Source organism: Anguilla anguilla, chromosome 17 (assembly GCF_013347855.1).
Source record: "Anguilla anguilla isolate fAngAng1 chromosome 17, fAngAng1.pri, whole genome shotgun sequence".
Classification (NCBI taxonomy): Eukaryota; Metazoa; Chordata; class Actinopteri; order Anguilliformes; family Anguillidae; genus Anguilla; species Anguilla anguilla.
Window position 1 is genome coordinate 636,281 of NC_049217.1, and position 60,948 is coordinate 697,228.

Here is a 60,948-nt window from a genome sequence, read left to right on the forward strand (position 1 = left end):
AGGCTTGAGCCAAGGACATATTCCACCATTACAGAACCAGCTGATGACAAAGTGCTGCTATGACTGTCTGTCAGCACTGTCCGCTGGTCTCGCTGCTGTCAGAAGGAGAGCTGGATAGCTTGGGGACAGCGATGGGGTCACCCTTCATGAGGTAGAGCTGGATAGCTTGGGGACAGAGATGGGGTCAGCCTTCATGAGGACGTTTGCCCGCAGCCATGTCCCCTTCTGTCCCACACTGCCCCTTCGCACAGGAAGTGCCACAACCCTCAGATGAGGGCATCCATTGGTCGGAAATGACATCATCCACTCATCATCCAACAAAAACAGCTGGCTTCAAAATAAAAGCCCTCGTTACACAAGGACACTGCATACATTATCAGGCTTCATATATGCTGGCTCTCCCCTTGGAGATGCACACCTTCCAACATCATTCAAGTCGTTCAGCAACACAGGAAATGGACTCTGTACCACCAAGTGTGCAGGCATACCAGGCCAAACAAGTGCTACTCTCTCCATTCTCCACAGAGTCAGGAAATACTGATTCTCACACCTGACCTCCCCCAAGGCAGAGGACTTGGGTATGTCATAAACACACACATGCATGCATACACACACACACGTGCTCATACAGCATACACACACACACACACACGTGTGCTCATACATGCACACGCACACACACACACACACACACACGTGCTCATACATGCATACACACACACACACACACGCGTGTGCTCATACATGCACACGCACACACACACACACACGTGTGCTCATACATGCGTACGCACACACACACACACACACGTGTGCTCATACATGCACACACACACACGTGCTCATACATGCACACGCACGCACACACACACACACGTGTGCTCATACATGCACACGCACGCACACACGTGTGCTCATACATGCACACGCACACACACACACGTGTGCTCATACATGCACACGCACACACACACACACACGTGTGCTCATACATGCATACGCACACACACACGTGTGCTCATACATGCGTATGCACACACACACACACACACAGGTGTGCTCATACATGCACACGCACACACACACGTGTGCTCATACATGCGTACGCACACACACACACACGTGTGCTCATACATGCACACACACAAGTGCTCATACATGCACACACACAAGTGCTCATACATGCACACACACAAGTGCTCATACATGCACACGCACACACACACACACACACGTGCTCATACATGCATACGCACACACAAACACAGACACACACACACGTGCTCATACATGCACATGCACACACACACACACGTGCTCATACATGCATGCACACACACACACACACACACACACGCTCATACATGAATGCGCACACACACACAGATGAGTTTAAAAGTGCTCACATTAGTGTTGCTCTGTGCTGGAGTGTCTCAGGGTTTCATTTTGCTTTGTGAATAAGTTAACAGCAGTTCACAGCGTGATTGTCTGTGGTGGGCAGGACTCAGCAGATGAGCTCCTGCTGGAGCAGGGGCTCCTCGTAGGTGAAGGCTCCGCCCCTCCCCGCCTTGATCTCACCCTGCCCGGGGCACAGTGTGTAGGAGGCAACAATAACCAGCTCCGGGGAGGGGGCGGGGCTCTCCAGCTCAGGATACGACTCTGATTGGCTGGTCTCAGGGTCATCCAGGGAGGGCAGCAGTCTGGTGTGGGTGTGGGAGTGACCGTTCAGCCAGGGGTGCTTTAGACAGTCCTCTGCCGTGGCCCTCTGTCTGCAGACACACAAAGCAGGGATCTGCATTAACATGACTCCCTCTACACACTGAGTAGGGATCTGCATTAACATGGTCTCCTCTACACACAGAGCAGGTGCAATCTACTCACTCAGATAAGCAATGGTGAAAAGCATCAATTCATTAACTAATGATGGAAAATGAATGGTGAACTCCCACGTTGTGCACTATGTTCTCTGAAAATATTAATACATTAAAAGCACATTTTGGGAATATTTTCTTGGCTGTCATGCATACCAGTAGGTAGTTTGCCTTTTTGCTTTGTCATTAAGCAGTGTGACACAGACGCATATATATATTTACGCATGTGTACATAAATACAAGCTAAGTGGAGCATGTTTTACTACTCTGTCTGAAACCTAGCTGCCCTGGTGCATGTCCCCCTGTAAGGCCTGTCTCTGAGGCCTAGCTGCCCTGGTGCCTTTCCCCCTGTAAGGCCTGTCTCTGAGGCCTAGCTGCCCTGGTGCGTTTCCCCCTGTAAGGCCTGTCTCTGAGGCCTAGCTGCCCTGGTGCGTTTCCCCCTGTAAGGCCTGTCTCTGAGGCCTAGCTGCCCTGGTGCTTTTCCCCCTGTAAGGCCTGTCTCTGAGGCCTAGCTGCCCTGGTGCTTTTCCCCCTGTAAGGCCTGTCTCTGAGGCCTAGCTGCCCTGGTGCTTTTCCCCCTGTAAGGCCTGTCTCTGAGGCCTAGCTGCCCTGGTGCTTTTCCCCCTGTAAGGCCTGTCTCTGAGGCCTAGCTGCCCTGGTGCATTTCCCCCTGTAAGGCCTGTCTCTGAGGCCCAGCTGCCCTGGTGCGTTTCCCCCTGTAAGGCCTGTCTCTGAGGCCTAGCTGCCCTGGTGCCTTTCCCCCTGTAAGGCCTGTCTCTGAGGCCTAGCTGCCCTGATGCCTTTCCCCCTGTAAGGCCTGTCTCTGAGGCCTAGCTGCCCTGGTGCCTTTCCCCCTGTAAGGCCTGTCTCTGAGGCCTAGCTGCCCTGGTGCCTTTCCCCCTGTAAGGCCTGTCTCTTTATCAGCTGTTTGAATTTTGGCTGAATTAGCAGCAGTGAACTCCACTGCCAGCCCGTCAGGCTCTTATTCTCCTCAGGGGATCCGGTTCAGACTGGAGCAAGCTGCCTCCAGGTCCTGAACTCAGCTCACAGTCGAGAAAATGCCTGGCGTTTCTGATAATCGCAAACCCAGCGGGAATAAGCCAGGAAATGTATCAACATACACACGCCCAGTGATTTTCCTCTATCTAAACCATCTTACCCAGACACCACACACTCCTCACCTGCACAGCCACTCCCACACTCACCTGCACAGCCACTCCCACACTCACCTGCACAGCCACTCTCACACTCACCTGCACAGTCACTCAATTGCACAGCCACTCCCACACTCACCTGCACAGCCACTCTCACACTCACCTGCACAGTCACTCAATTGCACAGCCACTCCCACACTCACCTGCACAGCCACTCCCACACTCACCCTCACAGCCACTCACCTGCACAGCCACTCCCACACTCACCTGCACAGCCACTCCCACATAGGCCATTAGCCAGCAGCCCCCTCTATTCCCTCAATGACTGCAGGCCCTGCCTCCTGACAGTTATTTTCCTGAGTTTTGCTCCAGCTGCTCATAGACCTTCACACCCAATCTCTCCGATGGAGCTGAAACCCTGAAAGCATACTTTGCTTCCCAGCTTTTATTTTACCTCCTGACTTGCTCAAGAAGAATTTTCCACAGCGATTTTTAAACCACATACTCTGAGCCATTAAACAGTGTGCAGTCTATGACCCAAGACCAGAGATTTTACAGTGTTGTTAACTGCTGGTGCTTCTCATCGATGCCAGACCATGGCACCCTGACCTTCGATAATAGAACATGGTGTAAAACACTGTACCAAAGAGACTGTTCCCTCAGCACTTAGTGTGATAAAGCAAATAAAGCCATAACACAGCCATGTATGCTTATCAGCAGCATCCTTACACACACAGCATATACAATATATAATGTTCTGTCATAGTGTATATTACACAGCCAAGTGTGTGTGCCTGTGTGTAAACATGCATTACTATGATAGTTTTGTGGTTGACTCTGCATGCCACAAGTCAGACACACTGTAATGTCAGGGTTGGAAATTGTGGCTCCTTGTGGCAATTAATGACCAATTTTGACATACTTTACTGAGGGTTTAACTTTCTAGAGGGAAAAATGCAAATTGAACAGAAGCCAGATGACTAATACATTCTGCCAGTCCCCAGAAAGGCTGGGATTTGTCCTCTGAACCAGTTCAAAGCACCAAGACCTGGGGTTCCCTTTGACCAGAGCCTGACCTCACCTGGGGTTCTTGACAAGGAGGGACTTGATGAAGTCGACTGCCAGGGAGGACACGCCCAGGAAGATTTCCTGGGAGTAGTCCACGTTGACCTGAGAGATGTTGAGGAAGGTCTCCTGCTTGTTGTCACCCAGGAATGGTGACTCACCGGTCAGCATCACATACGTAAGAACCCCAATGCTCCTAAGGAAAGGCATGAAGAGAGGGGTGAGACTTGGGAACCCTTTGCCCTCCACAGGCTCCTCCTTCATTAGGGGCTTAGTGATGCTATCTCTTAGGCATTCCATGGCTGTCTGCACTTCAGGTGTGTCCAAACTTGGAAAAATGCCTTACCCAGCACTAGGCAAGTTCCTGGCCCATTTACACAACAATTAATTAAGGATTCAGCCACATACAAATAATTTATTAAGTTATATAAATAAAGAAGTTTAACAATAAAAGACAAGATGGTACTACTAAAAATTACACAACCCAAAATATTACATAATTTAATAAATCAGAAAACAGGACCTCATCCTGTTATCTTGTACCTACCACATATCTGTCGCTGTACTGAGTGGCTCATAGTTCAGGATTTCTGGGGCTGAAACAGAATTAGATCTATTAGCTTCAATGGTCAAAATATACAATGAGATACAATAGCATACATTACATTTTACATTATGCATACAATACAAGTTATATTCATATTTCTTGGTGCTCTTCTCCAATAGCACAATACACATGTGAGAGAATACATGTACATTCTCTTAAATCACATTCACAACAGTAACACAGAACTAGAGCACACACGCAGCATTGCTAAAGCGCTAACATCTTTAACCATACACAGCACAGGAGTCACTCACCTACGTACTCTGGGGTGCCCAGGATCTCTCGAACCTCCTTCACGTTGTCCATGCACCTGGACAGGCCAAAGTCGACAATGCGAATGTCCCCCAGGGGACGGGAGCTGGTCAGCAGGATGTTCTGGGGCTGGAGGCACAAAGGCAGCAGCCTGAAGCCCACAGAAATGCCACCGCAGAGCAGAAGAGCAGTGAGCTGCTCGCTGTGTTTAGACTTGATATGGACTGCAGGTCAGCTGAAAAGCAGTGAGCTGCCCGCTGTGGTCAGACCTGATATGGACTGCATGGAATCGTGCAAAAAAATAATAAAAAAACACCCATAAAACAGAAATGGTCTATGCATTTATGGGAACAACATTTCTACTTTCATAGATTTTGGCAGGCTTGTGTCTTATAGGGCAACTATCGGTTTACTTATGTAATCTGTCAACTTTTAACATATATTTATAGATCATTATGCAATGTAATTGGACATAATTCCTTGAAAATATCCTAAATATGTGACAATGATTTATGCAAATATGCAATCTCTTTACAATGGAATGAATGGGAAATGGTTCAGGATTTGGAAATTCCAAGCAAATACTTGAATTATGCAATAATATGTTGTGCAATTAAGTTAATTCTACTGTATTATTATTTTTGCCTATATGTGCAGACTGACCTGAGAAATGACATTTTGAAAAACATTTCATGTTATGTCAGTGACCAGAAGCACGGTGCAAGCATTCTCTGAGTGAATATATAAAATAATTTAAAATACATTAAGGTGGCATTTGTGTGGATTCATTAAAAGGTTTATACTGTATCCTAAGTTCTGAGTGACAAAAATGAAATGCTTTTCACAACATATTTAAATTCCAAATATCACTATTGCTGAAGAATGACCCTGTACAATGAGTTCCAATTTTAAATTTTCTTGTAGCCTATGCTCAATGCACTGTGGTGGTCTCTTGAAGACTTAACAGAACGTCACAGTCTAAATTAGAGCCCGACCGATGCCAGATTTTTGGGTCCGATGCCGATCCCGATTTTGGAGAGTCCTAGCCCACCGATTACCAATGTTCTGACTGATATTTTGTCATAAAGTGCAACATTTTCAAATCAATTTGAAAAACTTATATTTTATTAAAGTTTCTATATTTAAGAACATTTAACTTATAAGCAAACAAATAAAAATACAAATAAACACACAAAGAACTTTTTAGATAAATACATGTAAAAGATTATATTAAATATATATATATATATATATATATATATATAAACATCATCTTTAAGTGTGAAATCAAAATAACTCCACACCTTGCTTTTACTTCTTTCTTTCCCAGCCATCTATAAAAAATTAATTAGAAAAAATCAGTTTTCCAGTTTCAAACATGTATTTTTATAAATATTAATATTGTTGTTGTTATTATTAATTTGTTATTATTATTTCTTAGTATCTATTCTCAGTAAATTAATTATATTTTCTTATTTTATTCCTACTATATGATCTCAAAGAGTAAGACTTTATCTAGCGAGCTTCCCTGTCCATAAGAATTCGGTGGTGAAAAAAACTACAATGCGCTCTGACGCGTGACTAGATGACACACTGGCTCGCAATAACGCATTAACTATTGACACAGCCTCATTATTTCTTATTATATATTCTCAGTAAGTTAAATGAATTATATTTTCTTATTTTATTTCTACTACATGATCTCAAAGAGTAAGACATTATCTAGCGGAGCTAATGAGTGAATCAAGTGTAACGTTAGATGAAACTAAATTAAAATTAGTGAAAAAAACTACAATGCGCTTTCGTGCAGGTTACCCGCGCTAACTGTTGGTTGATTCACTTCTCCAACAACAATCCTTCTCTCATGTTATCACAACAAAGCTAGATAACATGGCTTAAAATGATCCACGTTAGAAGTGTTTTATCAGCGTTTTTACTGTCTGGTTAGCTTGCTACGATGACGCGTGACTAGATGACACACTCGCTTGCAATAACGCGTTGGCTATCGACACAGCATCATATAGTAGCTAATATCATCTCAGATAAAAAAACAAATGTGTGATGCATTCAATCACCATTTTATTTTGGCTGGTTATTTATTTCAGAATACAGCGATGTCCTCTAGAAATGTAGATCCTGCGCTGCTTATGTGCTCACTGCCACTTCATAAAGGCTTGCTAGCCAGCTAGCTTGCTAAAGTGAACCAAATATGTTAGCTAGCTCGCTCGCTTGATAATGAGGATTGATAAACATAGTGGTCGTATAAACGCATTTAATTAAAAACTTTCACTAAATATACATTCCTTTATTGCGGCAATCGAATCTGTGCAGACAAGTCTTACAGTGGAGTATATTGGATGAGGCACGAGTGACAAACGGCTTATTACAGAAGTAGCACGTCAGCTGCTGCAGTTCACACTTGTATTAGAGCTCCCTCTACTGGATAATTCTACTAAATAGCAATTACAATGTTCGAACAGACAAGTACAGATAAATAATCAATGTTTTTTTTGTTTATTATACTTATTTAAAAATCGGGACACATCGGCTGCATAACTGCCGATCCCGATGTTGTCAAAAAAGTCAAATAAAGGCCGATATATCGGCCATACCGATATATCGGTCGGGCTCTAGTCTAAATGTAGCTAAATATAGGGAGACAATGCATCACGTGGCCACAGTTATTTATTCTATTTTATTTATTTTATTGTTTATTTTTACAGGGACAGTGCACAATTAAAAGGTAATTGCACCAGAGTTAGCTAGCAGCTAATTTACATCTGTTGTACCCAGTAAAGTCAGACCTACTGCAGGCGCTGTCACAGTAAGTCACCACCAAAGCCTACACAGCCAATAAGAGTCCCAGAATCTGCTATATAATTCTGCGTACTAATGTCTTGTTTGCTTTCAATCTTGGCTCATCTCTTAAACTTATCACAGATATGACTTGATACCCATACCAGTGCAATCATTGATACCTGCTCATTAACTTGCTCACTAAGTCTGGGAATCAGTGCAACACCTGCATCTTCCAAACAGTCTTAATTTTCTTCCATTACCTAAACACAACAAAAATGCTGTGGAGCATTCTCTCCAGCCATGAGCCGTCAGAATGCAGAAGCTGTTGAAGTTTGAGCTTGACACACCCAGACCCTCCATCTCTTTTAGGGTCTGAAAACACAACTTCCAGATCATGAAAAAATCACATCCCTTCAGCCCCCTGTGAAACTGACCTTCAGATCCAGGTGAACCACGTTGTTGCGGTGGAGCCAAGCCACGCCCGTGAGGATTTGCCTGGCCAATCGGATCACGTCCTTCTCAGTGAAAGCATCGTCGCTCTCTGCTACACACTGGTTAAAGATTTCCCCTCCGGCAGCACTGCATGGGAGAACAGTAGTCTTAAGGCTCAAAAGAACCACACACGCACACATGCACACACGCACACACACACGCACGCACACACACGCACGCACACACGCGCACACACACAGGCATGCATAAACACACACACACACACACAGGCATGCATAAACACCACACACACACACGCACGCACGCACGCACGCACTCTCACACACACACACGCACACACACACGCACACGTGCACAGACAAGAATGATTGTAAATGTGGTTCTCACACAGATGTCAGATAACCAGTAATGAGTCAGCAGTAATGGATCCATTTTTATCAAAGTGTTCCTCAGAGGACCTACGTTTAGGTAGACACTTAATTAACTATAGTTCTGAAAATCCCTTTTATCACCCACAGCACTATCCCCTGATCCCTTTACAACAGTGGTAACCAACCCTGTTCCTGGAGATTTACCATCCTGTAGGTTTTCATTTCAACCATAATTTGGCACACCTGACACTGCTAATTAGCAGCTCAACAAGATACCTAGCTGTTGAATAAGGTGTGCTTTGTTAGGGTTGGAATGAAAACCTACAGGACGGCAGATCTCCAGGAACAGGGTTGGTTACCACTGCTTTACAACATCCAATTAAAATGTACCAGAAACTTAGCACAAACAAAAAACCTATTCTACAGAAACACGCGACTCTTAAAACTTTGCAGTAACATTCTCTAACCCCCCACCTCCAACCCAATGGCCGAGAGTCAGCCCAGGTCTCAGGTCTCTTATAAATTACATAACTGCCCATTGTTCATTGGCGTGGGAAAAAGGCCAATATTTTTTTTCGACAGACAGCATGTGACTCCTGCAGAGGTCCAGCAGTCACACCCATAAATCAGCACAAATTAGCTCCCACTCCCAAAGCTTCATTACTGAGGATGTTAAGTCAGAAAGTCAGTACCAGGCCAGATAAGGACTGATTGTTTGGGATCTGCCAGATAAGAGAAAATTCCAACCACAACAAACAGTTACTGTGCATACCACACAAGTAAGCCATGAATTAAACATCTAAACACAACAGCCTGAAGTTGGCTAATTGCTTAGTATCAAGGAAATGTGTGGAGGCGATTGCTACTCTCTATTTCTCCCATGGTTCAAATCTCAGTTAATTGTGTGTGATTGTGTGTGTGTGTGTGTGTATGCGTACTTGTGTGTGCTTGCACGCATGAGTGTACATTTTGTGTTTGTTTACATGTGGTTTATGCCCCAAAATGGAATCACAACCAAAAATGTCAGCATATGGTTCTCTGAGACCACACTACAGGGCCCTGTGTCACTAGGCAGGGCTGCTGAGTTAGCTGGATAACTGCACTGATACCCCTTTTCCACCAACGCAAACCTAGTTCTGGTTCTGGGCTGGTGCTAGTGCCCGGTCGAAGTTGGTTCAACTTGCGAATCTTCTAAGAACCACGGGCTAGAGAGCCAGGTCATTACGTCACTGTATACGCCTGTATATGTCTCCGCTTTCCCAGCAACATCGTTACCTATTAAAATGTATGTCCTGTAAAAATACAGATAACAAACTGTCTAAATGTGAAAAACCAACTTCATACATATACATTTATTTATATTATTTCAGACTTATTTACTATATCAACTTTAAGACAAGCAACACGCTCGGAATTATCTCATCGCGACCCATTAAATCCAATGGTGCAGATGTTGCTTCATAATTTCAAACTGCTTTCCTAACGGCTATTTTGAGTCCTGTGACTTGAGTTCCAACAGTGAATATGTACGGATTCCTAGATGTGCTGATAGCGACCACCCTTTCTCATATTAACCTCAAGACAGGAAGGACACACATGCTAGCAAATTTATGTCAAGTTCCATTCATTTATATGGGGTGGTCAATACACGTTAGCAACCAAAAGCTAGCGCAGGACCACCTCTTACTTATTTGCCGGCACAGAAAAAAATCGCGAAAGTACTGAAAAAATAACCACTGGAGGATAACAAGGACATTTTTTCCTACATAACTAGGTACAGGTTGTTACCGATATTTCGCCTATTCATATATAGTTGCAAATCAGTTTACGTTTTCCTGTCTGTCGAACGAAGGTGGTCGATAATAGGTGGTCTCACTCTACCTGGCGGTCACAAAGTTTTAGTTGGTCATAATAATCCCGCCCCCAGCCCCTGACGTAAGTGGTTCTTGGTTCTAGACCAGCTAAGAGTTGGTGCCGCTTTGGAACCAGTTTTCCTGGCCGAGAGCCGGTTCTTTTGCTGTCGAAAAGCGAATACCTGGTTCGCGATTAGGCACCAGCTCCGAATCGGCCCTTCAAATGCCTTGATGGAAAAGGGGCACGAGTAAAACCTGGAACCCTCCCAAACCTGGAACATGGACTGAAATAAAACGGGCTGTTCTGGGTTTGGCTCAGCGTAGTTATCCAGCTAACTCAGTAATCCTGCTTTCCGAAACACCTCCAGGTCTGATTCATCAGAAACAACTGCAAGTACTGTAGGTGTGTACAAGCAGCCAGATATTTAACAGAAGGAAAGAAAATGTTGACAGTTCAGAGAATTTGCCATTATAGTTCTAGTGCATTGGAAGGGATGTGGTTTTGGTTGCCTGTTTGTGTGTGTGTGTGTGTGTGTTTGTGGGAGTGTATGCATGTGTGCACTTGTGTGCAAGTCGATGCATTTTTGTGTGTGTGTGTGTGTGTGCGCACGTACATGTGTATGCGTGTTTGCATGTGTGGGTGTATGCGTGTGTGTTTGTGAGTGTCCCTGTGAACATGTGTATGCGTGCTCGCATGCGCATGCGTATGTGTGTGTGTGTGTATTTGTGAACATGTGTATGCATGTTTGCATGTGTGTATGTTTTTGTGTATTTATGAACATGTGCGTGTGTATGTGTGTATGTATTTGTGAACATGTGTATGCGTGTTTGCATGTGTGCGCTTATGTCTGTGTGTATGATTGTGTTTGTGTGTGAGTGAGCCACAGACCTGTATGAGGTGCTGTGAGTAGCAGGCCCTGTGAGTGACAGCACATCACCACCAGGCTGCACAGGATGTCAGTGCTTCTGCTCCGGATGCTTTATTTCTCCCAAGCGATGCGAAGAGAACATCTGTCCCCACTCTGACTGCTCAGCAGCTTAGCTGCAAAAAAGCCCTCACTTACCAAAAATAAACAGGCCTACATTTAAAAATTCCCCAAATACCCACATCCCCTGCTTTAAGGGTTTTATATCTACGAACTGTCAAACCTCCAAACTACGCAGAAAAGACATAAAGAGGCAGGAAAAATTCCCCAAGCGGAATTTGTGATTACCCATTCTTTTCCGCTCATGTCAAATCGTATCATTTAATCCACATTTTCCTGGCAAGAGTGAAACCAAGTGTCAGTGTCTCTGCATGCAAAGAAGGATATGTCCTTCAGCCTGTATCAGCCATACAATCTCACCATTTCAGGTGTGTAAAATGTGCTTGTTGCCCTTTTAAAGGGTGCACATACAATCGTGCATTTTAACTTGACAGTTGAAGGAAATGTGGTAAACGGAAGACTAAGACTTTCAGGAACTTTATTTTAATTCCACTTTCCTTTTAAATAGTGAAATAAAGTTTGTTTGGTGCAAAAATAAACAAGGGGTTGCTGGCTTTTTTCTTTTTTCTTTTTTGTTATTACTCTGAGTTTATGATTATTGAGTTGGAAGGGACACCAGGTCTCTTCCCTTAATGTACTGAGATATGTGAACTGAGCCTTTATAGCCCTCCATCTGAGACTTCAAAAGACTGATATTACTGATATTCTCTCTCTCTCTCTCTCTCTCTCTCTCTCTCTCTCTCAGCAGTGGTTACAACATACGACTATATACAATGAATCAGAGAATGTGAATGTTATATAAAAAATATAAAAATATATACAAAAATATCAGGAAGTGATGTTAGGTGTGTGTGTGTGTCTGACTATCTGCGTGTTGTGTGCATGAGTGAATATTATGTGTCTGCTTGTATGCGTGTATGCTGTGTGTAAATGTGTGCATGAGGTGGTCACACATTGTCCCTCAGAGTATGGCAAGAGAACACAAATTGTGCTGCTAGTATGCAGCAACCTTTTTCTTCTCCTAATAGGTAGGGTAATCTATCTTCATTGGGTATATCATTGAATTGGGGACATTTCTGGATCATTTTTTGGTAGAATTTTTGGCGAATTTGGTCAAATTTTGTGCATTCCATTAGAAAGTTTAAATTTGGTTGCCTTTGCATTGTTGGCACAATCTTTTTTCTTCTGGCAACCATGATTTTCTGTGCCTCCCAGTTTCTATGGCTAAGTGGTGCTCGCTGAGTCTGTACCTCGTCAAGGTGGTTCTCAGTTTTTTGTCAGTAACTGTGGTCAGGTAGTTCGCTACAGCATACTGTCTTTTTAGGGCCAAATAACATTTCATTTTACTTTGCGATTTTGTTTTAGTTTCCCAGTAGGTTTCAGCAGTCTCAGCAGTGCTTACTTTTCCTCATCCTTAAAATACATTTTCCATTGTTTTCAGCAGCTATTGAATGTGGATGTCATGTCTAGAATCCTTTTCTTCACCTTAGTGGATTTTTGGTCGATTTGTGATGAGTTTTGGGTGGATTTGTGATGAGTTTTGGGTGGATTTGTCCTAAGTTCTGGGTGGATTTGTGATGAGTTTTGGGTGGATTAGTGATGAGTTTTGGGTGGATTTGTGATGGGTTTTAGGTGGATTTGTGATGAGTTTTGGGTGGATTTGTCCTAAGTTCTGGGTGGATTTGTGATGAGTTTTGGGTGGATTAGTGATGAGTTTTGGGTGGATTTGTGATGGGTTTTAGGTGGATTTGTCCTGAGTTTTGGTGGATTTGTGATGAGTTTTTGGTGGATTTGTGCTCAGATTGGATGTATGTGCTGTGAGTGTAACCCAGGGTGGAAATGTCCTTACCACTCCAGGACCAGGATGATCTCAGAGGTGGTCTCATAGACTTCGTGCAGGGAAACCACAAAGGGGTTGGCTCTGGCGGACTCCAGCACAGCGATCTCGTTGATGATGTCCATGCGGCAGTCCTCACCCTTCCGCCGCTTGCGCAGAATCTTGGCGGCGTGTTCCTTTCCTGTTGCCCTCTCAACACACTTCTTCACCACTGCAAACTTCCCCCTGGGGATGGACCAGAAAACCACCAAACCTGAGTTATACAAAAGGCTTTTTCTAAATACATACCTTAACCTTTAACCTTAACCTTAACCATAACTGCCCCAAAGACACCCTGCAGAACTGCCCCAAAGACACCCTGCAGAACAGCCCCAAAGACACCCTGCAAAACTGCCCCAAAGACACCCTGCAGAACTGCCCCAAAGACACCCTGCAGAACAGCCCCAAAGACACCCTGCAGAACTGCCCCAAAGACACCATGCAGAACAGCCCCAAAGACACCCTGCAGAACTGCCCCAAAGACACCCCGCAGAACTGCCCCATAGACACCCTGCAAAACTGCCCCATAGACACCCTGCAGAACTGCCCCAAAGACACCCTGCAGAACAGCCCCAAAGACACCCCGCAGAACTGCCCCATAGACACCCTGCAAAACTGCCCCATAGACACCCTGCAGAACTGCCCCATAGACACCCTGCAGGACTGCCCCAAAGACACCCTGCAGAACTGCCCCATAGACACCCTGCAGGACTGCCCCATAGACACCCTGCAGGACTGCCCCAAAGACACTCTGCAGAACTGCCACAAAGACTGTGAGGATTGGGCACAGAGTGGCATACAGACTGAGGGCTCTGTGAGGACACAGAGTGGCATACAGACTGAGGGCTCTGTGAGGGCACAGAGTGGCATACAGACTGAGGGCTCTGTGAGGGCACAGAGTGGCATACAGACTGAGGGCTCTGTGAGGGCACAGAGTGGCATACAGACTGAGGGCTCTGTGAGGGCACAGAGTGGCATACAGACTGAGGGCTCTGTGAGGATCGGGCACAGAGTAGCATACAGACTGAGGGCTCTGTGAGGACTGGGCACAGAGTGGCATACAGACTGAGGGCTCTGTGAGGAGACCAATGGAATCCCCTACACCTACAGCCAGACCCTTCTCAGGGCACTGCCCCTTCTGTCAGCCAGACAGTGGGCTCCAGAAAGCTGGCTGGGGGGACAGGACTGCCTCTGGACCACGACCAGGACCACCCAAAAACACGGCAGTCAGCTAGGGAGGTCTCAGACACCCCTGCCCCTCTCAGCCACGGACAGTACCTCACTGCTACTCGAATTGAACTGCAATCTCAATTACACAGCAGGTGCTGTAATCTCAGTCCTTCATCTACACACAGAGACGGGGTATGCATAGAGCTGAAACACAGCCATAACCAGGCCATGTCTGTGTGAACACATGCAGTATACCCGCATGATAATGTGCTTAGGTAGAAATATATCTGAAGGGTTTAGGATCCAGCAACGGCTTGCTTAAAAGGCAAAAGAAAAATAAAAGAATACTGCATTTTGATAAAATAAATAACTGGTGCTAACACTAACAACCTAAATTAAGTTCACAATCACATCCTGGGCAGTGGAGCACAATGCTGGGGGGCTGGTTGAGGTTCACTCAAGTTTTCAATGAACAGAGCTGGAGAGGCCACAGATGTTAGAAAATACATATAGCCTACATAACGGAGAAATGACTCAGAAATGATCCAGAAATGACTGGGTGTAGATAGCGCTAATCTAGACGAGAGACTATTTTCCTATGGAGACTGCGTTTTCAGTGCTACCAAAGCCTAACTCACGTTGGTGTAGGAGGGCTGGGGGGGAAAGGGTGACTCACATGCAGTAGACAGTTAGCTAGCCTCGTTCACACTCGCTTCAGCTTGTGAAGCAACTTCCCTGGTCCTTCTACTGATTTCCTCTAGCCAACTAGACTGAACAGCTGAACGACAAGAGCAAGCAGCTCAAAATGATAGGGCGTAAGCACGAATTTGATCTCTCAACCCACTCATTTTAGGATGTAGGATATACGTCAACTCAGGCTCCTCCGTCATCTCTTCAAACCGCTAACCAGACTGAGCCAACATGCAGTTCAGTACTCTGGAAACTTGGCTTGCAGAACAGAAAAAATGAATGCAACAGATATGAAAACAATGTAAGAAAGACTGTCTAAGATTATCACCAGACTAAAAGCTCACCTGTTGAAATTGCATCTTGATTCAACAAACTCTGAAGTGAGCATTATTTATAGGTTGAATACCCACACTTCATCCAACACTATATATTATTTACCACTTAAAGCATTACATTCTTAATCTCCCTCTTGCACTTACTATGTCTTAAAAACGTAATAATTGTTCTAGATTGATGTAAAGACTAGGGCCACCAGTTTGTCTCCAGCATGTCACCTGCAGGGATTTAAACTGCTTTTCCAATGGTTATCCTCCAGGCGTTCCGATAGGCTCACCAATGACATAGCCAAGAGACTAATCATATAATTGAGTTTCTAATCGAGACATTTATACAAACAACTAGTTGATTGAGAAAAGAAGGAACGTGAACATGGAAGTAAATGTAAATTCTGTGAAAAGTATTTTGAGCATGTTATACAACTGCTCTCATTTTTTTATTTTTTATTTTCCCACTTCTAACAAAACCTGACATGCCCCTGTACAACATTTACAAATACTGTAGCACGTCTGCAGTAGGTAATCAAACTGAATTTAACATGTGAGTGTCTCTTGTAAACATCACTGTCAATCATCATCTGAGCTCAATTAGTGGCAATTCCTTTATCAACTTAGATTACTGAGGTGGTGCGAATGGGATAAATGTTTAAGAAGTGTCTTGACAAAGGGACTCTCAACTTCTAGCTGCGATAAACTAGCGACCTGTCCAGGGTGTATTCCTGCCTCTCGCCCAAAGGAAAACTGGGATAGGCTCCAGCACTGCCCAGGATAAGCGGGTATAGATAATGCATGGATGGATGGACAACCTCTGAAGTACCATGTGAGAAAACAAGGGGATACAAACTGGGCCCAGTTTCATTAAGCCAGATTACTAAAATAGCTGGATAACTGCACTGAGTAAAACCTGGAACCGTCCTAAATCTGGAATATGGATGGAAGTGAAAAGAGCTGTTCCAGGTTTACTCAGTGCAGTTATCCAGCTATCTCAGTAATCCTGCTCTGTGATACAGGGTTTTACTCAGTGCAGTTATCCAGCTAACTCAGTAAGCCTGCTCTGTGATACAGGGTTTTACTCAGTGCAGTTATCCAGCTAACTCAGTAAGCCTGCTCTGTGATACAGGGTTTTACTCAGTGCAGTTATCCAGCTAACTCAGTAAACCTGCTCTATGATACAGGGTTTTACTCAGCGCAGTTATCCAGTTAACTCAGTAATTCTGCTCTGTGATACAGGGTTTTACTCAGTGCAGTTATCCAGCTAACTCAGTAATCCTGCTCTGTGATACAGGGTTTTACTCAGTGCAGTTATCCAGCTAACTCAGTAAGCCTGCTCTGTGATACAGGGTTTTACTCAGCGCAGTTATCCAGCTAACTCTACCATCATGCTTTGTGGAATACTGCCCCAGTGGCAAGGACACTCAGGCTCCTTAACCCTAAACTACAGAGTTCAGTGTTCTGGAAATCACCAGCGAGATGGCATCAAAATGGTGTATCTATTACAAAGGGTTAAGAGGCCTGGATTAACCTTTCGTGTTCTGACCCAAACCCGGAAGGGGTCACACGACGGCCTTCAATAAAATGTGCCCCGCTGTTCCAGATAAGAACCAGGCCCATGGTGGGCTGGTGGCTGAGCACGGGACAGGGGTCAGAAACCAGGGGGAAAGTGGGGAGGCTGTGTTATTTTTAAGAGTTAGACAAAAATCCTCTTGAGTATAGCATGATCAGAATCTCAAAATTATACACACATTGAACAAGTAGGAAAATTTACCAGGAACCAATTAAAACCATCTTCTTTTCTTAAAGCCATTAGTTTGAGGAACACTGATGTCAGTGCTATCACCAGGCCTTTACAAAACATTATTCTGTCCCAGGTTCACCAGAGCAGCAGAGCAACAGTAATTATTCTTTCACCTGTCAAGGACAGTGATAGAAGAGACTAGTTATGGCTTTGCCTGTGGAGACAGAGGAGGAATTGGAAGCAAGTCTGCATTAAGTGTCTCAATCATGCAGGAAGTGGATTTAGGCCAGTGGATGCTGCCCTAGTATAAGGCCTCACAGCAGAGATAGCCCCCACCCTCCCCTGTCTAACACCAAGGCTCTAATCTCCACAAGTTGCTGTCCTGGCATCTGCGGAGCTTACATTCCTCCAATGAATGAGATTTAGGGGCATGAACCTTGAGGCGCTAGCATTGCAGGGAGGGGTTAAAGATCCCCGGTGACCCCAGCCAGAGAGCCCTGCCCGCCAGCCTGGTACATGCCCAAAAACCCAGCCAGAGAGCCCTGCCCCCCAGCCTGGTACATGCCCAAAAACCCAGCCAGAGAGCCCTGCCTGCAGCCTGGTACATTCCCAAAAACCCAGCCAGAGAGCCCTGCCTGCCAGCCTGGTACATGCCCCAGCCAGATAGCTCTGCCCGCCAGCCTGGTACATGCCCAAAAACGCAGCCAGAGAGCCCTGCCTGCCAGCCTGGTACATGGCCAAAACCTGCCAATCTCAGCCCGCAAACATGGTGGAAGGGTGGCTCCCCTTAAAGACTGAAAAATCCCAAACTTCCTCCAATCAGTAATGTGGGTTCAGGGATACAAGGCAGCATATTGTATCAGCAATAAAGGGCACCCAGAAAAGAAATGATCCTGCAGACATTACAAGCCTAGATGTCTCGCTCTGTCTCACTCCTTTTAGAACATAACATATCGGTGTGTATGTACTGGGCCTGCTCATATAGTGGATGACATCCTGTACTATTTGAATTCATTACTACAAATGCATGATTAAGTAGGTGTGTGTGTGTGGGGGGGGGGGGGGGGGGGTTCATGTCAACAAGTGCCAAACAGCAAAGGTCTATGGATTATAGGTTAATTGGTGAATGGGGCCCCTTGAAAATGTGCATATGTGTGACTAGTGACAAAAATAGCTGACTGAACAAAAACCAACCAAACAAACCGCGTTTCCACCAAAAGTACCCGGAACAGGAACTACTTTTCAAGGAACTAAAAGGTTCCTTCAGCCCATGGTTGTCTGCGTTTCCACCGCGGTCTAAAGTCCCGCGAAGATTAGGCAAATTAGCCCACTGACGTATGAAAAAGCGACGTTGTCGTGAAGTACCACTGAAGTAGCCTACATTATTTTCTAATAACCGGGACAGCCCGGAGGGTTTTATTCCACTTATATACAACGGGTTACCAACAATGACTATATATGGTTACTTTTGTATTTATTGATTTTTATCGATTTAATCACCTGAAATTGAAATATTCAAAACTGTCGTTGGTAGTTGAACTTGGACCGTTGTTATGCAACAAATAGGATATAACAGGCCAATAGTCAGATTGTAACTGTTTTATATATCCTCTCAAACACATTCATTATGTTTATATGCAAACATTCACTTTCATGTCTTGACATCCGAAGCGGCAGAATGCATTCACATTTCCAATATAACTCAACAGCAGAAAACATGCACACGTTGTAAACAATTTGCTGTTTGATTACTTTCTCATCGTCAATTCCATATCGCAAATCGCAAAATGACAAGAATAGAACGAAAACTCGGACTTGCGTGAAAATTTAAATTAGTAGTGGTACAGCCACCGTTTGCTTTCCTTCAAAGTTACTGCTAGCCGAGCAGCGAAGTGTGCCCTCCAGATGCGAACCATGCACCATAAATTAGTCCATAGTCTTCCTGGTCTTTTTGTGGAATTGAAGAATGGCAGAGTAAAATTACGGCAGTCTGAAAAAGCTAAAGGGACGATTACTAGAATTAACCTGTTATTTTACCCTGACAAAAAGTGCGGAAGGTGATTTCCAGTTTGCTTTTACTGTAGGCTATCACCAATGTGAATTACGCAGAACTACCGCATACCTCACATAACTGTATCAAACGTTTTGAGTCAATTACAACGGGCTAACAAAGAAAATCCGGAAGAAAATATTCAACCAAATTAATCCGTTTGAATGTTTTGGTAGCCTACGTAATATGCTGTCCCAGCACGAATGCTTTTTATTAAAAAAATTTATAAAACGAATACTAAAGCAAGAAAAGAACAGAAGAGCACACGTTATAATTCCAAGACGTTGGCAGGCTATAACCAAAACTAGGCTACTGCGCCGCATAACATAAGCCGCGTTTCCACCGCAGGAACTATACCCCGGAACTAGGAACCTTTTGAGGAACTCAGTGCGTTTCCACCGCAGGAACTAGGGTCTAAATTTAGTTCTGGGGGCTTTGTTTTACCCCCCAAAACGTTCCTGCTCGGGGGGTAGTACTTTCCGAAAGTACAGGAACCTTTTGGGTGGAGCTTGCAGCGCTGAACATTTCTGATTGGTCGAGTACTCGTAGCATTTGTGTTGTATTTATTTTCCGCCATTACCCGCCATGTTTGAAAATATGCAGCGGCAAACCAATTTATTTTCATAATAACTTCAAATCAAACTTGTATGTTATGCGGCGCAGTAGCCTACTTTTGGTTATAGCCTGCCAACGTCTTGGAATTATAACGTGTGCTCTTCTGTTCTTTTCTTGCTTTAGTATTCGTTTTATAAAATGCTAAGCATTCGTGCTGGGACAGCATATTACGTAGGCTACCAAAACATTCAAACGGATTAATTCGGTTGCTGAATATTTTCTTCCGGATTTTCTTTGTTAGCCCGTTGTAATTGACTCAAAACGTTTGATACAGTTATGTGAGGTATGCGGTAGTTCTGCATAATTAACATTGGTGATACAGTACAAGCAAACTGGAAATCACCTTCCGCACTTTTTATCCGGGTAAAATAACAGGTTAATTCTAGTAATCTTCCCTTTAGCTTTTTCAGACTGCCGTAATTTTACTCAATTTTACTGCCATTTTTCAATTCCACGAAAAGACCAGGAAGACTATGGACTCATTTATGGTGCATGGTTCGCATCTGGAGGGCACACTTCGCTGCTCGGCTAGCAGTAACTTCGAAGGAAAGCAAACGGTGGCTGTACCACTACTAATTTACATTTTCACGCAAGTCCGAGTTTTCGTTCTATTCTTGTCATTTTGCGATTAGCCTATATGGAATTGACGACGAGAAAGTAATAAAACAGCAAATTGTTTACAACATGTGCATGTTTTCTGCTGTTAATGAATGTGTTTGAGAGGATATATGAAAATCAATAAATACAAAAGTAACCATATATAGTCATTGTTGGTAACCCGTTGTATATAAGTGGAATAAACCCCTCCGGGCTGTCCCGGTTATTAGAAAATAATGTAGGCTACTTCGGTGGTAGTATGGGGTTACAGAAGAAATCATATGACAGATGGACCGACAACGTCAGTGGGCTAATTTGCCTAATCTTCGCGGTACTTTAGACCGCGGTGGAAACGCAGACAACCATTGGCTGAAGGAACCTTTTAGTTCCTGGTAAAGTAGTTCCTGGGACTGAAAGTTCCGGGTAATTTTGGTGGAAACGCGGCTATAGGCTACAAGTTTGATTTGAAGTTATTATGAAAATAAATTGGTTTGCGGCTGCATATTTTCAAACATGGCGGCTGAAAATAAACACAAAACAGTGCTGCGAGTACTCGACCAATCAGAAATGTTCAACGCTGCAAGCTCCACCCAAAAGGTTCCTGTACTTACGGAAAGTACTACCCCCTGAGCAGGAACTTTTTGGGGGGTAAAATAAAGCCCCCGGAACTACCCCGGATTTAGACCCTAGTTCCTGCGGTGGAAACGCACTGAGTTCCTCAAAAGGTTCCTAGTTCCGGGGTAAAGTTCCTGCGGTGGAAACGCGGATTAAGTCTCTGAACAGCCCGCGGGACCCTGACATAGCAGGAAAAGGAACATTCCTTCCTGCACTAAACGGCCTGTGTCCGAGGTGATGCCAGAGTCCCCATCACAGGGACGAGGGAGATCTAGTGAGCGTAATCAGAAACGCAGCCAGAAACCTGAAAATAACTGTTATTTCGTCAGTGGCACACGGCTTTAAAAGTGGCCTGCTGCTATAATATTTTATTTCCATTCACCAAGGGAACTAAACAAATACAAACACCTCTTTCCAGTTCACAGTGCTCTGTGTAGTCTCTCTTATCTTCAGTCACAATTAGCCTAACTGATGCATCAGTTTCCTTCACAGTATGTGGCATTTAAGTCCACAAAACAGAAACCATGCAAGCTTGTTCTGCTTTCCTCTTTTGCTTCTTGAGCTCTTGCTCCTGTTCTTTGTACTCCTGCAGAAAGGAAAGTCTGTAAGGACAGGACTGTATATTGCAGTGAAAAGCCGCGTTTCCACCGCAGGAACTATACCCCGGAACTAGGAACCTTTTGAGGAACTCAGTGCGTTTCCACCGCAGGAACTAGGGTCTAAATTTAGTTCTGGGGGCTTTGTTTTACCCCCCAAAACGTTCCTGCTCGGGGGGTAGTACTTTCCGAAAGTACAGGAACCTTTTGGGTGGAGCTTGCAGCGCTGAACATTTCTGATTGGTCGAGTACTCGTAGCATTTGTGTTGTATTTATTTTCCGCCATTACCCGCCATGTTTGAAAATATGCAGCGGCAAACCAATTTATTTTCATAATAACTTCAAATCAAACTTGTATGTTATGCGGCGCAGTAGCCTACTTTTGGTTATAGCCTGTCAACGTCTTGGAATTATAACGTGTGCTCTTCTGTTCTTTTCTTGCTTTAGTATTCGTTTTATAAAATGCCAAGCATTCGTGCTGGGACAGCATATTACGTAGGCTACCAAAACATTCAAACGGATTAATTCGGTTGCTGAATATTTTCTTCCGGATTTTCTTTGTTAGCCCGTTGTAATTGACTCAAAACGTTTGATACAGTTATGTGAGGTATGCGGTAGTTCTGCATAATTAACATTGGTGATACAGTACAAGAAAACTGGAAATCACCTTCCGCACTTTTTATCCGGGTAAAATAAGAGGTTAATTCTAGTAATCTTCCCTTTATCTTTTTCAGACTGCCGTAATTTTACTCAATTTTACTGCCATTTTTCAATTCCACGAAAAGACCAGGAAGACTATGGACTAATTTATGGTGCATGGTTCGCATCTGGAGGGCACACTTCGCTGCTCGGCTAGCAGTAACTTCGAAGGAAAGCAAACGGTGGCTGTACCACTACTAATTTACATTTTCACGCAAGTCCGAGTTTTCGTTCTATTTTTGTCATTTTGCGATTAGCCTACATGGAATTGACGACGAGAAAGTAATAAAACAGCAAATTGTTTACAACATGTGCATGTTTTCTGCTGTTAATGAATGTGTTTGAGAGGATATATGAAAATCAATAAATACAAAAGTAACCATATATAGTCATTGTTGGTAACCCGTTGTATATAAGTGGAATAAACCCCTCCGGGCTGTCCCGGTTATTAGAAAATAATGTAGGCTACTTCGGTGGTAGTATGGAGTTACAGAAGAAATCATATGACAGATGGACCGACGACAACGTCAGTGGGCTAATTTGCCTAATCTTCGCGGTACTTTAGACCCCGGTGGAAACGCAGACAACCATTGGCTGAAGGAACCTTTTAGTTCCTGGTAAAGTAGTTCCTGGGACTGAAAGTTCCGGGTAATTTTGGTGGAAACGCGGCTAAAGACTGTTTTTCTTCGTGTGGTTGTCTGTAGGCATTCTCATGCCTATGAAATAATCTAAGGGCTGCACAATCAAACAGAACAGGAAAATGCCTTAAATTAACTCTAGTGGGAAATAGCAGGACAACCCGTGAAGAGAAAACTACAGCCTTCCCCTTGGCTGTCTGCAGGGAAGCACCAAACATGCCTGACAACGCGAATCACCCCACTAGACAGAGCAATATCTAACACCAAAAAACGAAAACACAAGCAAGGAAATGTCAGGCAATTTTGGAATTAAAACTAAGAGTTCACTGCCAATCTAAAGATTAACTTTTAGTTAGATGATAAAATAGTTATGACAAGGAATGTTCAAAGGATCACTAGAATGCTTAAGGTCAGACACCTGTTTAGACCGAAAACAGTGATAAAGCACCGCGGCCATAACGCACAGTCGGCATCATGCAATATGCGTGAGGAGTCGGAGATGTTTTCTATGTCAGAATATGAAATATCCGCCAATACGCACTGTGTCAAATGTATTTTAAATAGAGCCTCGAAACGCACCACAAATGTCCAAGATCTCACAAACATTCTTCCAATGAGCAATCCGATCAGTGGAGGCAATCATGTTAATGCCCTTGAACAACCACCGCCGCAACCCGAGAGGGTTTCAAAGTTCTTTTTCCATCGGATTTGGACCGTAGATATGTGAAATTACTCACAGGCAGGGCGGATTTTCAATTAGGAAAGCTGTATTTATATTTTTCTGGCAATTAAAACTCACTAGCTAATATCATATCAACTGAATGTCCAACGTTTTGACTTCATTCACGGAAAATACTTACTGCCCGAGTCAATCACAGAAATATCCAAAAGCTTAGGATCTTACCTGCCCAACTCTTTACCGACAAGGTCGTAATTGCTCTTGAAAGGATCAGTCCTTATTCTGGTTTGGATTTTTGACACCATTCCGTTCTTGTTCATCATCGTACAATATGGCAATCCGGTAACGGGTGAAATTTAACAAATCTCTTACAAAGGTCTGTGGGGTTTTTCTTCTTTTAACATTTAAGTCTGTTTCATCTCAGTCCATACTGTCCGATGCATGCGAGTAAAAAATAGATATAAAAAAACAATGGATTGAAATCGAATTAGAAGAAACAACAAATTTTAACTTGCATTGCTGTCAACGTATAGCTGTCACAACGAGGACACAGATGAGTCGGGAACACTGAAATTCCCAGTTCAAAGCCAATAAACACGATGTCGTCTAGCATTAGTAAATTGCTCATTAAACGAAACGTATGCCTTCAGGTTGTGGTCATTGGTTGTTTAAGTCTTCTGTAGCACTAATCAGCGAGCAGCCGGACATTCCAAACATACAGAAACCTTTCAGGATCAACCCCTTTTCTAATGACGTTGCGATTCGGCGGCCAATGAAATACTAAAGAATTCCTGAAGGGGAAAGTTAGAAGAATTCATATTCTTTCTCGTGAAAGCTATCCGCCGCAGAACAAAGAATTCCTAATTTCTCACATTTTTACAGACATACAAACATGTTTAGTTAAACACATACGGTCAATACGTGTGTATGTGTGTGCGTGTGAGTGCGCGCTCGTGTGTGAAACTTTTTTTATCCTAGCTGGAGTAATTATGGCTTGCCTTTAACAGTCCTTCATAACTGAATTTCCTCACATATGGCGAGATTATGGAGTGTCAGTAGATTTGAAATGCCCCTTCATTAAAAAAAGAAACACACTATAGGCATATAGCTCACTGAGAAACATTCTGATGGGAAGACTGGGGCACACATAACCACAGGAAGGATGTCTGAAGCATACAGCAGCATTTACACACATCATAACAAGGGTTCCGTGATGCAAATTTGAGCAGGGATTCAGGGAGGCATTCCAGCATTTTGTGAATAATTGGTGTTTACTGTGAGCAAAGCCGGCACTTGGACAGGCCAGCACTGGGAAAACTTCCACCTTATCACCAGGAGCCACTAAGGTTGTGCACATGACTGGTGTCTCTGTTGGCTCTGATGGCTGTGGTCATAAAACAGTCAGATGTACATCGTTTTGCACACAACAGACAGTGCCAATAAAAGCAGAGGGTCACAGTCTCATCCACAGAAGAAATTCTGGTGCAGTGTTCATGTTCCCCTGCATCTGCCTTGATCCTGTCCCTCAGTCTAAGCTTCAGATCCACTAATAGCAGAGCTACAGTGCTTCAGTCATAGCCTCCTGGCAGCAGATCACATTCTGAATGAGTCTGCTTCTGTGCTAGGCATTCCACACAGCCCTAACTCTAACAGTCCCAACCAGGAAGCACAGCACCTGCGACCAATGAAGCAGGAGTTCGCTAACATGAACTACGCCACCAACCCAAAAGAAAATGGCAGTTGTGTTGTTTCATCATCTGTAAAATGCAAATACTGCTTTCCATATCAGCACTGGCAGCTGAAGCAGCAAGCTCTTTTAAAATGCAAACCCAGAGTGTTTAAATTCTCAGGCCATGCTATTTTTCAATTCAATGTATTTTGTATAGCGCTTTTGACAGAGAGCAGTCACAAAAAAGCTTTACAGAGAATAACGCTTCTCAGAGATTTTGTGTTGCTGTGAACAGAGCTAAAACCAAGACAGGTGGTTTCAGGGAACCAGTCCAGCAGCCAGGAAGACACTGGAAACAGGTTACCAAACCATGTAGCACTTAGGTTAGCATTGCTACTTTAAGGCTGCATGTGTGCAGGCAGTGACCCTGCCACTGACATGTGGTGAAGAGGAGGTCAAAGGTCAGAAGGCCTCTCCAACACAAAACAACAAATGAACCCACTCAGTCAACAGCTTGGCTCACATACATACGGGAAGCTCACCCCTAACCTGAAACACACACTGAAGCAGCCCAAAGCCTTGGAAGAGGCCACCTTCCTTTTGCCCGACAAACTGCTCAGTGACTAAAAACAGAAACAAATAAAATCAAATTCGTTTTTTTAATTAAATTAAAATATTTTTTCAACATTAAAAAGAGTAAAAATGTAAGAAGTAAGAATCAAATAAATACAAAATAATTCAGAAGATCCAAAAATGCATTTAAAATTAAAATAAAACAATTGGAAATATTTTTACAATAAAATGACAAATAAACACAGAATCCAGAATTGTGTCTGAATGGAGGACAAATATAAGCAATCCATTCGAACCCTGAAAGGGTTAGCTACCCATCAGCTGGGTGCCATGTCTCAGTCGAGGTCTAAAAAGTATTCCTGCCAGTGTGTGGTTGAGCTGCAGCCATTATGTTTCACCAGAGCCCAACGGCCTCATTTATAAAAATGTTCTTAGATTTATACTTGACCTTAGTCTTAAGATCATTTCCGACGGCGTGCTTACGTTCAATTCATAAAAGATACTGAGCATAAAAAACCTTGCTTACGCAGGTTCTAAGAAGCCCATTTAACTTATGCACCTGTGATCTATAAATCTCAAATTAACTTAAAATTGACGGCACCTGAACGTGCCTTACAATCAGCGATTTCCCCTTATATAATGCTAGCACAAATGAGGGTTTAGTCAGGAATAACTATGGACCAAAAGAGAAAAGCAAACTTTTTGGAAGATCATCATGCGCAAAAAAGTCATTCCGGTCTCTGAAAACTTTCTCCATGATTACTTTTTTCTAATTTGACACACTATTTATAGAAAATCGCATCCTGTTTTTAATTCAAAACACCTTGCGTCTGGAAATTAATTCCTCACACCTTTAATTGATAATTCCTATCAAATTGTTCATAAAGCTAATGCAAAGTTCACCACAGGCTTGGACGCAGATGCGTCCCAAACTGCAATACCCCTACATAACCAGCAGGAAAATCACTTGCGTCAAGTCTAGACTTTGCGTAGAGATAAGATCATTTCCACGTCAAAGTAAGGTTTTATAAATAACTACTTATACGTGGTTTTCTGCATAAGTCATACTTAAGATCAAAATTGATCGTAAGTCCGTCCTATAAATGAGGCCCCTGCTGTACAATAAAAGCACTGTTTTGCTAAGGGATGTGTTCCATTAATTTTCTCTCTGTGATACACAGTCCCACCATGGGGGCTTGGAATTTGCTGCTCTTCTATCCTGTCATTTTTTAAACACACTCTTCCCAGGAAACAGACTACCCTCCATCTGCACAGTCAGGGATGTTCTCCTTCTGCCCAGGCCACTGGTGATGGCATTATTACATAACTATCTTCAGGGCCCCCAGGGCTTGGCCTTCTTGGCAGTAGTTTCAATAGGCCAGATATTCCAAGGTTATTGATAAAGATTCTGCTTTAATACAATTCTGAGCTTTTTCTTTCTTTCAAACAGGACAGCATGGCCTGGTTTTTATAATCCAACAGAAGAATGATGCCCACATAGCTCAGTAGTTTCGGCCTGGTTTTGATAGTCTAGCAGAACAGCAATGCTGTTCTGGGGAAGGCCTGGCCTATTGAAGAGAGACGGACTCCACCCGAGCTGGAGAGGTTCTCGTGTCCTATCAAACAACATAGCTGCTAGTCTTAATAAGGCCAGATCCTGACACTCCATCAGGGCACCAGCCAGGCCGCAGGCTTCTAACCTTAATTTGAGGGGCGATATAGCTCAGGAGGTAAGACCGATTGTCTGGCAGTCGGAGGGTTGCCGGTTCAAACCCCGCCCTGGGCGTGTCGAAGTGTCCTTGAGTAAGACACCTAACCCCTAACTGCTCTGGTGAATGAGAGGCATCAATTGTAAAGCGCTTTGGATAAAAGCACTATATAAAAGCAGTCCATTTACCATTGTGAGTCGCTGTCTAGGCTGATGCAAATCACAGGACCAATAGGGTTTGCACATCACTGGCAACAATGTAAATTTGCAGGAAAAATTTAACCCTACAAGAAAAGCTAGTATGCATGCACCAGAGCAGGAGTCAATTCCATTTCAATCCATTCAATTTAGAAAATAAATTCAATTGAAATTCAATCAATTAATTGAAAGTTGATAAATTAACTAAAAAACAATCATCAGAGTTTTCATCTTATCCCTCCAATCTTAGCAGCAATGACTTCATGAACTTCTTCAATCAGAAAATTAAGGCTATTAGAGACCAGATTTCCAAACTGTCTCCATCATGCACTATTTCTGTTCATGTTAATAAACAGCCCCGCACCTGGTTACAACAGGAAGATTTACAGATGGCAGTACTAAGCTGTTTTACGCCCATTAGCATGGTTGAGTTATCTGAATTAGTTATGTCTTCAAAACCGACGACCTGTATACTCGATCCTATTCCTTCAAACTGGATTAAAGAACTATTTCCAGTACTAGGCCAGCATATACTAAAAATCGTTAACACATCCCTAGTCACAGGATACGTACCTGAGTCACTAAAAGTGGCAGTCATTAAGCCATTATTGAAGAAACCAAACCTAGAACCCGATAAATTGGAAAATTATAGACCTATTTCAAACCTTCCATTTCTTTCAAAATTATTGGAGAAAATTTTTGCTAAGCAACTAAGTGCATACCTTAGCTCTAACGGTATCCATGAAGTATTCCAATCTGGGTTTAGACCCCACCACAGCACAGAAACCACACTTATCAAGGTTACAAATGATTTACTAATGTCAGCCGACCGTAACTCTGTCGGTTCTTGTGCTCCTCGACCTGAGTGCAGCTTTTGACACAATTGACCATGGAATTCTTCTGGACAGACTCCAGGCCTGTGTTGGACTTCATGGACAGGCACTCGCATGGTTTGGATCATACCTATGTGACAGGAAACAGTTTGTCAAATAAAAAGAAGATGAGTCCAGCTCCTCAATAATGAAATGCGGTATTCCACAAGGATCAGTACTAGGACCAGTACTCTTCTCGCTATATATGCTACCACTTGGCAATATTATCCGGGCACATGGCGTAGAGTTCCACTGTTATGCGGACGATACCCAGATTTATATTTCAATGAAACCTGGCGAAGCACTGCCGCTTTCACGGTTAGAGGCCTGTATTGTAGATATCACAGTTTGGATGCTTTCAAATTTTCTGCTCCTGAATTCAGACAAGACTGAAATGTTGGTTTTAGGTCCCAAAATATTAAGGGAGAAATTGTCTACTCTCACCTTAAACTGTGATGGTTGTTTGGCTGAACCTAATATGGTCGTTAAAGACCTTGGTGTCACCATTGATCTTGATCTATCTTTTGACACCCATATAAAAAACATATCCAGAATTGCCTTCTTTCAGCTGCGCAACATAGCTAAAATTAGACATTTCCTGTCAGTAAGGGATGCTGAAAAAGTGATCCATGCGTTTGTTACGTCTAGGTTAGACTACTGCAACGCCCTGCTTTCTGACTGCCCTAATGACTCGTTAAAGAGTCTCCAGCTTGTGCAGAATGCAGCTGCTCGTTTCTTGAGCAGAACTAAGAAGTATGAGCACATTACACCAGTACTAGCGTCGCTTCACTGGTTACCCATTAAGCATAGGATAGACTTCAAGGTTTTGCTCCTGACTTTTAAAGCTCTGCATGGACGTGCACCTGTGTACATATCGAACCTGCTCCTACCTTATAAGCCCACAAGGTCACTCCGATCTCAAGACGCAGGCTACTTGGTAGTCCCAAGAATTTCCAAGAACCTAAAAGGTGGTAGGGCTTTCTCCTACAGGGCCCCACTACTGTGGAACCAGCTTCCAAAATTGATATTTAAATCTAGATTAAAGACGCACCTCTATGCTCAGGCTTACAATCAGTTGTAGTCTGGAGACAGGGTGCGAGAAGCCTGTAGTCATAGAGCTTTGTAGGTGGCAATCCTTTCCTTACTGTCACCTGTCAATCAGCTGTGACCCGACTTTACATGGGCTGGCTCTTGATAGGCGGGTATGGTTGTCTACCCCTCATGACTGCATGGGCTCTCCATCCCTGTCCTAGTAGATATGCAGCCATATTCTACTCCTGGCGGGGTCCCCCCAATACATACCACTGGCACTTTACTCACTGTCTGCTATATTGCAAATTCCCTAATTGCCGTTTCCACCCTCTTCCCCACGTTGCCGGCGGGGCTCTTGCCCCAACCCTCGAGAGTGCTTTGAGAGTCGTCTGGTCTCCCCACATCTGCGGTCCAGCCCCTCCTTCGTCATTGCCTCCACCCTGCCCACATCTGCCGCCACCTGCTGTTCCCCATCACTGCTACCCGGCCCCACATGCTGGTCACCAGTCGGCACCCTGAGCCGACCAGAGGAGGATGGGTTTCCCCCTTGAGCCTTCCAAGGTTTCTCCCCATCTGCCACAGGGAGTTTTTCCTTGCCACTGTTGCCTTAGGCTTGCTCCTGTGGGGGTTTTGGCTAGGGTTGTCTGTAAAGTGTATTGTGACAACTGTTGTAAAATACGCTATACAAATAAAATTTGATTTAATTTGATTTGATTTGCACTGCGTAGCTGAGTAGTTTCTCTCCCACAGTACAAAGTTCAGTGGCTCTGCTTTTGAAATGGCAACAACAAAACCAAAGAAAAAGAACTGCCAACATGGTTCATCTGAGGATGGTCATAGCTTTAACTGCTTTTCTCTGCTGACGATGGTCATAGCTCTAACTGCCTTTCTCCTCTAGAGGATATTCATAGCTTTAACTGCTTTTGGTCTGTTGAAGATGGTCATAGCTTTAATTGCTTTTCTCCTCTAGAGGATGGTCATAGCTTTAACTGCTTTTCTCCTCTAGAGGATAGTCATAGCTTTAACTGCTTTTGGTCTGCTGAAGATGGCCATAGCTTTAACTGCTTTTCTTCTCTAGAGGATGGCCATAGCTTTAACTGCTTTTGGTCTGCTGAAGATGGTCATAGCTCTAACTGCCTTTCTCCTCTCGAGGATATTCATAGCTTTAACTGCATTTGGTCTGCTGAAGATGGCCATAGCTTTAACTGCTTTTCTCCTCTAGAGGATGGTCATAGCTTTAACTGCCTTTCTCCTCTAGAGGATGGTCATAGCTTTAACTGCTTTTGGTCTGCTGAAGATGGTCATAGCTTTAACTGCTTTTCTCCTCTAGAGGATAGTCATAGCTTTAACTGCTTTTCTGCTCTAGAGGATGGTCATAGCCCTAACTGCCTTTCTCCTCTAGAGGATGGTCATAGCTTTAACTGCTTTTCTGCTCTAGAGGATATTCATAGCTTTAACTGCTTTTCTCCTCTAGAGGATGGTCATAGCTTTAACTGCTTTTCTTCTCTAGAGGATGGCCATAGCTTTAACTGCTTTTCTCCTCTAGAGGATGGCCATAGCTTTAACTGCTTTTCTCCTCTAGAGGATGGTCATAGCTCTGAATGCCTTTCTCTTCTAGAGGATGGTCATAGCTCTAACTGCCTTTCTCCTCTAGAGGATGGTCATAGCTTTAATTGCTTTTCTCCTCTAGAGGATGGTCATAACTTTGACTGCTTTTCTGCTCTAGAGGATGGTCATAGCTCTAAATTCCTTTCTCTTCTAGAGGATGGTCATAGCTCTAACTGCCTTTCTCCTCTAGAGGATGGTCATAGCTTTAACAGTTTTTCTCCTCTAGAAGATGGCCATAGCTTTAACCGCTTTTCTTTGCTGACGATGGTCATAACTTTAACTGCTTTTCTGCTCTAGAGGATATTCATAGCTTTAACTGCTTTTCTCCTCTAGAGGATGGTCATAGCTTTAACTGCTTTTCTGCTCTAGAGGATGGCCATAGCTTTAACTGCTTTTCTCCTCTAGAGGATGGCCATAGCTTTAACTGCTTTTCTCCTCTAGAGGATGGTCATAGCTCTGAATGCCTTTCTCTTCTAGAGGATGGTCATAGCTCTAACTGCCTTTCTCCTCTAGAGGATGGTCATAGCTTTAATTGCTTTTCTCCTCTAGAGGATGGTCATAACTTTGACTGCTTTTCTGCTCTAGAGGATATTCATAGCTCTAACTGCCTTTCTCCTCTAGAGGATGGTCATAGCTTTAATTGCTTTTCTGCTCTAGAGGATGGTCATAGCTCTAAATGCCTTTCTCTTCTAGAGGATGGTCATAGCTCTAACTGCCTTTCTCCTCTAGAGGATGGTCATAGCTTTAACAGTTTTTTTCCTCTAGAAGATGGCCATAGCTTTAACCGCTTTTCTTTGCTGACGATGGTCATAACTTTAACTGCTTTTCTGCTCTAGAGGATATTCATAGCTCTAACTGCCTTTCTCCTCTAGAGGATGGTCATAGCTTTAATTGCTTTTCTGCTCTAGAGGATGGTCATAGCTCTAAATGCCTTTCTCTTCTAGAGGATGGTCATACCTCTAACTGCCTTTCTCCTCTAGAGGATGGTCATAGCTTTAATTGCTTTTCTCCTCTAGAGGATGGTCATAGCTCTAACTGCCTTTCTCTGCTGAGGATGGTGCTTTTCTCATGTAGAGGATGGTCATAGCTTTAACTGCTTTTGGTCCGCTGAAGATGGTCATAGATTTAACTGTTTTTCTCCTCTACAGGATAGTCAGAGCTTTAACTGCCTTTCTCCTTTAGAGACAACAAGAGGATCAGAAAATTCACCGGTTAGAAAGGCAAGAACAAAGAAACAATAAACTCAAACGGTGTGGGGAAAAGGGAATAAGATGCAACTCAAAGCCGTCAACAAATTCTCTTTGTGTTGCAAAACAAAAGTCTGCAGTTCAGTCATAGGATTTAAAAATCATACAGCAAAATAATTGCCATGTGTCCACCTGGGCTGTTTTTGTTAAGAGCAAATGGTTATTTACACAAGCCAAGGCTTTTTCTAATGAAAGGGTTATACTCAGCTAGGCTATCCCATAAGTCATCACTGTTATGAGGCCTCCTGTGCAACACTGTCCTTCCTCACCTGTTTCTGCTGGAAAACATCCATAATAAAATCCAGAGCAGCCCACAATGTTTTTTGTTTTACTGAATATAATTCTGACAGCATTATTTCTTTCCTTCACCTGTCCAGTCATTATCCTCTGCGCCCCTCTGAATCAGCTTGCAAAATGGATGGGGAGGAGCAGTCTATGATATGCTGCATCGATGACTGGTTTTCATCCCTAGATGCAACACACGAGTGAAGGTTACAATGTAGTCTCTCATGTTTCACATAACATTGTGAATGACAGGGCGTCATAGCTCAGGAGGTAAGACCGATTGTCTGGCAGTCGGAGGGTTGCCGGTTCAAACCCCGCCCTGGGCGTGTCGAAGTGTCCTTGAGTAAGACACCTAACCCCTAACTGCTCTGGTGAATGAGAGGCATCAATTGTAAAGCGCTTTGGATAAAAGCACTATATAAAAGCAGTCCATTTACCATTGTGAGTCGCTGTCTAGGCTGATGCAAATCACAGGACCAATAGGGTTTGCACATCACTGGCAACAATGTAAATTTGCAGGAAAAATTTAACCCTACAAGAAAAGCTAGAATGCATGCACCAGAGCAGGAGTCAATTCCATTTCAATCCATTCAATTTAGAAAATAAATTCAATTGAAATTCAATCAATTAATTGAAAGTTGCACATGCTGTTCAATGAACATTTTTCACTTAACAAATGTAATTTTAATTCATTTCTTGAATTGACTGAACTGCACCCTGGCAGATGCACACATTTAATTCTTTATTTGAGACCAAAATAAAACATTAAAGGGCCCCAGTTTTTAAGGTCAGGGATGTCTTAGAGTTACAAGAATCAAACACACAGACACGGTCACATCTATTTTGAGAACAAAGGGACCACATTTCTCCGTAATCCCACAAAGGTGAGTTGTTGTGCAGTGAGGATTTCCTCCCAGTCATACAGAGCCTCAGGAGACAGACATCGCTCGGGTAAATGGCTCAGTCACATGCTGGTCTGACTTTCATTCACAAAAGCATGCAAATCAGCTGTGGTGGAACGATCTTTCTCAGTGTTCCTTCCATACAGTGTAGGGCCAACAATAAGCCAGCCTGAGCTGCAGGCATGTCCACACAGGTGAGCACACAGGAAGTTATGAAAACAAATACTAGACAAAGCACAGTCAGTTTTGACAAGCATGCTCACCTGAGTATGTCCTCTCAGTCATGGTCCAAATTGGGTGGATCATTCTGTAGGCCTGACATCCAACACACTGTTTAAATTCCATGTGGAAATTCAGTACAGAAACATTACTTAAAGTATTTTTGGTTAGGAGATGCCTTTGAACTGGCATGAAAACACAAAATAGGGCATGTTTTCACTCCCTAGTAAATTATTCTGCTGCTATTTCTATCTACCCAGAGACTTCTCAAGCAAGGGTACCACAGGTGACTGAAATAATAAGAATGCTGGTTGTCATTTAACGAGCCAACCTTGAGGAGGCCATACATGGTTAGTTCAATTACATTTTATTTGTATAGTGATTTTTTAAATAGACACTGCCACAAAGACAGAAGAAACTGAAAGAAAAATTGGGCAAAAACCAGGCCTGTACCGCCAAATAGCAAACAATTGAGGATAAAGGGAAACTCCCTGATGGGAATAAAAACATGGTATCTATTATGGTTGAGAAATAACTCCCCCATGGAAAGAACTTTCTGGAGGAACCCAGCTACAGAGGGGGAGCCCATCCTCTGCTCACCAGCTCGGTATAATAGTTAGTCAGAAATTTAATCAGGGATCTATCAGAGCAAACAATAAAATGGGTTGGGCAGGTTATAGTCTTTGGAGTTAGGATAGCTGTTAAAATGGTAAAATGGGCAGTCCAAGCAGAGAGATGAATAGTAATATGCAGTTCAGAGAGGTGGGGTGATGCATCTAGGCCTTGGCTGCATCATGGTATGGGCTTGAACTAGGAGAAGGACAGGGGTGTAGCTCAGTGAACCAGGACAGGGACAGGGGTGTAGCTCAGTGAACCAGGACAGGGACAGGGGTGTAGCTCAGTGAACCAGGACAGGGACAAGGGTGTAGCTCAGTGAACCAGGACAGGGACAGGGGTGGAACAGTGGGAAGGAGCAGAAGCTCCAGGGAAGAAAATACAGAAGAGAAGGATTAGGCACTGTATAATTATGAGATTAACTGTTGCATGTATAAAGGCCTGAGTGTTAAATGGAAAAGCCCAAGTGTGCACTGCTATGGCAGCTTATCTAAAAGGTGTGAAGAAAGAGGGTGTACACAAACATGAGAGTGATCCTGAACTGGCAAGACGCCAACACCGCACAACATAGCATGGCACAGCACAGCTCAGCACAGCACGACACAGCACAACACAGCACAGCACATCACAACACAACACAGCACAACACGGCACAGCACAGCACATCACAACACAACACTACACAGCACAACACAACACAACACTGCACAGCACAACACAACACAACACAACACCGCACAGCACAACACAGCACAGCACAGCACATCACAGCACAACACATCACAACACAACACAACACAACACAACACAACACTGCACAGCACAGCACAACACATCACAACACAACACAACACAACACAACACAACACTGCACAACACAGCACAGCACAACACATCACAACACAACACAACACAACACAACACAACACAACACAACACTGCACAGCACAACACAACACAACACAACACCGCACAGCACAACACAGCACAGCACATCACAGCACAACACATCACAACACAACACAACACAACACAACACAACACTGCACAGCACAGCACAGCACAACACATCACAACACAACACAACACAACACAACACAACACTGCACAACACAGCACAGCACAACACATCACAACACAACACAACACAACACAACACAACACAACACTGCAAAACACAACACAACACTGCACAGCACAGCACAGCACAACACAACACAGCACAGCACAACACAACACCGCACAGCACAGCACAGCACAGCTCAGCTCAGCACAGCACGACACAGCACAGCTCGGCACGGCACGGCACGGCACGGCACAGCACAACACAACACTGCACAACACAACACAGCACAACACAACACAACACCGCACATCACATCACAGCACAGCACAGCACAACAGCATGCGACCCTGCTCAGGATAAGTGGGTATAGATAATGTATGGACACAGACACATATTGAGTTGCATGAAATTCAGATGTACTTTATATCCTATCTGTCTCTCATTTGGACATTTCACACCTACAAATGCATGGTCACAAACTGTTCTAAAATGGAATGGTTGGTAAATATTTGGTATTGATGCAAATTAAATTTATCATTGGAAACTGAGAATGCTCCAGAACAAACACAATTAAAACACATTTCTGACTTTAACACATTTTTACAGTCGATTCACAACAAACAAATTATTTTAAAGATGGATGAAGGCTCATTCTTCACATCTGTGGCAGAAAGTGGTGTGCTGATTTAGATTTATGTGCATTTCCAGTTGAAAGCAGGATGTAAGAGAGAATAAAAAGAAGAACAGAGATGATTTAAAGACTGAATATAAGACCACATCCTGTCATATCAGACCGCTGTCTATAAACCTCAGGCTTTGGAAGTCATGTACCTACAGCCATAAAAATACTTATTTCTTTGAAATTACACAATGGCACAGTCACATACTTGCTATCTGCAAATGAAACACGCAAAGATATACGAAATAGCCTGAGATATTTAGGGTCTGAAAATCAGTTTTATAGTATAATGCATCCCTAAACTGGGAGTGGCATCTGTGCCTGTGGGCCTGTCTTGGGGGATTTGGTGAGGATGGTCCACATCCAGGGGGCCATTCTAATCGGCAGGGGTGGGTGAGAGAGTGCGGCTCAGAGCGGCAGTTGATGCGCCAGAGTCTGACAGACAGGCAGGCAGGCAGACTGGCAGGCAGACAGACAAACAGGCAGGCAGGTAAACAGACAGACAGACAGGCAGACAGGCAGACTGGCAGGCAGACAGACAGACAGACAAGCAGACAGAAAAACGGGCAGGCAAGCAGACGAACAGGCAGGTAGGTAGACAGACAGGCAGGCAGGCAAGCAGACAGACAGACAGAAAAACAGGCAGGTAAGCAGACAGACAGGCAGGCAGGTAGACAGACAGACAGGCAGACAGACAGACAGGCAGGCAGGCAGGCAAGCAGACAGACAGACAGGCAGACAGAAAAACAGGCAGGACAGCAGACAGACAGGCAGGCAAGCAGAGAGACAGGCAGGTAGGCAGGCAGGCAAGCAGACAGACAGACAGGCGGGCAGGCTGACAGGCAGGCAGACAGACAGACAGACAGACAGACAGACAGACAGGCAGGCAAGCAGACAGGCAGGCAGGCAGGCAGACAGACAGACAGACAGACAGGCAGGCAGGCAGGCAGGCAGGCAGGCAGATAGACAGACAGGCATGCAGACAGACAGACAGACAGACAGACAGGCACACAGGTAGGCAGGCAGACAGGCAGTCAGACAGACAGATAGACAGACAGACAGACAGACACACACACACAGGCAGACTGTCCCCCCACCCCCCACCCCCCATCCAGGTGGAAAATTTCACTGGTTGTTCTGCTGGCCAATCTTCTCCTGCAGCTTTTACAGGCTCTGTGGGGTTTGAGTCCTGCGGCAGAGTGGCACTCTGCAGCTCAAAACAAAACACCTTGTGACCATAACAAAGCACCTGGGATGCAGTACAAAAAAACAGAGAGGAATTACAGCCCCCCCACACCCCCAAATCTGCACTCCCCACTCTGTCATTTAATGGCCTTACTCTTAATGGACAAAGCTATCCCACCTGGCACTACAGCAGATCAATCTCACACCTGCTGCCTGGACGGCTAAACTACAAAAACAACATGAGGTATAAACCTTTAATTCATTGTTTCTTCGCTAGCAAAGCAAAGGTCATATATCAGGCTTACTGTAATGACAACCTGCCCATCTCCATATGTCGTAGGCTGAGGCGATATGATGAACCCTCACAGACCAAAACATATTCTGGCTGATCATCCCTCCCCTTACTTTTGAACTCATAACTTTAGTCCACCTTTACCTATATCATCAAGTTATGGCTCGTTTTTTGTATTTTAATTTTTTTTTAGAATAATCCCCAGATACACAATCAGTAATGTCATCATATTATATTTATATGCACTGCAACGTAAACCCAAAAAAATAAAAAAACGTAAGCGAAATTTAATTGCAGCCAACACAATGTTTCCCTTCTTTAGTAAGGTTTTGTATGCACAGTGATCTCCATAATGTTTTGGACAAAGACATTTTTTCTTGATTTGGTTCTGTACTACACAATTTTACATTTGTAAAAAATGCACATGTGGTTAAAGTTCAGATTCTCAGCTTTTATTAAAGGATATTGTTTATACCGTTTGGTTTCACCACGTAGAAATTACAGCACTTTTTATACACAGACCCCCCCCCACCCCCCCCACCCCCCCAATTCAGGGTACCAAGTTTGGAACAAATGGCTTCACAGGTGTTTCTGGTTAGTGCAGGTATATGACAACCGACAACTTTCAATATCTGGTCTTGATTCAAGGCTTTTTATTGCCGTCGGAGTCTGTTATTGGTTTTTGTGAACATGAGGACCAGAGTTGTGCCAGTGAAAGTCAAGGAAGCCCAACAAAATAATCAGCTGACAAATGTGATTTAGCCCTCAGAAACAAATCTCTCCCAAACAAACAAATGTAATAATACCTTTACATTTTTTTTTCTGAAATTATGAGTGGCTGACTGTTTCAGTCACTCTAGGCCTTGCTGAATTTGACTAAAGGCTGGTGTACACAATTTGAATATTAGAGTTGGTGACTAGTGTTCTTTGCTGGTGCAGTGATTTGTTTCCGCTACAAGTTCATTTGCATAAATGTTTTGGTAAATAAGTCAAGCGTGCTGCACTCTTAGCTCAAGCAACTGAACAAAAACAAAACATGCAATCTGCCTTCGCAATGCAATGTAAGTGAATCTGGGTGTTTTTGAATGTAACTTGGCTCTATAATGCTGTCTGACAAAGTTACTGACCACAGGATTGAGGGAGAACCTTATCTAAATACCTTATCTAAAATGATGCAAATCATTTCAGCATTTCTTGCATTCTTCATGCCTAAAATGAATCAATTAAATGTTATACTTAAAGTGCATGCAGCCCACTGCAGGGATTTACGTGCACTACCTGCTCATCAACAGCACGTCCTGTAAACTTTACATGGAGGATTTAGGTGCACTACCTCCTTATCACCAGCACGTCCAGTGTAAACTTTACATGGAGGATTTACATGCACTACCTCCTCATCACCAGCACGTCCTGTAAACTTTACATGGAGGATGTACGTGCACTACCTCCTCATCACCAGCACATCCTGTAAACTTTACATGGAGGATTTACGTGCACTACCTCCTCATCACCAGCACGTCCAGTGTAAACTTTACATGGAGGATTTATGTGCACTACCTCCTCATCACCAGCACGTCCAGTATAAACTTTACATGGAGGTACAATATCCATGTCAAGTGGGATTTCATAAATAACTGCTTCGTCATGGATGTCTGTGTAAGCCACTATACACCGATCAGCCACATCATTAAAACCACCTGCATTTTTCTGCTTTAACCTGATTAAATATTTTATTTTCTCTGTTTGTAATCAAACAATTCACACGTAGTCAAAGCGCAGACTCAGAGCTTTTATTAAAGGGTATTCTTATCCATTTTGGTTTCACCGTGTAGTAATTACAGCACTTTTTATACGTAGTCCCCCATTTCAGTGTTTTAGACAAATTAACATAATGTTAAATAAAAGAGTCATGTTTTGTATTTGGTTGCATATCCTTTGCATGCCATGACTTCCTGATGTCTGTGACCTATCAACATCATCAGAGTCTCGATATCTTATTATCGGGTTGTCCTACAAGCAACACAAAACCTCTTTGCATTTGAACGGATCTCTATGGGAACTGGGGGGGGGGGGGGGGGGTCTAGATTCAGCTGTAAATTATGCTGTTGAACTCAATGGAAAAAATATTCAGGATGCTTGAGTATCTACTGCATATCTGGCAGCAGCATGGTGGTTTGAGTCTCATTTGATACCTTGGACCCTTGATGACTTAAAGCCATTGAGCCAACAAATGTGTTCCATACTGTATCAGCATAATTTACAGCTGAATCTAGTCCCACCCCCCAATTCCCATAGAGATCAAATGCAAGTTTTTGTATCGCTTGTAGGACAACCTGACAATAAGATATCCAGACTCTGATGATGTTGATAGGTTGATGTTGATTTTATAAATCAGGCCCCAGATGTACTTTCTTGTTCACACTGGCCACGCATCACAGACTGTCATATTTTTAATTGGTGACAAGACTCCGCGTTCAGAGAACATGAATCCCGCCTTTGTTGGATTTTTCAGAAAATATGAGTTTATCTGGGAATGAGACAAGACGGTTGTTGCCGTGGGCTGCAATGTCAGATGTCAGCACTTTTCACAGACAGCTTTTCGCGGCTGGGGGGGCCAGGGGGCTGCAGTCCCACGAGGACAAGGTATTTCCTTGCTTCTGTGCTGCATGACGGCATCGCTGCGGAGCTTCGCCCCAATCGGCATGGTAACGGGCGAGACGGGGGAAGAATGTGGCCTATGGACAAAAGGCCGACGCAAGCTCTGCTTGCCGAGGAACCCGGCTGGCAGAACAGACATGCTGATGCTGACCCCAGATGCCTTTCAGCTCCCAACATGCAAACAGACGCCAGGGCCACTGGACCAGGCACAAGCCTTCCCTCACACCGTCCATGAGACTCATTCCAGCATCTGCCCTTTGCATCATCCCGTGGGTTATGTCTGCTGCTTCTGTTCTCAGAGCTCAACATTACACAGTGTTTTAAGGCACTGCACTGAAGTGGAAGGTTGAAAATGCCATGAACATAAATTTTCATAATTTCATAAATACTGTATGTCCAATAAAATACTATATTGTAAACATTGTGCAGTGCGTCTGAGTTTACTAGGTGTATTTCACAATCCAGATTCATGGATCTAACTGAACAGGAGCTGGAAACACACAAAGAGGGACAGTGATTGTGACCATGCAGCCGTAACAGCATCCGACCCCAGAATGACCCCAGATAGCCATGATTTAACAGAGAAAACAGGGTCTGTGTCACATTTCTGCTGATTCTTGTGAGCACAGACATTACCGGTTAGTGCCTAATGTGACCAAACCCTTGTGTTTTTCCTGAGGGTGCTTGGCTGATTTTCTTAACTGCTGTCTCAGCAAACACACACCTGTCTCAGGGCCAACCTGGCCTCATGATCGTATCTTATTCCACACACCTGTCTCAGGGCCAACCTGGCCTCACAACCGTATTTTATTCCACACACCTGTCTCAGGGCCAACCTGGCCTCATGATCGTATCTAATTCCACACACCTGTCTCAGGCCCAACCTGGCCTCATGATCGTATCTAATTCCACACACCTGTCTCAGGGCCAACCTGGCCTCATGATAGTATCTAATTCCACACACCTGTCTCAGGGCCAACCTGGCCTCATCATGGCCGAAACATCATAGGACACCAAGTCATTGTGCATATACCAGGCCAGCATGGGGGACAACAGAGTGCACTGCCGTATCTGAGAAGGGGACCTCATCCCCATCCTTGGGCCCTACACGCACATCGCCTCCTGGCTTCTTGGACACGCTTTACAGCAGTGGTTCCAAGCCCTGTACCCTGGAGATCTACTGTCCTGTAGGTTTTCATTTCAACCCTAATTTAACACACCTATTTCTATTAATTAGCAGCTCAACGAGATCTCTAGCTGTTGAATGAGGTGTACTTTGTTAGGGTTGGATTGAACACCGACAGGACCGTAGATCTCCAGGAACAGGGTTGGGAACTAATGGTTTACAGGGATCTCGTTCACAAGAACAAGAGGGGGTTGGTGCAGAAACTGCACTATGATGCCCAGTCTACAGTAGTGTTAGCCATTAGCAGCTGACAGAAATCTGTCCCTGATTCTGGTTTTCAACTTGGCTTTGGCACTTGACCATGATCTAGAGGAAACAAATTCACATAGTAGACCACTTCCCTGAGTAGATCCAGTATAAAACATTGTGCTGTGGATGTGAAAATACTTCTAGCAGTGGGCAACATCAATTTACACATTGATCAGGTGGTGTTTTGTGGAAGTGTGATGTATTTGATACACAGCTCTTGTTATTCAATCACGTCCCCGTGAGTTTTTTTTGAGAATTTTGTGAGAATTTTATTTTATTTTTTTAGCATTTTGTGATAAAAACTGTCTGTGAATTATAAGGTTTCAGGTTATATTTTCTCCTTTTTTAAATACTCAAGCAAGTGATCACACTAAGTAATGCCACTACATGACATCTGCTCTACATTTAAATAAATTTGTACCAGCCAGCAGTCATGACTGTGTGACTACTAAAACTGTGCTGTGTCTGATGAATTCTCAAGTACTGACATTCCATCTCCAAATTCCAACTTTCAGTACCTGTCTCAGATCCATACCACTTTCAGTACCTGTCTCAGATCCATACCACACACAAAGAGTTAAATTCTGCTTAGGAATGATGGAAGATGTCTTCTGACCGACAGTAAGAAAGCTCTTCAGAAATGTTCCCACTGAGAACCAGATGAACCAAAAGCATGTTCAGAATGTAATCAGTTAACATTTTGTTCTTTTAACACAGAGCAGAGTAACCAGGGAATGATTATGCAATGTTCAGGGTGTTATCAAATGTGAGGCCGCTCATTGCTGGAAACACAATGGCATTTCAGGTAAACGATGGCTTCTACAGTCTTGTTTATAGATTACTTTATGGAAAAAACTGATATCATATCATATCCAGGACCTCTCCTCAAGTGATGATTGAGGAGATTAGATAAAAAATGAAAATCTCACACTTCTCTCCGTGCAATTAATATTTGAAAAATCCCTGGAACTACAGCCTGATGAAGGCGTACTGTTGAAACCTGTCAGTGACTTTTCAAATAAAAAATAATGAACAGCTTTTTTGGGTGTGCATTTTTACTACTGTTTTTCTATTAATGAGGAGATTTCCACAATCTTCATTTTTTAATTCAAGCTTTCTCAAAATTCTAAGTCAGTAACTCAAACTCCATTGATTTCAAGCACTAATGATTGGTACACCAGCATTAACATGTTCAGATAAGAAAATTCTAATCACATATTTGTGATCTTACGCTTTTTATATATGGGTTTAATATATGCTCCTGTGAATTTCAGAGGAACACATCTTAATATGGGTGGGAACTGCATGTGACAGAAGATCAAGCAGAGTGGTGGCAGGATGTGGCTAAGGCTCCTGCCACACCTACATCTGTGCAGAACACCAAGAGCTCACCTTCTGAACCACACCTGACTGTTTACCTGTCTATAAGCACAGACCTGTAAGCACAGGGCAGATAAGGACATGTGAGAGACAGAGAGAAAGAGAGAGTGACCGACAGCAAGACACAAACAGCAAGAAAACATAAAACCATTCTTGGTTCTTTGGAATGATATGCATATTCCACCCTAAGGCACATAGAGACCTCCTTCTTGTCCTGATCCTTCTTGTGAGCCAGATGGCCAGTTTTACTTGCCTAAAACAACTGAGTAATGAACCTCCGCACCTTTGTTGAAAGACATAACTTGGCCCAAAAATAGAAATGCCTCACCCTCATACACATCACATACCTCCTCCCAAAAAAAAACACAGCACCCAACCAAGCACAGTGCGTGAGAGAGAGAGAGAGAGAGAGAGAAGCCATTTAAATGCAGTGATGTCATGCATATTATGGCACCATAAGTCTCGGAATTCATTAATCATGACCAGGATAAATAGGGGCATTCCCGGTTGATCAAAGCCGGAGGTGACAGGTGACTCACCTGCAGAGCACGCAGCCTGTTGTACTGTGACTGCAGGTTCTCACACTGCTGGTCTGGCTGTAGAGCTCAGACATACCCACTGCACCTGAGTATGGCAAGATTAACTCTGTTAACAAAAGAAAGGATTGCAAAACGCATTTTACTGATGTCCCAGGTTCAATGTTAAAAGAGCCTATTATGCTTGCTAAATTTATTTTTTAACTGTCAGAAAAGCAAAGGCTTTACAATCCCTCTATTTAAGAGAACAAAAAGTGCTATAGACAGCTATGAATTCCATTATCTGACAGAGTGGAATGGTATTGTGAATGCCTGCCAAGGTATGCTAATTCCAGGCATATTATAGCCTTATTTGGAGCTTGGTATTCCAAAGTAAGCTTTGCCCAGGTATACAGTTCTTTGTTATGTTCTACTGAAGTGGTGCTATAACATCATTGGACCCAAACCAAGGAATTCAGTGGTAATGAATCCACATTAATACAATCAATATGCACACATCAACACAATTTATATGAAGACATATCTGTGCAATCCATATGAACACATCAGTACAATCCATATGCACACACATCAATACAATCAATATGCACACACATCAATACAATCCATATAAACACATAGCAATACAATCAATATGCACACGTATCTATGCAATTCATATTAAGACATATCTATGCAATAAATATGCACACATGTCAATGCAATCCATATGAACACATCAATACAATCCAAATGAACACATCAATAAAATCCATATGAACACAGCAATACAATCCATATGCACACATATCTATCCAATTCATATGCACACATAGCAATACAATCAATATGCACACGTATATATGCAATCCATACGAAGACATATCTATGCAATCCATATGAACACAGCAATACAATCCATATGCACACATATCTATGCAATCCATATGCACACATATCTATCCAATTCATCTGCACACATAGCAATACAATCAATATGCACACGTATATATGCAATCCATACAAAGACATATCTATGCAATCCATATGAACACAGCAATACAATCAACATGCAGACATATCTATGCAATCCATATGAAGACATATCAATGAGTGCACTGCACTGTAAGGCATTTCTTAGGCTGTCGTTTTTGAAGCTAATTTTGCGGTTTGCTTCAGTGATTTGTGATGATAGGGAATTGCATGGGACGGCAGCTCTTTATTTTAACGTGCACTGCATTTGTTTTTGGTTCCGAGACCTTTGTTAGCATGGCTATCAGGGTAAGAGTGTCAAAATGACACAATTAATTTGCAACTTTCACAAAACCTTAATTATTCTTACTTTTGTTCTTAAAAATGTTCTTATGAAAAACCAAGATGGGATTCATGACACAGACATTTGTTTTTCGCATATCCCAGGTGTATGAGATGATGAATGTTGACTGTTTGTAAATTTTATCTGCAATCCTGTTCATGTGATTAGCATAAGGAAACAGCCATGGACAAATATATCGATAAGAAAAAAATGAAGAATGCCAAAATGTTTGTGGAAACGTTCTTACACGCAGTTTACAATCAAATATGATCGTACGCATGTTTCCTGAATGAGGCCCATTGAGTCTATCATAGTGCTGGTAAGCTTTGTCCCCACATGCTGTTCTCATTGCCAGCGAGAGCTCTTTGCATGTCAGCCCAACCTCCTCAAAAACTCCTCATTGATCAAATGTGTTTCTCTGAGGTTTCTGGCTGTCTCAGGCCCTCTGAGCTGTAGGCCTGGGTCTGCTGCCCAGGGAGGGCTTCTGCCTCACCACTGTGCAGGTCACCTCATAGCTTTGTCCTCTGACTTTTTCTCATTGGCGGATGCCTTTATCAATGACAATACTATTTCTACTGAACTGACACTCTAAAATGTTTGTGTAGTTAGTTATGGTAAGCAGGCTTTCACATGCTGTTTTAATATCACGCTGTTTTAACGCTGTAGCCAAATGAGCCTTTCTGACTCGGTTTAAATCCTGAATTTCTCCTTTTAGCTCATCTTGCCTTTTGTTGATCACATCCACCATAAGCTTGGCAAAGATTGACGTAAGATTGTTGTACAACTGAATTCTTTGTAAAAAATATATATATTTTCGGTTTCCCAAGAGGTCCTGCAGCTGTCCCAGCTGTTTCTCCCTCTGGTTGACATGATGACAAAGTGAGGTTATCTGTTCATGCTTCCACCTGACACAGAGTGGACTCCAAAGCAGGAGTCTGCAAGTCCCAACCCCCAGACAGTGGTACCGGCCACACAGGGATAACCATGTCAGAATGCAGACAGACATAGGTGTGCTTCTTCTCGGTATCAGCCATTTCTCCTGCAGTCAACATCTACAGACTGTGTTTTGCCAAATAGAATTAATTAACCACCATTCAGGAAACCATGGGCTCTCATGAACAGGCAGAGAGCTGGGAAGAAGGAGATGGCTCAGCAGGCATGTACAACTAACACAGATCTACTGAATGCCAGGCCTGCACGGTCAGAGTATCCGATCCTTAAAACAAATTCTTGCAAAATGTCCGACAATTCAAACATACAGATTTATTGTAGTTCATGATTCACAAGCTTCATAATATGATAGACATATGAGGATCCAGTTCAGTGGCTTTCCTCAGGCCTGTACAGAGGCCATCCATATTAAAGAGGCTTGCACAGATCCCTGTAGTCCATTTCAGGTACAGCTGCTTTCAGCAGATGGAAAACAGCAGCAGCAGCTGTGCCACTGCATCCTTCTCAGTTCCGGCCACTGACATTCCTGTCAAGTCTGGCCCTGGCCTGGTCAGGCTTTAGGCCTTTAAGAAAGATGGCCACAGGAACAGAATGTGCAAAAAAACCGTATAAAACTTCCCACAGTAAAATCTGTGGCATTTCCTGAAGGCTCAGGCTGTGTATACAAACCGCACTCGCAGAACCACAGGCCTGAGCCCATGTCATGACTCAAGGGATGCGGATGACGCAGATGCCCTTACGGACCCCCCCCCCCCCCCCCCCCCCCCCCCCCCCGAAACTGAACGTACTTCCTCCGCATTCTGAGAAAGGCCAACATGCGGTCTGGTGTGCTGGTGTTCAGGCTGCTCCCCCCAGGAGGCATGCATGTTCAGGCTGGTGTTCCCCCCAGGAGGCATGCATGTTCAGGCTGCTCTTCCTCCTCGAAGGGGAATGCGTATTCAGGCAGAGGGCATGAGAGAGTGGCAGAGGGTGAGTGGCAGAGGGCATGAGAGAGTGGCAGAGGGTGAGTGGCAGAGGGCATAAGAGAGTGGCAGAGGGCATATGTGAGTGGCAGAGGGCATGAAAGAGTGGCAGAGGGCATATGTGAGTGGCAGAGGGCATGAGAGAGTGGCAGAGGGCATACGTGGGTGGCAGAGGGCATACGTGGGTGGCAGAGGGCATGAAAGAGTGGCAGAGGGCATGAGAGAGTGGCAGAGGGCGAGTGGCAGAGGGCATGAGAGAGTGGCAGAGGATGAGTGGCAGAGGGCATAAGAGAGTGGCAGAGGGCATGAGAGAGTGGCAGAGGGCATACGTGAGTGGCAGAGGGCATAAAAGAGTGGCAGAGGGCATGAGAGAGTGGCAGAGGGCATGAAAGAGTGGCAGAGGGCATGAGAGAGTGGCAGACGGCATGAGAGAGTGGCAGAGGGCATGAAAGAGTGGCAGAGGGCATGAGAGAGTGTCAGAGGGCATATGTGAGTGGCAGAGGGCATGAGAGAGTGGCAGAGGGCATATGTGAGTGGGAGAGGGCATGAAAGAGTGGCAGAGGGCATGAGAGAGTGGCAGAGGGTGAGTGTCAGAGGGCGTGATAGAGTGACAGCACTGCAGCTAGGCTAACCACTGTGCTAAAGATAAATTCACCAGCACTGCAACTAGCCTAACCACAGTGCTAAAGATGAATTCACCTTTAGCACAGCAGCTAGGCTAACCACTGTGCTAAAGATGAATTCACCAGCATTGCACCTAGGCTAACTACTGTGCTAAAGATGAATTCAGCAGCACTGCAGCTAAGCTAACCACTGTGCTAAAGATGAATTCACCTTTAGCACTGCACCTAGGGTAACTACTGTGCTAAAGATAAATTCACCAGCACTGCAGCTAGGCTAACCACTGTGCTAAAGATGAATTCACCTTTAGCACAGCAGCTAGGCTAACCACTGTGCTAAAGATGAATTCACATTTAGCACAGCAGCTAGGCTAACCACTGTGTTAAAGATGAATTCACCTTTAGCACAGCAGCTAGGCTAACCACTGTGTTAAAGATGAATTCACCTTTAGCACAGCAGCTAGGCTAACCACTGTGCTAAAGATGAGAGTTTTTACCAATGTTTGACGCTATAACATGTCATCAAACTTTAGCATGTGGACACATACGACAGACTCTTAAAGTAGCAGTCATTAAGCCCCTTCTTAAGAAGTCCAATATGGATGCAAATGAGGCCTGTAGTTAAATGAATATCTCAAACCTTCCTCTCCTTTCTGAAATATTAGAACAGGCTGTTTCAAAATAACTTTGATCATTCCTGCTCTCCTGCAGCCTTGGAAGTTTTTCAGTCCGGTTTTAGACCCTATCACAACACTGAAACTGCTCCAGTCCTTATCTTCCAATCTGGGCATCATTGCAGTACAATGGAGGCCAGTCCTTCAGGGATCAGATTCTCAAAGTTTGTGTTGTGTTGTGTGTCACGTCCCAGTCTAGGGTTGAGCCGTAACATAAAATATGCGGATGGAGTCAGTTCTCCCGTCCCCAGTTCTCCCGTCCCCAGACAACCAGACCACAACCAGCTTTTCCAACAAAAATCTTACAATTTATTAAGGAAGCAAAAATGAAAACAAACTTCAGGAGTGGGCCAGGCCAAAATAAACAAAACGCAGCCACCTGAACATAGGAAACTAAATCCCCGCATAAAACAAAAACTCCAAAGGAGAACAAAAAAACAAAGAATCTTACCTTCCTCCCTTTCTAACTTTAAACAAGAGAAAAAAATATATATATTAAACAAAATGACACCCACTCCCTACTCAGCTTCCTGGGAAGAATATCTTAAATCTGTTTACTGCTTCAATAATTTAGGTTTCCACACAACACCCAAATAGGGCCACAACAGGCCAAAGTAGTTTCCCCAACTGTTAGAGAGATGACTGCTCTAGGGACAGTCCAGTGAAAGGAATCCAACAACCTGCGTCTCAGCTCCCAGGTATTTATACTTGGCCCACCTTCTCCCACACCTGCAGCTCGCTACCTCAATCACCGTTGTAGTGGGCGGAGCAACCTGTCAGGAGGAGAGGAACAAAGGCGAAACAGGAGAGAGAGAAAGAGACCAGACAGACAGAGACAACTCAGAAGGGGACAATTGGACAACTTGACAATAAATACGTCCTTGGACGTAACACCCCCCACCCTTAAACATTCAACGAGTTTTTACCCTTCCACACAATGTGTGGGGTGACATAGCTCAGGAGGTAAGACCGACTGTCTGGCAGTCGGAGGATTGCCGGTTCAAAACCCCGCCCTGGGCATGTCGAAGTGTCCTTGAGCAAGACACCTAACCCCTTACTGCTCTGGCGAATGAGAGGCATCAATTGTAAAGCGCTTTGGATAAAAGCGCTGTATAAATGCAGTCCATTTACCATTTACAATGGGCACGAGACAGTGCATCAGCAATCACATTTTCCGCACCCTTTTTGTGATGGATGTCAAGGTTGAATTCCTGTACTATCAGCGACCAACGCATCAACCGCTGGTTCGAATTAGACATCCGCGATAAAAACACTTCCTTATTTGATAAGACATTAAATCCTACAACTTTGAGCTGTGGAAATTCTTCACAATTAATTAATTTATAAATTAAAAATAGCCTTCAGTATTCAAATATTCGAAATGATAGATGGTAGATGTTTAAATGCTACTACCAGTGAGGCCCATTCAAAATTTAGAAAACCACAAAACAAACGACAAAAATCTGCAGCCCTCCAGTGCATAAGTATGACAGTCCTGGTCTTAATGTAAACATTTTAATGCTTTTCCTATTTCAGGTTTTTCCCCCATAAAGTATCTCTAAAAAGCTCTATGTTGGACTCATATAAAATTTAATTGATGTAATGTTTGGGTGCAAATTCATATTATCTAATGCGCTTGTTTTTCATTGCTCTAAAGCAGGGGTATTTTTATCTGAAAAGGGCTGGACCGGGAGCAGGTTTGTGTCCAAGCCCAGACTGACTGAGACTATTTTTACTTAATTAGGTGTTGTAGTGCTGGCCTAAAACCAAACCCAGCACCCACAACCACCTTTTTTGGATGAGGCTGGACACCCCTGCTCTAAGGATTTTAACTCATTCATTCATTTAATAGAGTTGAATATGAAACAATAAGGAGACAACACGTTCAGCTTTTCTCTGCACATGTAACTGCACTGCCACCTCTTGGCCACATGAGGAACTGCCCATATGTGTTTATTATCCCAGAATATTTTACTATTTGAGGGTTGAGAATTGAGAATTTGCATGGTCATTTAAAGACTGCCCACACATTACATAATCAGTCTGATCTCTGACCTATCCCAGACGTCTGTAACAGACATGCTTGTGTCTGTTTGCAAACTCAATTCAATTAAATTCAGTTTTATACAGAGCTTTTTACAGAAAAGCATCACAAAGACGCTTTACAGTGCAGCAAGAGCTCTACCCTCAGGAATGCAGCCTTCTGTGTTCAGAGGATCTTTGCATTTTCAGAGAGTGCTGTGAGGAGATCTCGGAGACCTCCCAGGGAGAACTTGGACGTGAAGCCACAGGAATAAGGCCCGCTGTGCTTCATGTACGCTCAGACATTTTTGCCCCGATGTTATATGTAGATCACATGGAACAGTTTTTATAAGGTTCAGTGGAAAGTACATGAGTGAAGAAGACCAACAACCAAAATGCAGGAAAGGACTAAATGAGAGCAGAGTCCCTTTAATTGTCAATGAGAACACCTGGTCTAACCAACTGAGAAAAACTTCAATATTTTGATAATGTGAGACCTTGAGATAGGCAAAGAAATGTTAACAAAGCTGACAGCGAGAGCAGTGTGCAAAGCCTTCTGGGTAAATGCATTTTATGGTGCTGAGAGGGGCAGATCTCTCCCTTGTGAGCACAGACTCAGCACTAACAGGCCATGGAGCAGAGAGTGGTGCTGATCACGGGCTGCTCCTCTGGGATCGGCCTCAGCCTGGCTGTGCAGATGGCCTCCGACCCCGCCAAAACCTACAAAGGTGAGTGAGCATCCGCACAGTGCATGCTGGGATACGTCGTAAAATGTCCAGCATTAAATATACTCTGAAAGAGTACATGTCATCCCCGTTGGACTCAAAAACTTATACAGTTTAATGAATGCTGAATATTTTACCGTATAACTTAAAAGAATGATAAAAATATACTTTGTTAGGAAATAGATTCTTAATAAATGTATCAAAAACTACAGTCAAATGACATTACATATGAAACACATACATGCACGTACATATTTCAAATACAGGTATTAGACTCTAATACTAATAATTAGAGATACTGTCCATTCCTGGCAGTGTGGTAATTTCACATAGCCAAGGTGTTACTTAACAGCAGGCTTGAGGTCACTTATATTTTGCTTTATTTAATTCAAGAAAATAAACTGAACTGTAATACTGTGGAAAAATGAATTCTCAGAGGATTTCTCAACAAATGAACAGAATTTCAGTTTATTTCCTGAATTGAAATATGACTGACCCTTATTCCGTTCATTTTGTGTGACAATCGTCATTTTTGTTTGTATACATGGTCATTTGTTTTATGTAAGTATTCTTCTGCACAGTAGTTTCTTTTGAAGCATCAGCAGGCAAATTAAAGACACATTTGTCCCTTTTATCACAGAGCTGTGAAAGAGATGACAATGATGCCTTTATGGTGGTTTGCATGTTTCTGTGAGAAGCTCATTTCACTTTCCATGTACCAGAAGAAATACCTTTATAGATAAATAGTTATTGTAGAGCTGCAGAAATCAAAAATTTGGGTTTTTGCTTTACGTTTTGACTGAGCAGCTGGCCTTGTGAGGCGTGGCTGATAAAAGCACTGCTTTGTTTAGTCTACGCCAGCATGCGTAACTTGGCCAAGAAGGAGCGTCTGCTGGAGTATGTGAAGGGCTTCCACAAGGACACCCTGGACATCATCCAAATGGACGTTACTGACCAGCAGTCTATCCAAGATGCCAAGGAGAAGATCACAGAGAACAGAGTGGACATCTTAGGTAAACAGACACCTGTACGCTTGTCTTTTATGTACAGGTAAAAGAAATGTGGGTGACATCAGTTCTACCTGTAGATGATAATTGTGTCTACAGGCCTGGTAATAACACACTTAATTATCGTATTTTTAAAATCATTGGCAGGCTGGAACCAGCTGATTTAAATCGCAGTAGACAGAAAGGCTGCTTAACTGCTGCCCCTAGAGACACGAGAGCCATTTCTCTGCAAATCTGATGTGTTGAGTGATTGCAATGTTCAGTGTTTTGTGTTTGTGTGCTGTACTGGTGTGTTTTGTGTGTTTGCTAACAGTGTGCAATGCTGGTGTGTGTTTTATGTTTGTTAACAGTGTGCAATTCTGGTCTGTGTTGTATGTTTGCTAACAGTGTGCAGTACTGCTGTGTGTTGTGTGTTTGCTAGCAGTGTGTAGTACTGGTGTGTGTGTCTGTGTCTGTGTGTGTGTGTGTGTGTGTTTGTTAACAGTGTGGAGTACTGGTGTGTTTCATGTTTGCTAACAATGTGCAGTACTGGTGTGTGTTGTGTGTTTGTTAACAGTGTGCAGTACTGGTGTGTGTTGTGTGTTTGTTAACAGTGTGCAGTACTGGTGTGTGTTGTGTGCTTGTTAACAGTGTGCAGTACTGGAGTGTGTTGTGTGTTGTGTGTTTGTTAACAGTGCTCAATACTGGGGTGTGTTGTGTGTTTGTTATCATGTGCAATGCTGGGGTGTGTTGTGTGTTTGTTAACAGTGTGCAGTACTGGTGTGTGTTGTATGTTTGTGAACAGTGTGCAGTACTGGTGTGTGTTGTGTGTTTGTTAACAGTGTGCAGTACTGGTGTGTGTTGTGTGATTGTAAACAGTGTGCAGTACTGGTGTGTGTGTGTGTGTGTGTTGTATGTTTGCTAACAGTGTGCAGTACTGGTGTGTGTAGTGTGTTTGTAAACAGTGTGCAGTACTGGTGTGTGTTGTGTGTTTGTTAACAGTGTGCAGTACTGGTGTGTGTTGTGTGTTTGTTAACAGTGTGCAGTACTGGTGTGTGTTGTGTGTTTAATTGTGTGCAGTACTGGTGGGTGTTGTGTGTTTGCTAACAGTGTGCAGTACTGGTGTGTGTTGTGTGTTTGTTAACAGTGTGCAGTACTGGTGTGTGTTGTGTGTTTAATTGTGTGCAGTACCGGTGCGTGTTGTGTTTGTTTGTTAACAGTGTGCAGTACTGGTGTGTGTTGTGTGTTTAATTGTGTGCAGTACCGGTGTGTGTTGTGTTTGTTTGTTAACAGTGTGCAGTACAGGTGTGTGTTGTGTGTTTGTTAACAGTGTGCAATGCTGGGGTGGGCCTGATGGGCCCACTGGAGACCCTGTCCCAGGACACCATGAGGCAGATCCTGGATGTGAACCTCCTGGGCACCATTCGCACCATCCAGACCTTCCTGCCCGGAATGAAGACCCGACGCAGAGGGCATGTCCTGGTGACCGGCAGCATTGGAGGGCTGCAGGGTGAGGCCAAGCGGGGACAGGCTGTGCAGCTACACACGCCCTGCATTACCCTATAATCAGGGTGAGGCAGAGCGGGGACAGGCTGTGCAGCTACACACGCCCTGCATTACCCTATAATCAGGGTGAGGCCGAGCGGGGACAGGCTGTGCAGCTACACACGCCCTGCATTACCCTATAATCAGGGTGAGGGCGAGCGGGGACAGGCTGTGCAGCTACACACGCCCTGCATTACCCTATAATCAGGGTGAGGCTGAGCGGGGACAGGCTGTGAAGCTACTCACACCCTGCATTACCCTATAATGCCATATGGGTCCTGACACTTACAGTATATTACACTATCAGTCAGTAATGGATGTGCAGTCTTTAATACTGAGTGTAACCATAAGTGATGTGATGTCATCAGTGGCAGTAAACCATGTTTTTCAGGTCTGCCCTTCAATGAACTCTACTGTGCCAGCAAGTTTGCAGTGGAGGGAGTGTGTGAGAGTTTGGCTATTCTCCTGCAACACTTCAACATACAGTGAGTATAGCGGAGGTGCTGTGTGTGTCTAGACTCCACTGAGACTCAGTGAGTATAGCGGACGTGCTGTGTGTGCCTAGACTCCACTGAGACTCAGTGAGTATGGCGGAGATGCTGTGTGTGCCTAGACTCCACAGAGACTCAGTGAGTACACCACAGGCACCAGGTTTAGCAATCGCTTGTATGTTTAAATTGGCAAAATATGAACCTCAGGTTATTGTATTTGGGTTTGTCATGAACAGGCCAGTTTTGACGTTTAAAATTTTAATTAATAATCTAGCTTAGTCAGTCAAATTAATACTTTTTATGACATGCTATTATGGGGCAACATAGCTCAGGAGGTAAGAGTGGTTGTCTGGCAGTCGATTCGATCCCCCACTCTTGGTGTGTCGAAGTGTCCCTGAGCAAGACACCTAACCCATAATTGCTCCCAACAAGCCGATTGGTACCTTGCATGGCAGCCTTTCACCGTTGGTGAGTGAGCGTGTGTGTGAATGGGTGAATGAGAGGCATCAATTGTAAAGCGCTTTGGATAAAAGCGCTATATAAATGCAGTCAATTTACCTTTATTAGGCTATAATTATATAGGCTTCAGGGTTTCCACTGGTAATAATCAGCCATGTCGCTGCACCACAATAAAATTTAAATCCCCCTAAATGGTAACATAAATCCCTCTAAATGGTAACATAAATCCCCTAAATGGTAACATAAATCCCCTAAATGGTAACATAAATCCCCCTAAATGGTAACATAAATCCCCCTAAATGGTAACATAAATCCCCCTAAATGGTAACATTAATCCCCTAAATGGTAACATTAATCCCCCTAAATGGTAACATAAATCCCCTAAATAGTAACGTAAATCCCCTAAATGGTAACATAAATCCCCCTAAATCGAATACATTTCAATTTTATCACTGAACCCACAATACAACTGAAAAATAATCTGACCACCACAATGCATGCGACACTCAAAACTGGCATCTATAATACCACATGCAGTGTATATCAGCTGAAGTTTGGAAAAAAGCCCATCTAAACTCACGCAGCTCATCACTCCAGCTGTGTGGGCTACCCAATGTAGCTACGGTGTAAAGTCTCACCTTCCTGACAAGCTTGTTTTATATTTCCAAAGAGCTTTGTATTAACATTGCTTTCTGAAGCTGGAGGCTGGTAACACATGCCTCTCCCAAACATTTATTTCAATACTACAGTCGGAAAAGGAAAATTGGGAGGATGTCACGTGCATTAAGAGAAGAATAAAGAAGGAGCATTGCTTTATAAGAATAAGGATAAACCTGATGCCTAAAATATGCCGCTGTTGCTGATACTCTTTGTTGAGAGTTTTACTAGAGCAGAGGTTACTAATAGGCAGGAAGGCATATTCAGTACTCAGAATGTCTTAGTGGATATTGAGCTATGGGATAAAGAAGTACTAAATAAATTACATCAACTACAGACAAATAAGGCAGCAGCTCTATGAATAAATAAATATAAATCCAAGAAAAATGTAAAAATAAATGAATGTACACAAAAATTAATAAATAGATTAAATATGACATAAATGTGTATTTGTGAATTTATTTCTGTATGTATTTATTTCTTGATTCATTAATTTTGGTATATATTTATTTCTAGATTCATTCATTTCTTTATGTATTTATTAATGTATTTCTTCATCCATGTGGTAATTAGGGGGCGCGGCTTTTACATTCAGGCATGTCAATCAAGCCGGGAGTGTAGGGTTGGGTATCATTTACATTTTATAGATTACAAATACCGTTCCGATCCTGCTTAAAATCCAGTTCTTATCGAATCTTGGTTCTGATTCTTGTCATATTTTTTTTAGTACAAATAGAAACCTAAATGTGTTGTATGCAAATAAAGAACTTTATTTTCTGCACATTAAGGCTTCCCTAAGAAGTTAATTGCCAATTTGGTACAAAAAAAAAAAAGTAAAATAGAGACAGTGCACACAGTGAAGGCCACCTTCTTGATGGGGGAAAACAACCTGTTGCGCTCCTTAGAGTTAATACTAGAAGTTGGTGGATTATCACGACTATAAAATGCCGAAAAGTTCTTATGTGGTTGGCTGTACAGAAATAAACAAATGTAGAAATACCCATTTATGTCAAATTTTATCTGTTAATGTATTTGTGTACATTCATTTATTTTTTCTTGCATTGATATTTATTTATTCATTAATTCATTGAGTCATTTATTTATTTATATATTTATTTTTAATTTTGGTCCTCCATAGATTTGTAATGATATATATGATTATGTTATGATTAATGCAATGCACAATTTTGACGTTTTGGATAAATTTGGAGAAGCTAAGGGACACCAGGGTACACTACTAATGAATAGTTCCACATATCACCTTCAGATTTTGTACACTCCTGGTCAAGGGGTTTATGATCCAGGACATATAGTATGGTGTTATAAAGCCTTCAAAAGAACACCCCCTAAATGGGTGAGGATTGACCAGATTTGTCATCTGTGTGAAGGGGTTAAACTTCTCAAGCAGATCAAACAAAGATACAGAGGGGATCAAAAGTCTGAGGACACTACCAAGTCCTGGTTGGTTTCAGTAATTAACATAACATAACATAACATAACATAACATAACATAACATAACATAACATAACATAACATAACATAACATAACGTAAGACGAGAACAGACCATTCAGCCCAACACTGCTCGTCTATTTTTATCACTAAACTGTACTTAATGCTTAGTATACCTATTAAGAATTATGAAGGAATAATGCAAATATGATAGCGTACTCCAGTAATGAAATAATAATAAATCATCAGATGTTACTAGATTACATTTTTGCCATGGGGTGGCACGATGGAGCTGTACATAGCAGTGTTTCCTCACTGTAAGAAGACACCATGGCTGCCCCTGCCTGATGCATGCTGGGATAGTCTCCAGAGGCAAGCAACCTGTATTACACATGAAATTACATTTGTATTACATATGAAAAGACGTAAATACATATTCTGCATACATGCATTATAAATGCTGCCCATTCTTGGTGTTGTGCAGTGCTACCCTTGGAGGAGGTGGGGGATGTGGTGTGCAGTGCTACCCTTGGAGGAGGTGGGGGTTGAGCATGTGGTGTGCAGTGCTACCCTTGGAGGAGGTGGGGGTTGAGCATGTGGTGTGCAGTGCTACCCTTGGAGGAGGTGGGGGTTGAGCATGTGGTGTGCAGTGCTACCCTTGGAGGAGGTGGGTGATGTGGTGTGCAGTGCTACCCTTGGAAGAGGTGGGGGTTGAGCATGTGGTGTGCAGTGCTACCTTTGGAGGAGGTGGGGGATGTGGTGTGCAGTGCTACCCTTGGAGGAGGTGGGGAATGTGGTGTGCAGTGCTACCCTTGGAGGAGGTGGGGGATGTGGTGTGCAGTGCTACCCTTGGAGGAGGTGGGGGATGTGGTGTGCAGTGCTACCCTTGGAGGAGGTGGGGGTTGAGCATGTGGTGTGCAGTGCTACCCTTGGAGGAGGTGGGGGTTGAGTATGTGTTGTGCAGTGCTACCCTTGGAGGAGGTGGGGGTTGAGTATGTGTTATGCAGTGCTACCCTTGGAGGAGGTGGGGGTTGAGCATGTGGTGTGCAGTGCTACCCTTGGAGGAGGTGGGGGATGTGGTGTGCAGTGCTACCCTTGGAGGAGGTGGGGGTTGAGCATGTGGTGTGCAGTGCTACCCTTGGAGGAGGTAGGGGTTGAGTATGTGGTGTGCAGTGCTGCCCTTGGAGGAGGTGGGGACTGAGCACGGCTGTGTGTTCTGAACCCCGCAGCGTCAGCCTGATCGAGTCTGGCCCTGTAAACACCCACTTCCTGTCCAACCTACGGCAGTCTGAGTCAGGGGACGCCGCGCTCCTGCAGGTGGACCCGCTGACACGCGACCTCTACGACACCTACCTGCAGCACTGCTCGTCCGTCTTCCACAGCGCAGCGCAGGACGCCCAGGACATCGTACAGGTATGCCCTTTCATTATTATGCAATATTGCATTGTACAGGTATGCCATTTGATGATTATGCAATTATGGATTGTGCAGGCATGCCCTTTGATGATTATGCATTTATGGATTGTACAGGTATACCCTTTGATTATTATGCAATATTGCATTGTACTGGTATACCCTTTGATGATTATGAAGTTATGCATTGTACATGTATTCCCTTTAATGATTATGAAATTATGCATTGTACATGTATGCAAGCAATTTTTCACAGAATGCCATTATTGATAGGTGGATTTTCCATTGGATGAAGTAGAATGAGGACTGAGGTTTGAGTGGTGGGGGGGGGGGGGTGCATATATCTAAAGCTTCTCATAAAAATGAGGATATTTGCTAAGAAACCTGCAGAAAAGCAACCATGGCAACTGTTATCATGCAGTTACTTAACCAGGTCTATTTTGAAAGGTCATCAGGTCCATTTTAAAAAATGTTGTTGCTGCCACCATTAGGAAAAATAATGTTTCCAGATGCCCGTGAAAAGTTTCTAGATCAGAGTGGCATTCGGCCTGGCGGTGAACCAGATTGGTCTTGGCTGTGCCAGCTGGTGGAGAGAGCACACGCACCTGGGTTGGGTTAACTAATCAGCCCAGGTGCTTAAAGGTGTGTTCCTCTCCACAGTTCAAGGCATAGACCTGGAGCTCACACTGAGAGCACGTTTCATATTTTAGTTTTTGTTTGCGTGTGGGCCAGCTGCGAGCAGGGAACTGAAAAGTTGGTGTTCTGTTTTGCTTTCTTTTGTCTTTTTTTGTTTCTGGAACCCCGTGAGGGGGAAGGGTGAAGGTGTTTATTTCAGTTCACGTTGGTGTGGGTGTGCTCTCTCTCTCTCCATGTGGCAACCAACGGTGTTTCCCGGAACTGCCGCATCTCCCTCCCAGGGGTGCTACGCTGGTGTGTGACAGTCAGTTACATAGTTTCCAAGCTGGCAACCCCGGTGGCTTCTGTCTGCTGCACATTACATAACCAGCACCAACTATGACCCCAGCATGGCACTGGGGGATCTTTCACAGGCACCTTTGTAATCTTGGTTTTGTACAAATATATCCCATATAGGGATTTTCTAACTGTCCTGGGGGCACCCCTCGTGCATGCCAGTTTTCATCTCATGATCAAGTAATGTTCAAAACATGAGTTTATATTCTTACATATTTTCTTCTTCAACTGATTTTAACACAACACTAAACTAGTGACCATCTGTGCACACATCTGTGCACAGCATTTAGGACCCTACTGATTTCACTGATCAGTCTATAATTTATTCAGTGTTGTGCAAAATGTAGGGTAAATCATCCTTCAGTAGATATTTAAACAATTAGAATGATTCAGAAGCTGGCAATTATGGCTGAAAAGAGAACCAGAAAACTGCAATTGACTTTGTGTAATTCCTATTGGGGTACCTTATAAGGGCTGCTGTATATTTGCTAATTGCCATTAAAAAACGTTGGGAGGATGCATGTGCCAATATGATTCAGATTTGGACATTGCATTGCTACTCCTGTATATGGCCCCAGTGTCCAGCAAGTGTGATGTTAGACAGGTGTGGTTTGTTCTCCACCAGGTGAGATTAGATGGGTGTGCCCCTGCAGGTGTGAGATTAGATGGGTGTGCCCCTGCAGGTGTGAGATTAGATGGGTGTGCCCCTGCAGGTGTGAGATTAAACAGGTATGCCCCTGCAGGTGTGGGATTAGACAGCTGTGCCCCTGCAGGTGTGAGTTTAGACAGGTATGTCCCTGCAGGTGTCCGATTAGCCAGGTATGTTCCTGTTGGTGTCCGATTAGCCAGGTATGTTCCAATTCCTTCAGGTGTGAAATTAGACAGGTATGTTCCAGCTCCTTCAGGTGTGAAATTAGACAGGTATGTTCCAGCTCCTTCAGGTGTGAGATTAGACAGGTATGCCCCTGCAAGTGTGAGATTAGACAGGTATGATCCTTCAGGTGTGAGATTAGACAGGTATGCCCCTGCAGGTGTGAGATTAGACAGGTATGATCCTTCAGGTGTGAGATTAGACAGGTATGCTCCAGCTACTTCAGGCCTACCACTTCAGGAGTGAGGTCTGACAGGTGTACTGTACTCTCCTGCAGGTGTTCCTGGAGGCTATCCAATCTCCGAGCCCGTCTCTGCGCTACTATACCAACAGTGCCCTGCTGCCCCTCACCTCCCGCAAACTGGCCATGCATGATGGCTCCCAGTACATCAGGGCCATGAGCAAGCTCATCTTCTCCAGCTCTGGCCCAGAGGATCCCTAGATACAGCCAGAACAAACAACACTAAAACACTATGACCAGCACACACAACACTACAACCAGCACACACACAACACTATAACCAGCACACACAACGCTATAACCAGCACACACACACAACACTAACCAGCACACACAACACTATGACCAGCACATACACAACACTGTAACCAGCACACACAACACTATAACCAGCACACACATCACTGTAACCAGCACATACACAACACTGTAACCAGCACACACATTACTGTAACCAGCACACACAACACTATAACCAGCACACATAACACTATAACTAGCACACACATCACTATAACCAGCACACACACAACACTGTAACCAGCACACATTACTGTAATCAGCACACACAACACTATAACCAGCACACACACAACACTGTACAGCCAGAACAAACAACACTATAACACTATGTCCAGCACACACAACACCAACCAGCACACACAACACTGTAACCAGCACACACAACACTACAACCAGCACACACACAACACTGTAACGAACACACACAACACTATAACCAGCACAC

General features: G+C 43.7%; 2 protein-coding genes across 2 annotated transcripts; one reads left to right on the forward strand and one right to left on the reverse strand.

Annotated features, from left to right (window-relative positions):
• Positions 1 to 1,271: 1,271 nt before the first annotated feature.
• On the reverse strand, positions 1,272 to 24,409 carry LOC118216180 (serine/threonine-protein kinase 17A-like). Its single transcript, XM_035397242.1, has 7 exons — positions 23,932 to 24,409; positions 13,261 to 13,473; positions 8,183 to 8,327; positions 4,952 to 5,078; positions 4,638 to 4,686; positions 4,107 to 4,286; positions 1,272 to 1,769 (listed from the first exon to the last, which is right to left on the reverse strand). Exons 1-7 carry the CDS (start codon positions 24,027 to 24,029, stop codon positions 1,505 to 1,507), a joined length of 1,077 nt encoding a protein of 358 aa, XP_035253133.1. The 5' UTR covers positions 24,030 to 24,409; the 3' UTR covers positions 1,272 to 1,504.
• Positions 24,410 to 50,991: 26,582 nt separating this feature from the next.
• hsd17b1 (hydroxysteroid (17-beta) dehydrogenase 1) lies at positions 50,992 to 60,480 on the forward strand. Its single transcript, XM_035398876.1, has 6 exons — positions 50,992 to 51,116; positions 51,965 to 52,126; positions 53,430 to 53,609; positions 54,036 to 54,129; positions 57,933 to 58,116; positions 60,237 to 60,480. The coding sequence occupies exons 1-6, from the start codon at positions 51,020 to 51,022 to the stop codon at positions 60,399 to 60,401; spliced, it is 882 nt and encodes a 293-aa protein (XP_035254767.1). The 5' UTR covers positions 50,992 to 51,019; the 3' UTR covers positions 60,402 to 60,480.
• Positions 60,481 to 60,948: the final 468 nt, after the last annotated feature.

What these genes read in the sequence shown, in the direction of transcription:
- LOC118216180 (XM_035397242.1), bottom strand. Translation starts at nt 24,029, where the DNA reads ATGATGAACAAGAACGGAATGGTGTCAAAAATCCAAACCAGAATAAGG. An exon ending in TGGTTCACCTGGATCTGAAG is followed by an intron (nt 5,079 to 8,182) that starts GTCAGTTTCACA and finishes TTGTGCCTCCAG; the next exon opens with CCCCAGAACATCCTGCTGAC. An exon ending in CTCCTTGTCAAGAACCCCAG is followed by an intron (nt 1,770 to 4,106) that starts GTGAGGTCAGGC and finishes GTGTGTCTGCAG; the next exon opens with ACAGAGGGCCACGGCAGAGG.
- hsd17b1 (XM_035398876.1), top strand. Translation starts at nt 51,020, where the DNA reads ATGGAGCAGAGAGTGGTGCTGATCACGGGCTGCTCCTCTGGGATCGGC. An exon ending in CAGCATTGGAGGGCTGCAGG is followed by an intron (nt 53,610 to 54,035) that starts GTGAGGCCAAGC and finishes CATGTTTTTCAG; the next exon opens with GTCTGCCCTTCAATGAACTC. An exon ending in ACGCCCAGGACATCGTACAG is followed by an intron (nt 58,117 to 60,236) that starts GTATGCCCTTTC and finishes ACTCTCCTGCAG; the next exon opens with GTGTTCCTGGAGGCTATCCA.